The sequence below is a fragment of the Lolium rigidum genome, chromosome 6 (assembly GCF_022539505.1).
Source record: "Lolium rigidum isolate FL_2022 chromosome 6, APGP_CSIRO_Lrig_0.1, whole genome shotgun sequence".
In the NCBI taxonomy this organism is placed as follows: domain Eukaryota; kingdom Viridiplantae; phylum Streptophyta; class Magnoliopsida; order Poales; family Poaceae; genus Lolium; species Lolium rigidum.
Window position 1 is genome coordinate 170,976,979 of NC_061513.1, and position 60,042 is coordinate 171,037,020.

The 60,042-nt window shown below is 44.5% G+C and overlaps 5 protein-coding genes across 5 annotated transcripts; 2 read left to right on the plus strand and 3 right to left on the minus strand.

The window, feature by feature from the left end:
* Positions 1–25,248: 25,248 nt before the first annotated feature.
* Positions 25,249–29,438, plus strand: LOC124665055. Its single transcript, XM_047202461.1, has 2 exons — positions 25,249–25,393; positions 28,470–29,438. The coding sequence occupies exons 1-2, from the start codon at positions 25,276–25,278 to the stop codon at positions 29,213–29,215; spliced, it is 864 nt and encodes a 287-aa protein (XP_047058417.1). The 5' UTR covers positions 25,249–25,275; the 3' UTR covers positions 29,216–29,438.
* Positions 29,439–31,127: 1,689 nt separating this feature from the next.
* On the minus strand, positions 31,128–33,521 carry LOC124667716. The gene is made up of 6 exons (XM_047204976.1): positions 33,366–33,521; positions 33,211–33,280; positions 33,021–33,126; positions 32,831–32,929; positions 32,594–32,716; positions 31,128–32,520 (listed from the first exon to the last, which is right to left on the minus strand). The coding sequence occupies exons 1-6, from the start codon at positions 33,499–33,501 to the stop codon at positions 31,258–31,260; spliced, it is 1,797 nt and encodes a 598-aa protein (XP_047060932.1). The 5' UTR covers positions 33,502–33,521; the 3' UTR covers positions 31,128–31,257.
* A 1,154-nt stretch (positions 33,522–34,675) lies between these two features.
* LOC124661883 lies at positions 34,676–38,360 on the plus strand. The gene is made up of 4 exons (XM_047199774.1): positions 34,676–34,818; positions 34,903–34,990; positions 37,783–37,911; positions 38,100–38,360. Exons 1-4 carry the CDS (start codon positions 34,676–34,678, stop codon positions 38,202–38,204), a joined length of 465 nt encoding a protein of 154 aa, XP_047055730.1. The 3' UTR covers positions 38,205–38,360.
* Positions 38,311–40,105, minus strand: LOC124661882 (AAA-ATPase At3g50940-like). The gene is made up of 2 exons (XM_047199773.1): positions 39,116–40,105; positions 38,311–38,977 (listed from the first exon to the last, which is right to left on the minus strand). The coding sequence occupies exons 1-2, from the start codon at positions 40,103–40,105 to the stop codon at positions 38,504–38,506; spliced, it is 1,464 nt and encodes a 487-aa protein (XP_047055729.1). The 3' UTR covers positions 38,311–38,503.
* Positions 40,106–46,104: 5,999 nt separating this feature from the next.
* LOC124661434 (50S ribosomal protein L4-like) lies at positions 46,105–49,607 on the minus strand. The gene is made up of 7 exons (XM_047199291.1): positions 49,481–49,607; positions 48,393–48,510; positions 48,049–48,197; positions 47,756–47,863; positions 47,523–47,642; positions 46,597–46,770; positions 46,105–46,495 (listed from the first exon to the last, which is right to left on the minus strand). Exons 1-7 carry the CDS (start codon positions 49,577–49,579, stop codon positions 46,394–46,396), a joined length of 870 nt encoding a protein of 289 aa, XP_047055247.1. The 5' UTR covers positions 49,580–49,607; the 3' UTR covers positions 46,105–46,393.
* Positions 49,608–60,042: the final 10,435 nt, after the last annotated feature.

Genomic DNA, 60,042 nt, shown 5'->3' on the forward strand with positions numbered 1-60,042 from the left:
TTTCTTTATAGCCATTAAGATGGGCTCAGCAGTTTTAATGATGCACTCGCAAGAGATAGTATTTGAAGCAAAAGAGAGCATCAAGAGGCAAATTCAAAACACATTTAAGCCTAACATGCTTCCTATGAATAGGAATCTTGTAAATAAACAAATTTATGAAGCATAATGCAACAAGCATAGAAAGATAAAACAAGTGCAGCTTCAAGATTTTCAGCAAAAAGAGAGGTGTTTTAGTAACATGAAAATTTCTACAACCATATTTTCATCTCTCATAATAATATCCAGTAGCATCATGAGCAAAATCAACAATATAACTATCAAATGAAACATTCTTATCATGAGTCTCATGCATAAAATTATTACTCTCCACATAAGCATAATCAATTTTATTAGTTGTAGTGGGAGCAAATTCAACAAAGTAGCTATCATTATTATTCTCATCATCAAATATAGGAGGCATATTGTAATCATAATCAAATTTATCCTCCATAACAAAGTGGTACTAAAAGACTACTATCATTATAATCATCATAAATAGGAGGCAAAGTATCATCAAAGTAAATTTTCTCCCCAATGCTTGGGGGACTAAAAATATCATGCTCATCAAAACCAGCTTCCCCAAGCTTAGAATTTTCCATATCATTAGCAACAATGGTATTCAAAGTGTTCATACTAATATGTTCCATGGGTTTTTTTATTTTCGCATCAAACCATCCATGTCTTAAATCAGGAAATAGAATAAGAAGCTCATTGTTGTCCATTATGCCAAACTAGTGTAAACAAGAAACAAAAAGATGCAATTGCAGGATCTAAAGGAAATAGCTTCGAACACTCACACAACGGCAACAGAAAAGTACTTTTACCTGGGACCGGAGTATGAGTGTCTTTTACCTTTCCTCCCCGGCAACGGCGCCAGAAAAGTGCTTGATGTCTACGGGTGCTTCTATTCTTGTAGACAGTGTTGGGCCTCCAAGAGCGAGAGGTTTGTAGAACAGCAGCAAGTTTCCCTTAAGTGGATCACCCAAGGTTTATCGAACTCAGGGAGGAAGAGGTCAAAGATATCCCTCTCAAGCAACCCTGCAACCCCAAAGCAAGAAGTCTCTTGTGTCCCCAACACACCTAATAGGTGCACTAGTTCGGCGAAGAGATAGTGAAATACAGGTGGTATGAATAAATATAAGCAGTAGCAACGGCACCAGAAAAGTGCTTTGCCCAGGATTGGCGTGTGGTTGATGGTGGTAATATTGCGGAGAGTAGAGATGCAGTAAAACAGTAAACAAGCAACGATAGCAGTATTTAGGAACAAGGCCTAGGGATCATACTTTCACTAGTGGACACTCTCAACTTTGATCACATAACAGAATAAATAAATAGATGCTAGACTCTACACTCTCTTGTTGGATGATGAACACCACTAACCGTGTAGGATTACACGAACCCTCAATGTCGGAGTTAACAAGCTCCACAATATTCGATGTTCATGTTTAAATAACCTTAGAGTGCATGACAGATCAACATAACCAAACCAAGTACTAACATAGCATGCACACTATCACCTTCACACTACGAAAGGAGGCATAGATCACATCAATACCATCATAGCAATAGTTAACTTCATAATCTACAAGAGATCAAAATCATAACCTACGCCAAGTACTACACGATGCACACACTGTCACCATTACACCGTGCAGGAGGAATAAACTACTTTAATAACATCACTAGAGTAGCACACAGATAAATTGTGATACAAAACACATTGCAATCATAAAGGGATATAAATAAGCACTTCACTATGCCATTCATAACAGTGAATAAGTATTCGTGAAATATAGCCTAAGAGACCCACACGGTGCACACACTCGTCACCTTTACACACGTGGGACAAGGAGTCTCCGGAGATCACATAAGTAAAACCCACTTGACTAGCATAATGACATCTAGATTACAAGCATCATCATATGAATCTCAATCATGTAAGGCAGCTCATGAGATTATTGTATTGAAGTACATAGGAGAGAGATTAACCACATAGCTACCGGTACAGCCCCTTAGCCTCGATGGAGAACTACTCCCTCCTCATGGGAGACAACAGCGTTGATGAAGATGGCGGTGGTGTCGATGGAGGAGCCTTCCGGGGGCACTTCCCCGTCCCGGCGGCGTGCCGGAACAGAGACTCCTGTCCCCCACATCTTGGCTTCGCGGTGGCGGCGGCTCTGGAAGGTTTTCTCTGGTTTCGTCGAACGTAATAGGGTTTTCGCGACGGAGACCTTAAGTAGGCGGAAGGGCAGCCTCGGAGGGGTCCTGGTGGGCCCACACACTAGGGGGGCGCGGCCGGGCTTGGGCCGCGCCGCCCTACTGTGTCCCCACCTCGTGGCCCCACTTCGTTTCCCCTTCGGACTTCTGGAAGCTTCGTGGAAAAATAGGACCCTGGGCGTTGGTTTCGTCCAATTCCGAGAATATTTCCTTACTAGGATTTCTGTAACCAAAAACAACAGAAAACAGCAACTGGCCCTTCGGCATCTCGTCAATAGGTTAGTTCCGGAAAACGCATAAATATGACATAAAGTATGTATAAAACATGTAGATATCATCAATAATGTGGCATGGAACATAAGAAATTATCGATACGTCGGAGACGTATCACGACCAAACATGACGAAGGTTGGTTGTGGCATCGCCGCCTTGGTCATGTTAACATGAGAAATCTTAAACTACTCCTAAAGGGTGAGCACATTGTTGGACTAACCGGCATTTCTTTTGAGAAAGATCGTGTATGCAGTGCATGTGTAGCGGGAAAGCAACTCAAGAAGAAACATCCTACCAAGAGCATCGTCACCACATCTAGGCCTTTGGAGCTCCTTCATTTGGATCTCTTTGGGCCATCACATTATGATACTCTTGGTGGGAGCAAGTATGGACTTGTCATTGTTGATGATTACTCAAGATACTCTTGGGTCTTTCTCCTTAAGTCTAAGGATGAGACCCATAGAGAGTTCATCATCTTCGCCAAGAAGGCTCAACGTATGTATGAATCCTAGATCAAGGCGGATAGTACCGACAATGGCACCGAGTTCAAGAACTACACCATGCAAGAGTTTGTTGATGATGAGGGCATCAAACTTGAGTTCTCAGCTCCATACACCCCTCAACAAAATGGTGTTGTTGAAAGGAAGAACCGGACTATCATTGAGATGGCAAGAACCGTGTTGAGTGAATTCAACTCACCCCATAACTTTTGGGGAGAAGCCATCTCTACTGCTGTCCACTACTCCAACCGGCTCTTCCTCCGCCCCTTCATAACAAAACTCCATACGAGCTTCTCACAGGTAACAAGCCTAATGTCATGTACATTCGTGTCTTTGGATGCAAATGTCTTGTTAAGAACAATAAAGGGAAGCTCGGTAAATTTGAAACTAGAACCATTGAGGGCACATTTGTTGGATATGCGGAGAACTCCCACGACTATAGATACTACAACAAGTACACTGTGGCTATTGGAGTATTTTGTGACGTGGTGTTCTTGGAGGATAATGGCTCCCAAGTGGAGCAAGTTGTTCCATGTGTTGCAGGTAATGATGATCCTTCTAATGCCATCAAGCTTATGGGCATTGGACACATCCGGCCCACAAAAGTTCATACTGATGATCAAAGTGATGAAGTAGAAGTATCAAGCACAGCCCAAGTGGAGCCTAGCTCAACTCAAGCTGAACCATCAAGTGCAACTCAAGAACCAACCTCCACTCAAGTTGAGTCACATTCCGAAGAACAAGAAGAAAGTCCTCATCCCACTGAGCAAGACCATGATGATGATCAAGAAACATCCTCAACTCATGATCAAGCTCAAGTGGTCTCTCATGATCAAGTACTAGCAAGAGATGAGTTCATTGATCATGAAGGAACCATTCGGAAGATCAAGGCTGCTACAAGGGCAAGTGACATGAAAGTAGATCAAGTCCTTGGTAGCATCTCAAAAGGAGTGGTAACTCGTAGACACCATGCATTACTTATCACTTATTGTCAACACCATGCTTTTGTGTCTAGTTTTGAACCACTCAAGGTACATGAAGCCTTGGTTGATCCGGATTGGGTAATTGACATGCAAGAAGAATTGGAGTGTTTCACTCGTAACGAAGCATGGTCTCTAGTTGAGAGACCCAAGGATCATCGCATCAATATTATTGGGACCAAATGGGTATTCAAGAACAAGCAAGATTATAATGGCATTGTCATACGAAACAAAGCAAGGTTAGTGGCGCAAGGGTTTGCCCAAATAGAAGGTATGGATTTTGAGGATACCTTTGCGCCGGTAGCCCGTCTTGAAGCTATTCGCCTTTTGCTTGCATTTGCATCTTTCCACAATTTCAAACTATATCAAATGGATGTGAAAAGTGCATTTTTGAATGGTCCCTTAAAAGAAACCGCTTATGTGGCTCAACCCCTGGGTTTCGAAGACCCACGCCGACCCAACCACGTGTATTTACTCCATAAGGCACTCTACGGTCTCAAGAAAGCTCCACGTGCTTGGTATGAGTTCCTTAGGGATTTCTTACTACATGATGGGTTTTGCATGGGTACGGTCGATTCCACCCTTTTCACCAAACGGGTTAAAGGGGGTGGCTTATTTATATGTCAAATATATGTTGATGATATTATATTTGGTGGAACTAACCCCAATCATAACAAAGCTTTTGAGCTATTGATGACTAGGAAATTTGAGATGTCCATGATGGGAGAGTTGAAGTTCTTCCTAGGCTTCCAAGTGAGGCAACTTGCAAAAGGCACCTTCATCTCTCAAGAAAAGTATGTGAAGGACATGCTCAAGAAGTTCAACATGACCAATGCAAGCCCAATGAAGACACCCATGCCCGTAAAGGGGCAACTTGGCTCATGTGATGGTGAGAAGGATGTGGATATAAAGGTATACTGTTCCATGATAGGATCCTTGCTCTACCTTTGTGCCTCTAGGCCGGATATCATGCTAAGTGTAGGGATGTGTGCTCATTTTCAATCTTCTCCTAAGGAGAGCCATTTGATGGCGGTCAAACGGATTCTAAGCTACCTTGTTCTCACTCCTAATCTCGGGCTATGGTATTCAAAGGGGTCAACCTTTGAACTCATTGGCTATTCGGATTCCGATTGGGCCGGTGATAAGGTTGACCGGAAGTCTACCTCCGGGGCTTGCCAATTTATTGGCCGATCATTGGTTAGTTGGTCATCGAAGAAACAAAACTCCACCGCTTTATCCACCGCCGAAGCCGAATATATATCCGCGGCATCTTGTTGCACTCAGTTGTTATGGATGAAGCAAACCTTGAAAGACTATGGTATGTCTCTTGGTACGGTGCCTCTTCTATGTGACAACGAAAGTGCAATAAAGATCGCCAATAACCCGGTTCAACATTGTCGCACCAAACACATTGACATTCTCCATCACTTCCTATGTGACCATGTTGCCAATGGGGACATTGATCTCACTCATGTGGGGACAACATACCAATTGGCGGATATTTTCACTAAGCCTTTGGGTGAAGCCCAGTTTGTAAACTTGAGAGGAGAACTTGGTATTCTTGATCCTAAAAACTTAGATTGAATAACTTCTTGCATTTATCTTGCTATCTAGCTTAGAGGCACAACACATATGGGGATAGTCATCTTACCATATCTTGGTATGATGCATACATATGTGTGCAACGTAAATAGACCCAATGTCATTATATGGACCCACGCATGTCTCTTCGAGGTCTCATGACATTTTCGCTTTCACATAGGGGGAGTAATCCCCCGCCCCTCATTAAGCCTCAATTGCAAATTGACTTGACCATATAAGGCTAAATGATCTTATTGCAAAAATCACTTCAAAATGATTTATGATTCTTGATATATATTTCGAATCATGCCCATTGTTGCTATTTTCATCTTGTTTGGATTTTCACTCCAATGGGTATGCCTAGAGAACCTTGTGTTTCCAACCCCATGTCTATGCTCATCTCATCACCATCTATCTATCTATATGTACATGTCATCATCTGAGCATTCACACACAATTGCACAAAGAATAGGGGCAAAACGAGGCGAAACGAGACAAAACGTGGCAAAAACAGTTGGGCCGGTGTATGGCCCGGTTGGACCGGCCTCTGTGCCGGACCATCCGGTTCCTGACCCGGTCGACCGGGCCGTGCGCCGGTCGGGCGGCTGGTTAAGTGGGGAGAAAGTTACCTATTGGGGGTCTTCTTCCTCACTTCCCCCTCCACCATAAACACCATGGCCGCCTGATACGCCCCAAACGTATCTATAATTTCTTATGTTCCATGCTACTTTTATGATGATACTCACATGTTTTATACACATTATATGTCATATTTATGCGTTTTCCGGAACTAACCTATTGACGAGATGCCGAAGTGCCAGTTCTCGTTTTCTGTTGTTTTTGGTTTCAGAAATCCTAGTAAGGAAATATTCTCGGAATCGGACGAAATCAATGCCCAGCATCCTATTTTTCCACGAAGCTTCCAGAACACCCGAGAGCCACCAGAGGGGGGCCCTGTGGGCCCCACATGATAGGCTAGCGTGGCAGGGGGTGGGTCGCGCCCCCCTACTGTGTCGTCGCCTCGTCAGCCTTCCGACTCCGCCTCTTCGCCTATTTAAAGGTCCCTGACCTAAAACCTCGATACGAAAAAGCCACGGTACGAGAAACCTTCCAGAGCCGCCGCCATCGCGAAGCCAAGATCCGGGGGACAGGAGTCTCCGTTCCGGCACGCCGCCGGACGGGGAAGTGCCCCCGGAAGGCTCCTCCATCGACACCACCGCCATCTTCATCACCGCTGCTGTCTCCCATGAGGAGGGAGTAGTTCTCCTTCGAGGCTAAGGGCTGTACCGGTAGCTATGTGGTTAATCTCTCTCCTATGTACTTCAATACAATGATCTCATGAGCTGCCTTACATGATTGAGATTCATATGAGTTTTGTATCACTATTCATCTATGTGTTACTCTAGTGATGTTATTAAAGTAGTCTATTCCTCCTCCACGGTGTAATGGTGACAGGTGTGTGCATCGTGTAGTACTTGGCGTAGGTTATGATTGTAATCTCTTGTAGATTATGAAGTTAATTATTGCTATGATAGTATTGATGTGATCTATTCCTCCTTCATAGTGTGATGGTGACAGTGTGCATGCTATGTTAGTACTTGGTGTAATTGCAATGATCTATCATGCACTCTAAGGTTATTTAAATATGAACATCGAATGTTGTGGAGCTTGTTAACTCCGGCATTGAGGTGCTCTTGTAGCCCTACGCAATTAGTGGTGTTCATCATCCAACAAGAGAGTGTAGAGTGGTTTTATTATGTGATCAATGTTGAGAGTGTCCACTAGTGAAAGTATGATCCCTAGGCCTTGTTTCTAAGCATCGAAACTCCGTTTACTTACTGTTCTGTTGCATGTTTACTCGCTGCCATATTTTATTCAGATTGCTATTACCACTCATATTCATCCATACTACTTGTATTTCACTATCTCTTCGCCGAACTAGTGCACCTATACATCTGAAAAGTGTATTAGGTGTGTTGGGGACACAAGAGACTTCTTGTATCGTGATTGCAGGGTTGCTTGAGAGGGATATCTTTGACCTCTTCCTCCCTGAGTTCGATAAACCTTGGGTGATCCACTTAAGGAAAACTTGCTGCTGTTCTACAAACCTCTGCTCTTGGAGGCCCAACACTGTCTACAAGAATAGAAGCACCCGTAGACATCAAGCACTTTTCTGGCGCCGTTGCCGGGGAGGAAAGATAAACGGCACTCACACACCGGACCCCGGCAACAAAGCACTTTTCTGGCGCCGTTGCCGGGGAGGAAAGGTAAAAGGCACTCATACTCCTGTCCCAGGTAACTAAGTACTTTTCTGTTGTCGTTGTGTGTGTGCTCGAAGCTATTTCCTTTAGATCCTGCAATTGCATCTTTTTGTTTCTTGTTTTACACTAGTAAGACATAATGGAAAACATCTGTGAGATTTTTGTACTATTTCCTGAGTCAAGACATGAATGGTTTAATGCGAAAATTAAAAAACCTATGGAATCTTATTTGCATGCTAGTAGCAATGATATTAGTATGAACGCTTTGAACACCATTGTTGCTAATGATATGGAAAATTCTAAGCTTGGGGATGTCGGTTTTGATGAAAATGATCTCTTTAGCCCTCCGGGTATTGAGGAGAAAGTTTATGTTGATTATGATATGCCTCCCATATATGATGATTATAATGATAGTGGTCTTCTGGTGCCGCCTACTATGGAGGATAAATTTAATTATGATTACAATATGCCTCCTATATTTGATGATAGCTACTTTGTTGAATTTGCTCCCACTACAATTAATAAGAATGACTATGCTTATGTGGAGAGTAATAATTTTATGCATATAGCTCATGATAAGAATGTTTCAATTGATAGTTATATTGTTGAGTTTGTTCATGATGCTACTGAAAGTTATTATGAGAGAGGAACATATGGTTGTAGAAGTTTTCATGTTACTAAAACACCTCTCTATATGCTGAAATTTTTGAAGTTACACTTGTTTTATCTTTCTATGCTTGTTGCATTATGCCTACATGACTTGTTTATTTACAAGATTCCTTTTCATAGGAAGTGGGTTAGGCTTAAATTTGTTTCATACTTGCTTTTTGGTGCTCTCTTTTGCTTCAACTCTTATTTCTTGCGAGTGCATCATTAAAACTGCTGAGCCCATCTTAATGGCTATAAAGAAAGCACTTCTTGGGAGATAACCCATGTGTTTATTTTACTACAGTACTTTTGTTTTATATTTGTGTCTTGGAAGTTGTTACTAGCAACCTCTCCTTATCTTATTTTATTGCATTGTTGTGCCAAGTAAAGTCTTTGATAGTAAGGTTGATACTAGATTTGGATTACTGCGCAGAAACAGATTTCTTGCTGTCACGAATTTGGGTATGATTCTCTGTAGGTAACTCAGAAAAATCTGCCAATTTACGGGAGTGATACCCAGATATGTACTCAACTTTCATTCAATTTGGGCATTTTCATCTGAGCAAGTCTGGTGCCTCTTTAAAATTCGTCTTTACGGACTGTTCTGTTCTGACAGATTCTGCCTTTTATTTCGCATTGCCTCTTTTGCTGTGTTGGATGGATTTCTTTGTTCCATTAACTTCCAGTATCTTTGTGCAATGTCCGGAAGTGTTAAGAATGATTGTGTCACCTCTGAACATGTGAATTTTTGATTATGCACTAACCCTCTAATGAGTTTGTTTCGAGTTTGGTGTGGAGGAAGTTTTCAAGGGTCAAGAGAGGAGGATGATATACTATGATCAAGAAGAGTGAAGAGTCTAAGCTTGGGGATGCCCCCGTGGTTCATCCCTGCATATTTCAAGAAGACTCAAGCATCTAAGCTTGGGGATGCCCAAGGCATCCCCTTCTTCATCGACAACTTATCAGGTTTCTTCTCTTGAAACTATATTTTTATTCGGTCACATCTTATGTACTTTACTTGGAGCGTCTGTTTGCTTTTATTATTGTTTGTGTTTGAATAAATTCATGCTTGTGTGGGAGAGAGACACGCTCCGCTGGTTCATATGAACACATGTGTTCTTCGCTTTATCTTTAATGTTCATGGCGAAGGTTGAAACTGCTTCGTTAATTGTTATATGGTTGGAAACAGAAAATGTTGCATGTGGTAAATGGTATAATGTCTTGAATAATTTGATACTTGGCAATTGTTGTGCTCATATAGATCATGTTTAAGCTCTTGCATCATGTACTTTGTACCCATTAATGAAGAACTACATAGAGCTTGTTAAAATTTGGTTTGCATGATTAGTTTCTCTAGAGTCTAGATATTTTTCTGGTTGAGGTGTTTGAACAACAAGGAGACGATATAAAGTCTTATAACGCTTACAATATGTTCATATGTGAGCTTTGCTGCACCTTTTATACTTGAGTTTGCTTCAAACAACCTTGCTAGCCTAGCCTTGTATTGAGAGGAATTCTTCTCGTGCATCCAAAATCCTTGAGCCAAATACTATGCCATTTGTGTCCACCATACCTACCTACCACATGGTATTTCTCTGCCATTCCAAAGTAAATTACTTCATGTGCTACCTTTAAACAATTGAAAGCTTTATTACTCCTTATTTGTGTCAATGTTTTATAGCTCATGAGGAAGTATGTGGTGTTTTATCTTTCAATCTTGTTGGGCAGCTTTCACCAATGGACTAGTGGCTTCATCAGCTTATCCAATAATTTTGCAAAAAGAGCTGGCGCGGGGTTCCCAGCCCCCAATTAATCAACCTTCATTAATAATTCTCTTCACATGTTTTGCTCTGATTCATTAGTAAGCAACTTAATTTTGCAAATAGACACTCCTTCATGGTATGTGAATGTTGGAAGGCACCCGAGGATTCGGTTAGCCATAGCTTGTGTAAGCAAAAGGTTGGGAGGAGTGTCAACCATAAATAAAACTAAAATACATGTGTAAACAAAAGAGAAGAGGGATGATCTACCTTGCTGGTAGAGATAACGTCCTTCATGGGAGCCGCTCTTTGAAAGTCTGTTTGATGAGGGGGTTAGAGTGCCCACTACCATTCGTTGACAACAACAAACACCTCTCAAAACTTTACTTTATGCTCTCTATATGATTTCAAAACTTAAAAAGCTCTAGCACATGATTTAATCCCTGCTTCCCTCTGCGAAGGGCCTATCTTTTACTTTATTGTTGAGTCAGTTTACCTATTCTTTCTATCTTAGAAGCAAACACTTGTATCAACTGTGTGCATTGATTCTTACATGTTTACTTATTGCACTTGTTATATTGCTTTATGTTGACAACTATCCATGAGATATACATGTTACAAGTTGAAAGCAACTGCTGAAACTTAATCATCCTTTGTGTTGATTCAATGCTTTTACTAAGAATCTATTGCTTTATGAGTAACTCTTATGCAAGTCTTATTGATGCTTGTCTTGAAAATATTATTCATGAAAAGTCTTTGTTATATGATTCATTTGTTTACTCATTATCTTCATCATTGCTTCGAATCGCTGCATTCATCTCATATGCTTTACAATAGTATGATCAAGATTATGATAGCATGTCACTTCAGAAATTATCCTTGTTATCGTTTACCTACTCGAGGGCGAGTAGGAACTAAGCTTGGGGATGCTTGATACGTCCCAAATATATCTATAATTTCTTATGTTCCATGCTACTTTTATGATGATACTCACATGTTATACACATTATATGTCATATTTATGCGTTTTCCGGAACTAACCTATTGACGAGATGCCGAAGTGCCAGTTCCTGTTTTCTGCTGTTTTTGGTTTCAGAAATCCTAGTAAGGAAATATTCTCGGAATCGGACGAAATCAATGCCCAGCATCCTATTTTTCCACGAAGCTTCCAGAACACCCGAGAGCCACCAGAGGGGGGCCCTGTGGGCCCCACATGATAGGCTGGCGCGGCCAGGGGGTGGGTCGCGCCCCCCTACTGTGTCGTCGCCTCGTCAGCCTTCCGACTCCGCCTCTTCGCCTATTTAAAGGTCCCTGACCTAAAACCTCGATACGAAAAAGCCACGGTACGAGAAACCTTCCAGAGCCGCCGCCATCGCGAAGCCAAGATCCGGGGGACATGAGTCTCCGTTCCGGCACGCCGCCGGGACGGGAAGTGCCCCGGAAGGCTCCTCCATCGACACCACCGCCATCTTCATCACCGCTGCTGTCTCCCATGAGGAGGGAGTAGTTCTCCTTCGAGGCTAAGGGCTGTACCGGTAGCTATGTGGTTAATCTCTCTCCTATGTACTTCAATACAATGATCTCATGAGCTGCCTTACATGATTGAGATTCATATGAGTTTTGTATCACTATTCATCTATGTGTTACTCTAGTGATGTTATTAAAGTAGTCTATTCCTCCTCCACGGTGTAATGGTGACGAGTGTGTGCATCGTGTAGTACTTGGCGTAGGTTATGATTGTAATCTCTTGTAGATTATGAAGTTAATTATTGCTATGATAGTATTGATGTGATCTATTCCTCCTTCATAGTGTGATGGTGACGAGTGTGCATGCTATGTTAGTACTTGGTGTAATTGCAATGATCTATCATGCACTCTAAGGTTATTTAAATATGAACATCGAATGTTGTGGAGCTTGTTAACTCCGGCATTGAGGTGCTCTTGTAGCCCTACGCAATTAGTGGTGTTCATCATCCAACAAGAGAGTGTAGAGTGGTTTTATTATGTGATCAATGTTGAGAGTGTCCACTAGTGAAAGTATGATCCCTAGGCCTTGTTTCTAAGCATCGAAACTCCGTTTACTTACCGTTCGTTGCATGTTTACTCGCTGCCATATTTTATTCAGATTGCTATTACCACTCATATTCATCCATACTACTTGTATTTCACTATCTCTTCGCCGAACTAGTGCACCTATACATCTGACAAGTGTATTAGGTGTGTTGGGGACACAAGAGACTTCTTGTATCGTGATTGCGGGGTTGCTTGAGAGGGATATCTTTGACCTCTTCCTCCCTGAGTTCGATAAACCTTGGGTGATCCACTTAAGGGAAACTTGCTGCTGTTCTACAAACCTCTGCTCTTGGAGGCCCAACACTGTCTACAAGAATAGAAGCACCCGTAGACATCACCGCCGCCTCCATCATCCCCACCTCCTCCTAGGGCCTTCCCACCACTAGAATCCTCTAAAACTTCACCAAATCATAGATCGGGACACTTGCATCATCTCCACCAAGGGATTTAGTCCCTCTCAAGCTACATTTGGAGATCTTGAGGATTTGGCTCTCAAGCCCTCCCTAGGTGTTCTATTTGTTCCTTGAGCAAGGAGGACCATGTCTTCGGGTAAATTTCTCTCCCTTTCCCTCTATCTCTATGCGCTCCTCACCCATTGCATATTCTTGAGGAAGAGTTGAGAAAAATTTAGGGTTAGGGTTAGGGTTTGTAAGTCCTCATGCCATTAGAGTGTCTCACACCACTATGCACATATTCCACTCTATTGCTATAGTATATGTTCAAGTTTATGAGTTTTTGGATGTTTTTGTGGTTGAATTTCTGGGCACATCTCACAAATCGACAGGACCCGGTCCCTGGCCCGGTCAACCGGCCTCTCAACCGGCCGGTCCGGCGTGTGGCCCGGTTGACCGGATGGCAGACCGGCCCATTCGGTCTCTCGTCCGGTTGGACCGGACCGTACGCCGGGTCGCCCAGTTCTTCGCACAACTTCATCAAAATAATTGAATATATGCTTTGCTCTCTGGCCTCCCTATTTCCTGATGACATGTACACTTACTCCACTGCTATCCTCGCTCTATTTGCAAATTCAACAAAGTAGCTATCATCAAATATAGGAGGCATATTGTAATCATAATTAAATTTATCCTCCATAGTAGGCGGCACCAGAAGACCACTATCATTATAATCATCATAAATAGGAGGCAAAGTATCATCAAAGAAAATTTTCTCCTCCATGCTTGGGGGACTAAAAATATCATGCTCATCAAAACCAGCTTCCCCAAGCTTAGAACTTTCTATATCATTATCAACAATGGTGTTCAAAGCGTTCATACTAATATTACTACTAGCATGCAAATAAGATTCCATAGGTTTTTTAATTTTCGCGTCAAACAATCCATGTCTTAACTCGGGAAATAGAATAAAAAGCTCATTGTTGTCCATTATGCCTAACTAGTGAAATCAAGAAACAAAAAGATGCAATTGCAGGATCTAAAGGAAATAGCTTCGAGCACTCACACACCGGCAACAGTGCTAAGAAATAGCTTAGTAGTCGGAGGATGTGAATACCTTTTACCTTACCTCCCGGCAACGGCGCCGGAAAATAGCTTGATGTCTACTCACGCTTCTTTTCCTGTAGACAGTGTTGGGCCTCCAAGAGCGAGAGGTTTGTAGAACAGCGAGCAAGTTTCCCTTAAGTGGATCACCCAAGGTTTATCGAACTCGGGGAGGAAGAGGTCAAAGATATCCCTCTCAAGCAACCCTGCAATCACGATACAAGAAGTCTCTTGTGTCCCCAACACACCTAATACACTTGTCAGATGTATAGGTGCACTAGTTCGGCGAAGAGATAGTAAAATGCAAGTGGTATGAATGAATATGAGCAGTAGTAACGGCGCCAGAAAATAGCTTGCCGGCGTGCAGTTGATGGTAGTAATATTGCAGGAAGTAAAGATGCAGTAAATCAGTAAATAAGCGATGATTGCAGTATTTGGAAACAAGGCCTAGGGATCATACTTTCACTAGTGGACACTCTCAACATTGCAATCATGAAGGAATATAAATAAGCACTTCACTATGCTATTCTGAATTACTCTCTGGCAAGATAACGAACTCTAATTCATCATGTAGGCAAACCTTAAAGATGTATTCCCAAGTACTAATAAACACCCCACGCTGTCACTGTGAGCATTCATAGGAGGTACTAACACACCACAATTTCATAGAGACATCCAACTCAAATCATAACTCGGTGAATAAGTATTCGTGAAATATAGCCTAAGAGACCCACACGGTGCACACACTGTCACCTTTACACACGTGGGACAAGGAGTCCCCGGAGATCACATAAGTAAAATCCACTTGAATAGCATAACGACATCTAGATTACAAGCTCATCATATGGATCTCAATCATGTTAAGCAGCTCATGAGATCATTGTATTGAAGTACATAGGGGAGAGAGATGAACCACATAGCTACCGGTACAGCCCTTAGCCTCGATGGAGAACTACTCCCTCCTCATGGGAGACAGCAGCGTCGATGGAGATGGCGGTGGTGTCGATGGAGATGCCTTCCGAGGGCACTTCCCCGTCCCGGCGGCGTGCCGGAACAGAGACTCCTGTCCCCCAGATCTTGGCTTCGCGATGGCGGCGGCTCTGGAAGGTTTCTCGTACCGTGGCTTTTCCGTGTAGGGTTTTCGCGACGGAGTCCTTAAGTAGGCGGAATGGCAGCCTCGGAGGGGCCCTGGTGGGGCCACACAATAGGGGGGCGCGCTCCACCCCTTGGCCGCGCCACCCTAGCGTGTGGGGCCCCCTGGCTTCCCTCTGGTCTCTCTCCGGTGTTCTGGAAGCTTCGTGGAAAAATAAGATACTGGACGTTGATTTCGTCTAATTCCGAGAATATTTCCTTACTAGGATTTCTGAAACCAAAAACAGCAGAAAACAGGAACTGGCACTTCGGCATCTCGTCAATAGGTTAGTTCTGGAAAACGCATAATAATGACATATAATGTGTATAAAACATGTGAGTATCATCATAAAAGTAGCATGGAACATAAGAAATTATAGATACGTTTGAGACGTATCAAGCATCCCCAAGCTTAGTTCCTACTCGCCCTCGAGTAGGTAAACGATAACAAGAATAATTTCTGAAGTGACATGCTACTTACATAATCTTGATCATACTATTGTAAAGCATATGAGATGAATGCAGCGATTCGAAGCAATGGTAAAGACAATGAGTAAACAATTGAATCATATAGCAAAGACTTTTCATGAATTGTACTTTCAAGACAAGCATCAATAAGTCTTGCATAAGAGTTAACTCATAAAGCAATAAATTCAAAGTAAAGGCATTGAAGCAACACAAAGGAAGATTTAAGTTTCAGCAGTTACTTTCAACTTCAACATGTATATCTCATGGATAATTGTCAACACAAAGTAATATAACAAGTGCAATAGGTAAACATGTAAGAATCAATGCACACAGTTGATACAAGTGTTTGCTTCGAGATAGAAAGAATAGGTGAACCGACTCAACAACAAAGTAGAAGAATGGCCCTTCGCGAGAGGAAGCATGGATTACTATATTTGTGCTAGAGCTTTTCATTTTGAAAACATAGAAACAATTTTTTCAACGGTAGTAATAAATCATATGTGTTATGTATAAGACATCTTATAAGTTGCAAGCCTCATGCATAGATTACCAATAGTGCTCGCACCTTGTCCTAATTAGCTTGGATTAACATGGATTATCATTGCATAACATATGTTTCAACCAAGTGTCACAAAGGGGTACCTCTATGCCGCCTGTACAAAGGTCTAAGGAGAAAGCTCGCATTGGATTTCTCGCTTTTGATTATTCTCAACTTAGACATCCATACCGGGACAACATAGACAACAGATAATGGACTCCTCTTTAATGCATAGGCATTCAATAACAGATAAAATTCTCATAAGAGATTGAGGATTAATTGTCCAAACTGAAACTTCCACCATGAATCATGGCTTTAGTTAGCGGCCCAATGTTCTTCTCTAACAATATGCATACTCAAACCGTTTGATCATGAAAATCGTCCTTACTTCAGACAAGACGAACATGCATAGCAACTCACATGATATTCAACAAAGGTAAAAGTTGATGGCGTCCCCAGAAACATGGTTACCGCTCAACAAGCAACTTATTAAGAAATAAGACACATAAGTACATATTCTTTTTTTTGAAAGAAAAGTACATATTCTTCACCACGATAGTTTTTAAGGCTATTTTCCCATGAGCTATATATTGCAAAGACAAAGAATAGAATTTTAAAGGTAGCACTCAAGTAATTTACTTTGGAATGGCAGAGAAATACCATGTAGTAGGTAGGTATGGTGGACACAAATGGCATAGTTTTTGGCTCAAGGATTTGGATGCACGAGAAGAATTCCTCTCAATACAAGGCTAGGCTAGCAAGGTTGTTTGAAGCAAACTCAAGTATTAAACGGTGCAGGAAAACTTACATATGAACATATTGTAAGCATTATAAGACTTTACATCGTCTCCTTGTTGTTCAAACACCTTAACCAGAAAATATCTAGACTCTAGAGATCAATCATGCAAACCAAATTTTAACAAGCTCTATGTAGTTCTTCATTAATAGGTGCAAAGTACATGATGCAAGAGCTTAAACATGATCTATATGAGCACAATAATTGCCAAGTATCAAATTATTCAAGACATTATACCAATTACCACATGCAGCATTTTCTGTTTCCAACCATATAACAATTAACGAAGCAGTTTCAACCTTCGCCATGAACATTAAGAATAAAGCTAAGAACACATGTGTTCATATGCAACAGCGGAGCGTGTCTCTCTCCCACATAAGCATGAATTTATTCAGAGAATGAAAATAAGAAAACGAAAGTAAAAGCACACAGACGCTCCAAGTAAAGCACATAAGATGTGACGGAATAAAAATATAGTTTCAATAGAGGAACCTGATAATGTTGTCGATGAAGAAGGGATGCCTTGGGAATCCCCAAGCTTAGATGCTTGAGTCTTCTTGAAATATGCAGGGATGAACCACGGGGGCATCCCCAAGCTTAGACTTTTCACTCTTCTTGATCATATTGTATCATCCTCCTCTCTTGACCCTTGAAAACTTCCTCCACACCAAACTCAAAACAAACTCATTAGAGGGTTAGTGCATAATCGAAAATTCACATGTTCAGAGGTGACACAATCATTCTTAACACTTCTGGACATTGCACAAAGCTACTGGAAGTTAATGGAACAAAGAAATCCATCCAACACAGCAAAAGAGGCAATGCAAAATAAAAGGCAGAATCTGTCAAAACGAACGATCCGTAAAGACGAATTTTTTAGAGGCACCAGACTTGCTGAGATGAAAATGCTCAAATTGAATGAAAGTTGCGTACATATCTGAGGATCACTCACATAAATTGGCAGATTTTTCTGAGTTACCTACCGAGAACCCTGCCCAAATTCGTGACAGCAAGAAATCTGTTTCTGCGCAGTAATCCAAATCTAGTATGAACCTTACTATCAAAGACTTTACTCGGCACAACAATGCAATAAAATAAAGATAAGGAGAGGTTGCTACAGTAGTAACAACTTCCAAGACTCAAATATAAAACAAAATTGCTGTAGTAAAATAAAAACATGGGTTATCTCCCAAGAAGTGCTTTATTTATAGCCATTAAGATGGGCTCAACAGTTTTAATGATGCTCACATGGAAAATAAGAGTTGAAGCAAAAAGAGAGCATCAAGAAGCAAATTCAAAACAAATTTAAACCTAACCCACTTCCTATGAAAAGGAATCTTGTAAATAAACAAGTCATGTAGGCATAATGCAACAAGCATAGGAAAACTAGACAAGCGCAACTTCAAGATTTTCAGCATATAGAGAGGTGTTTTAGTAACATGAAAACTTCTACAACCATATTTTCCTCTCTCATAATGATTTTCAGTAGCATCATGAACAAACTCAACAATATAACTATCAAATGAAACATTCTTATCATGAGTCTCATGCATAAAATTATCACTACTCCCAACATAAGCATAGTCATTATTATTAATTGTAGTGGGAGCAAATTCAACAAAGTAGCTATCATCAAATATAGGAGGCATATTGTAATCATAATTAAATTTATCCTCCATAGTAGGCGGCACCAGAAGACCACTATCATTATAATCATCATAAATAGGAGGCAAAGTATCATCAAAGAAAATTTTCTCCTCCATGCTTGGGGGACTAAAAATATCATGCTCATCAAAACCAGCTTCCCCAAGCTTAGAACTTTCTATATCATTATCAACAATGGTGTTCAAAGCGTTCATACTAATATTACTACTAGCATGCAAATAAGATTCCATAGGTTTTTTAATTTTCGCGTCAAACAATCCATGTCTTAACTCAGGAAATAGAATAAAAAGCTCATTGTTGTCCATTATGCCTAACTAGTGAAATCAAGAAACAAAAAGATGCAATTGCAGGATCTAAAGGAAATAGCTTCGAGCACTCACACACCGGCAACAGTGCTAAGAAATAGCTTAGTAGTCGGAGGATGTGAATACCTTTTACCTTACCTCCCCGGCAACGGCGCCGTGAAAATAGCTTGATGTCTACTCACGCTTCTTTTCCCGTAGACGGTGTTGGGCCTCCAAGAGCAGAGGTTCGTAGAACGAGCAGCAAGTTTCACTTAAGTGGATCACCCAAGGTTTATCGAACTCGGGGAGGAAGAGGTCAAAGATATCCCTCTCAAGCAACCCTGCAATCACGATACAAGAAGTCTCTTGTGTCCCCAACACACCTAATACACTTGTCATATGTATAGGTGCACTAGTTCGGCGAAGAGATAGTAAAATGCAAGTGGTATGCATGAATATGAGCAGTAGTAACGGCGCCAGAAAATAGCTTGCCGGCGTGCAGTTGATGGTAGTAATATTGCAGGAAGTAAAGATGCAGTAAAACAGTAAATAAGCGATGATTGCAGTATTTGGAAACAAGGCCTAGGGATCATACTTTCACTAGTGGACACTCTCAACATTGCAATCATAAAGGAATATAAATAAGCACTTCACTATGCTATCCTGAATTACTCTCTGGCAAGATAACGAACTCTAATTCATCATGTAGGCAAACCTTAAAGATGTATTCCCAAGTACTAATAAACACCCCACGCTGTCACTGTGAGCATTCATAGGAGGTACTAACACACCACAATTTCATAGAGACATCCAACTCAAATCATAACTCAGTGAATAAGTATTCTGTGAAATATAGCCTAAAAGACCCACACAGTGCACACACTGTCACCTTTACACACGTGGGACAAGGAGTCTCCGGAGATCACATAAGTAAAATCCACTTGAATAGCATAACGACATCTAGATTACAAGCTCATCACATGGATCTCAATCATGTTAAGCAGCTCATGAGATCATTGTATTGAAGTACATAGGGGAGAGAGATGAACCACATAGCTACCGGTACATCCCTTAGCCTCGATGGAGAACTACTCCCTCCTCATGGGAGACATCAGCGTCGATGGAGATGGCGGTGGTGTCGATGGAGATGCCTTCCGGGGGCACTTCCCCGTCCCGGCGGCGTGCCGGAACAGAGACTCCTGTCCCCCAGATCTTGGCTTCGCGATGGCGGCGGCTCTGGAAGGTTTCTCGTACCGTGGCTTTTCCGTGTAGGGTTTTCGCGACGGAGTCCTTAAGTAGGCGGAAGGGCAGCCTCGGAGGGGCCCTGGTGGGGCCACACAATAGGGGGCGCGCCCCACCCCTTGGCCGCGCCGCCCGGCGTGTGGGGCCCCCTGGCTTCCCTCTGGTCTCTCTCCGGTGTTCTGGAACCTTCGTGGAAAAATAAGATACTGGGCGTTGATTTCGTCCAATTCCGAGAATATTTCCTTACTAGGATTTCTGAAACCAAAAACAACAGAAAACAGGAACTGGCACTTTGGCATCTCGTCAATAGGTTAGTTCCGGAAAACGCATAATAATGACATATAATGTGTATAAAACATGTGAGTATCATCATAAAAGTAGCATGGAACATAAGAAATTATAGATACGTTTGAGACGTATCAATCGCCAACGTTTAATGTTGGCACAATACATGTTGGTGCCTGGAGAAGACTTCGAGAGGAGAACCCCTATCGATTTGAGGAACCCACTTACACTCATGCAGATAAGTTTTTCTGGACCAAGACACATCAGCTGTTGTGGGATGATTACTACAACACTCCAAAGTGCATGAAGAATGGTACTATTGTGATGCCCAAAGCCATCAACAAGGAAGTTCTTACAATGCATCAAGCCACCAAGTATCGCTTTGTGGTTGATACCTTGCAAAGGATGGGGCTATTTGATCTCATGTGCTTGATGCCTGATGATGGGTGCTAGTGTCCAATCCTTGTGAGGCAATTTCACTGCACTGTGTTCTTTCATGATGACCCCGCTTGCACTATGACTTGGATGACATGACAAGAAAAATATACTTGCAACTATCTTGATTTCTGTAAAGCCATGGGGTTTGCAGGTGGCCGCGCTCATGGTTTCAAGATATACTCTCAGAACAAGCTCACTAAAGAGGATATTTCCTTATGCTATCCTCCGGAACCCACAGCTGGTCCTCCCACTATCTCTGGCATGTATTACTCCTACCTTGTACTTGCCAAGCTATTCCGTGAGAATCTCATCAGCAAGTCTGGAGATTCAAGTGAATGCCGTGCATATCATCTGAACTTGATGTACTACTGCCGTCCTGAAAACCAGAAGACCATTGATGGCTGTGATATCCTCTACTGTGAACTAAGGCGCTCTGTTCGCGAAAGGATGACTCCAAATTATGCTCAGTACGTTCAGCTGCTCATCAATAAGGTTGTGCCAGCACCTCACAATAAGAAAGATCAACGGGTCAAGATGGAAGCCTTCAAGATGCCTACACAAGGAGATAAACCGAAAATCCCTGCCATGATGCCTTCTGAGCGCCGGTCCAAGGAAAGACATGACCTTGCTAGCTCCAGCTACTCTAGGCGCCCCAAGCGTGGTGCCTCACGTTTCCTGACCAGCTTGTGGCAGATGTGCAAAAACACCAATGATGTTGCTCATCAAAGCCTTGCCTTGAACCAGTAAACTAGGAGGCGCCAAAATGACTTCATGGCTGCCAGAAACACTCCTGTTCCTCCTCCTGGACCTGAGATGGAGCCTGTGCATGCACCTACTTGGGAGATGCCTCCCATTAATGATGAGGTGCTCCAGAACTTTGATCTCTCCATGTACACTCATGGTGGTCTTCCTCCTCGCTATGCTCAGGACCCTGATACTACTGGATATGGAGAAGATGATGATGATGGCAACAAACAGTATGATGAGGATGAGGATGATGAAGAGGGTGATGCTAGTGATGATGGCTCTCCACCCGTCGGGACCTAGTTCTATTGACAGGAGCGCTAGCATCCCCACTTTTTTCTTCGCCTTTTTGGTGTCCCGATGCCAAATGGGGAGAAGAGAGTAGAGTCTAGGATCACGGGGTTCCTTGGTTGCACAAGCCATGCTTGACAGTTTATTTGCTTCTTATTTGGCTTGTGCTTATTTGTGTGCTTTTTCATTCCAAGAACCATTTGCTACTTTAAATAATTCGTGTATGGACATGTACCTATATGCTTAATCTCTATGTTGGGATGATTATGTGCTATGCTTATATATCTTGACATTCACATGTCCATACCATGCTTGTTTCCTAAAGATATTGGGGGAGCTTCTCATATTCCACAAATGGTGTACTTTGCATTCAAACGCAAATTCTCCAAGTGCACACATTATGGGGGAGCTGTCTCAATATATCATATGGAATCAAGGTTTAAAGCTTATAATAATATCTATATGTGACTCTAGCTCGGTTTGTCATCGTATACCAAAAAGGGGGAGATTGTAAGGGTATTTTACCCTTATCCATTATTTTGGTAACTATGACACCGTGCTAGAGTATTTGGTCTAATACATGTCTACAAGATGATTCCCAGGTATTAGCCAAAGAGGTATAATGGTGTATCAATGGAACAAGAAGGCAATGGGAGACCCCACACTTCGATGAAAAATCAACAAGGGATTTTCAGAGCATGGCCGGTCAGTGGCCCGGTCAGACCGGCCCTGGCACCGGCCAGCCCGGCGCCGACCGGCCCCAGGACCGGTGCCAACCGGACGATGTCCAGTAAGGTCGGAGCGGTCGTCCGGTCAGGGTCCGGTCGCCGACCCGGTTTGGACCGGCCGATCCGGTCCTAGGCCCGGTCGGACCGGGTGGAGGACCGGGCGCCCCAACGCCCAACCGGCCCCCACGCTGGAGCCAGCCGGGAGGAGTCCAGTATGCCTCAAGAGCTCGCCCGGTCCGGACCCGGCCCCAGCTCCGGTTTGAACCGACGGTCCGGTCCCTGGCCCGGTTTGACCGGCCCCTGCGCCGGCCTGTCCGGCGCCAGGCCCGGTTGACCGGGTTTCACGAGGAATCTGCTGAGGTGGCAAGTCATCAACGGCCATAATTCAAGTGACACTATATATACCCCTTGTTCTACCTCTGAAGGGGTAGGCACTACTACCTCCGATTCAAGGAATAAGGCGCCCTCGTTTTACGTGCTTTTTATTTGACTAAGCATTACTTCAAATATATAAAGATTGTTTGTATAAAACTAACATCATTAGAAAGTGCTTTTCAATACGAATCCAACGATACTAATTACATATAATATAACCAAGATTTCGTTGTTCAATTTTTATGGTCAAAGTTCGTCTTGGAATACGCGTGCGCCTTATTCCTTGAGACGGAGGTAGTACACTACAAGCTGTTCTTGAGCTCTCTCTCTCATACTCCATTGTTAGAAACACCAAAAGCCTCAGACCTCCCTCCTCCTCCACCCAAACTCAAATCCCTCCGGGGAAACGATAGAGGACCCGATCTACTGTTCTACCAAGCCAAATCTTATTCCCCCTTGTATTCATCAAGAAACTTGCTCTCTAGGGTTCCTTGGAAACCCTAGGTGGGCAAGAGAGGTCCGGAAGCATCCGGGCTGTGGATTTGCTCCTGACGAGATTGTGAAGGTTTGGAGGCTACCTCAAAGTCTACCACAAGTGAGTGAGCTATTCCTTCGTGGGATAGGCTCCGGAGAATAGGGTGAGCCTTCGTGGCGTGGAGAATCCTTCGTGGGACCTCCACCCCTCCAAACGTGACGTACCCTCTTGCAAAGGAAGGGAACACGGGAATAAACCCTCGTCTCCGCGTGCTATCGGTTATCTCTAATCGAACTCCTTACTTGTGATATAACTGCCTATGAGAGCCTTCGTGCTTGAGTTACTTGTATCCTCATATAGGTTGCTTCACCTAGTTTGCATTAAGCTCATCGTTATATTCCGCAAAGCCTAATATTGCAAAGAAAGAATTGAAATTTGTAGAAACCTATTCACCCACTCTAGGTTTACCATCTCTGAACTTTCAGGTTGGCTTCAAACTTAGTCGTGTGTGCCATATTCGTTGCACACTAGACTTAGTTTTGGGACAGTCTCTCTACCTGCCATGTGACCAAATGTATGAGGCCTTATTTGCGTTGGCCAATGATTCAACAAAGGCACAATGGAAGGCTGGGTGGTGGCATCAAACTTAGTCATGTGTGCCACAGTCGTTGCACACCACACTTAGTTTGTGGCCACTCTCTATGCCTGCCGTGTGAGCAAATGTATGAGGCCTTACTAATGTTATCAATGCCCATTTTCATCTAAACTACTTGTGAGCAGGCACACCTTTAATGGCATGTATTCTTCTGGCAGGCTGAGAAGATCATGCTTAGGTCACCTGCTAAGGTTCCCGGCGAGGGACCGGCGAAGAAGCGTCGTGGAAGGCCGGCTCAGGTCGGCCACTTCCACGAGGACGCAGGGCCAAACCACTTCCTCTGCATCATCTTCAAGCCCACCTTCGGCCGGCTCATGATCCCTAAAGCTTTCATCAAGTGGTTCAAAGAAATTCCTTCCAACATCATCGTCACCACCAACACTGGATGCAACTGGAGGATGACTACGAGGAGAGAAGGCAATGACACATTCATCGACTAGGGTGGACGGCCTACGCCATCGCCCATCAACTCAAGGTAGGCCAGTTCCTTACCTTCAAGAAAATGTCCTCCTTCGAGTGCAGTGTGGTCATCTTCGACCACACCTGCACTGAGGTGGTGAGCATGTGCCCGTACCATGGTGATGACACCAGGTGTGTCGTCTCCGAGCATCATGTCTGAAGCTAACCTGGTACCATGTCGTGTCTAGTTGTTGTTCATGTTAAGTGTGTTGAACTACGATCCTGTCTGCCGTGTCCAGAATTATGATCGTGTCTGAAAAATTGTGTCGCGAACTTGTGTCGTCTATGATCACTGCTAAGTTCTCTGTCATCTATGATTGTGTTCTTGCTTGTGCTGTTGATCGCTGATAACCTCACCACTGAAGGAAAGAGATAATCAGAAGCGGATTATGGATTGCAACCAAATAATAGTTGCGTCATTCTGGGATGGTACAAGGTCTGAAAACCGACCTACCAAACGGCCAAAACACAAATCTTCACATGGCAAAAAAAAAAAAATTCTATGCAAACCATCAAACAACGTGTTTTTTCTGACGCATAATCTATTTTTTTTTTTTGAGGGACGCATAATCTATCTTAGATACACAAGAGGCCTCTTTCCACTGCGTCAGTGGTGCAGCTGCCAAACGCGGTCGTAACTTTTTTAGGGAGCCGTGAACCGAGTACTTATGGCTTATGGGCTAATTGTGAGCGTTTACGGGCCGTTTTAGGGATGTTTGGTCATTAGAAGGGTACCGTGCAATTAATTGGCATCAAGAGAATTCTCAAAAGAAATCGAGAAAACAAAAACGGAGAAGAAACAAAGGAGAGGCGAGGGGTGGAGCGGCGAGAGAAAGTAGTGGCGTGGGCGTGCGGGCACGAACGGAGGAGGCGATGGAGGGTCCGCCGAAAGCGAGCACGCGGCGGCGGCGGCTGGTGGAGAGGGGATCCGATCGCCTCGCCTTCATCACCGGCCAGGCGAGCGTCCTCCCCCCCTCCGACCCCTACCCAGGTAACCACCTTTCTTTTGTGGGGATTCCGAAGCCTGTTGCGTTCACGCCAGATTGGATTAGGCTGCAGCTACGTTGGATGACTCTAGTCCTGTTTCAAGGGATTCAAACTGCTCATTTGCTCTAGGTCTCTTGGATTGGTTGGCAGATTTAGATTTTAGAATGCTGGTGCCACATAAATTACACGTTTCATCCCACGGAATCTTAGGTTTCAGATCACCGGTCATGAGATTTTGTTAGTATTTAGAGTATTGGCAGCGGAGGATTCATTGGATGCATAACCTGATTCTCTCAAGATATTCTTTTGCGTTACACTTTCCGTATCAGTATGCAAAGCAAAGGTGTGTCAATGTGTTGCTGTATCGATAAACCTTCTCCCAAATTTATGGAAGCAATGATAGGTGTTCTGGTGAGCTGGTTTGGAAAATTTCGTCAGCTCCGTCGTGAGATGTTCTGGTCACCTTGTCATCAGCGCATTAATCTGCAACTCTTTATTTCCTGAACTCACATCATTTTGTATTAGAAGAAATACCAACAAGGCACGAGAGGAGTGTAGGACAGTCAACGGCGAAAACCGACAAAGAAAGAAAAACGAACCAAAATAAAACGAGATTATTTTTTTCGAGAAAACGCAAAGGACTTTTTTCATTTCATTGAAAAGGAAAAGATCTTCGTTTACATGTCTCCTAGGAGACTTTGGTACAGCAACAGAGTAAGGAAAACTAATGTACATCCCAGGTCGTCGGGAGCACATCTCTAAGGCCTAAGGCACCGGCTTGAGCCCACAGGGCTGCCTCCTCTGTGATTTTGATCATCAGGCTGCCAACCGAGGGCTACGCTCGGTCGAAGACAAAGTCGTTCCTATGCTTCCAGATCATCTAGCAGCGATCTTGGGAGACCAGCCAGTGAAAGAATTTCACCTTCGGCGGTGCCCATGCCTTCTATATGTGCTTCCAGGTAGGGCTAGAGGTCGAACCATGGAATGTGGCCACGTATGCTGATCGTGCAGACTGCAGAGTATGTGCCTCTTGGCGTCCACCTCCACTGGAGGCAGTCGGCCTCGTCTGTGAGTGTCGTTCCCTGAATCATCTGCCAAAGCTGCAGGTACTGGCCTATCTCCTGTATCCCAAGAGTCCAATGTATGTGCTGTGCCCACTGGTGGCCATTCAGTCCAACATCCATGGTCCGTGAGTGTCGCCGTCGCTTGGGGATGCATAGGTAAAGCTGTGGTGCTACATCACGAATGGATTGGCCGTTGATCCAGTGATCGTCCCAGAATTTTGCGGTGCGACCGTCACCCACGAGATAAAGCTAATGAAAAAGCAAAACTGTACGCTAGAACAACGCCTAAGTAGCTTGTGCCGCTGCAGCCACTGGTGCAGCAGACTCTGAGGACCTAGTGCCCAGGGGAAGTTCCTCAGCTCTTTAGCGCTGGCAATTCTCCTCTGTTCAACCTCGTTGACGATTCGATCCACCAGGTCCCTGACCATTGGCCTTCTGTTATCGAAAACACACGCATTCCTCATGTGCCACAAAAGCCGAAGGGTGAGCATGATGAGGGACTGTGCGCTTCTGAGTTTGTCCCTATTCCTGCTTGTTGCCTCAGCTAACCAAGAGGCATAAATCTTGATCAGGCAGGCGCTGGCCAGATTGACTTGGCGCCATGTACATGGGCCTGAAGCACACTTAACCAGTCCTTCTGGGAGAAAGCACATCCCGTGAGCACACTGAACCAGTCCTTCTGGGAGAAAGCACATGGGCCAGATTGACTTGGCGCCATGCTTGTTGCCTCAGCTAACCAAGAGGCATCAATCTTGATCAGGCATTCAGGCGCTGGCCAGATTGACTTGGCGCCATGAACATGGGCCTGAAGCACACTGAACCAGTCCTTCTGGGAGAAAGCACCTCCTGTGAGCAGTTGGGAGATGAACTCATCGTTCTGCTCACAGAGAGTGCATGCCGCTTGGTGGGGCAACCCATGGCTTTTAAAAGCCAACCGGTCTGCCATCTAGCACTGGTTTGCCACCACCACTAACCAGGAGAAGAATATCATCTTCAACGGCGCCAAACACTCCCAGCATTGCTGCCACAGCGGGTGCTTGACCGGGTTCCTACTATTAGTACGTTGAGTAAGTGAAGACAAAAGAAATCAAAACATACTCCAAACTTAAGACCCCGATGGTGGTATGGAAGAAGCATACAAGGTGTGTAGAAAACATTGCAGAAACTTCTAAACGCTCAAAATATAAGTCATGGAGTGGTAGCTTTTACCAGTTTAGTTTACATTAACTAATTCGAGATTTAGCCAGTAATGGCTTCTGCACACATAGATGTGGTCGTGGAGTATGTTGTCTTAGTGACAAATAATGGTGCAGAAAAAATGTGGTGTTTGAAAGTGCAAATGCTACTTTCAGGGATGCCCTCAAAGAAAGTAATGCTAATTTCAGGGATGCCCTCGAAGAACGTGAGATAGGCAGATTTTTCAGTGTACTCACCATTGGCTGTTCATTACCATATCACTTGGTTACAAAATGATTTCTGAGATGTTTAAGAACTCCATGCTTCCCTGAGCATTAATGTGCACTGATAGGTCATTCTAGAATTGTTTGTGGTTCTCCTCAGAGAAGTTGTCATTAGAGACATGGTGGTTAGTTTGTAAAACTGTGGGTATTTAACTTCATCAGATCTCTGTGCTGCGACTTAGTCACATAATCAGTTATCACACATACTTTTCTTGGAATTGATAGTTTATGATGAGGTAACACCTTGGGTTTTCCCATTTCATATAAATATCACCTATCAAGTACAATGCCATCTTGTACCCATTTGGTTGTCTTCTCTTTCATAAATCTTTTTGTCTGTCTTTTAGCTTCACTGCGAGTGCACGTTTATTGTTTATAGACTATTATAAGTCATAAGCTCATTGGGCATAAGATATCCTTTCATGTCTTATCTTAGTTGATGAGAGTTGAATAATTTGAATGCTATATGCTTTTTTTTATATACTAAAATGTTAAAACATGTGAGAAGGCTTCTTTAAACATCATGTATTCATCATAGTAGTTTGCCCTTTTGCAGATTCACCACCTAGTTCTACTCCTTCACCTCAGCTGTCTGATAGGAACTTCCAGAAGTCAGAACGTCATGTGCTCCCTGAAATTCAGCCAACCGGTGAGTCCCTTCAACAAAAACCCAAGCATAAAGCCCATAGCAGCGAAGGCGACATACTCCAGCATTTCAAGATCAGCAGCGCTGTTCCTGAGATTCAGCCAGTAAATGAACCACTGTTGCGAACCCGTGATGATGGAGCCCTCAGAAAGAAGACTAGTGATCATGGAGCAGCGAGCGCGCAGCCTATTAGGGAGATGGAAACGAGACCCAGATCTGTGCCTCCACACCAGTCGAACCAACCAGACAACTCATCTTGGTCTCTGGAAACTCTGAAGGAACTCGTGGATTTCTCGCCGCAGGAGCTTACCCAGGCCATCTCCGCTACAGAGTTCAACCGCCTCCTGGCATCCATTCTCATCGCCTTTATAGTGGTTCTCTCAAATTGGGGACTGGATGTTGGTGGCATCATCACCAGAGTACTAGTCGGGACACGGCCGCTCCTGTTTCTTATAATAACCAACATAACCCTCGTCATTTCCTTCATGATGGAGAACAAGGACGCGAGGGGCAGACAGGTCGCTGGCGGCCTCGGCTCTGCTGACAGCTTGATGCTGATGCTGGAGGTTGGGACGCTGCTACAGAAAGCTTCTGGGGCTCTGCTTATTGATGTCAGCGTCTGCGCTGTTATCATGATCTGCTTCCTTGGATTCTGAGAGAGATTTGATCGTCGCTTTTCTGTTTTCTTGCTTTCGGAGAAGAGGATTTAGATAGCTCGCGGAATCTCTTGTAAAAGTTGTTTCCTCTTTTGTCCATAGTACTCTGATGTCTACTTATTCGATCTTGTAACGTCCTCTTTGGATGATCTCAAAAAAAAAATCCTCTTTAGCGGAATTTTGATTTACCTAGGTACTGTTTTGTGAGTATATCTGCTTATTATGCAGTTGTCTCTGTCCAAGAGAAAACCGATGGGATCATTCCTACTTGGTGCCTCTGTGCCTTTTTTTGTTTTGTACACGCCTCTGCACCTGGTACCACGGTATTAGTTGCTGTACAGTTTCTGTTACTGTATAGGCGATCGATTACTGAAGTTGTATATGATTTGTTGATTAATGACCTGATTATCCACCTGCTCACTTATTATAGCTAGGATAAGATTACGGCAGCAGTGAGCCAGTGGAGAGATTGAACAAGAGAGCAGGTCGCCGTCATCTGTCGGTCAAGGCGTGGTGATGTCGTGGCCGCGAAGCGCGAGATGTTCCCCCCGCCCGTACTTGTCCAGCCTGCGCACGCACAGAAGAAGAGTCAATTTTGTACTTATTACTGTACAACCAATTACATCCAATAGTTTGTTATAGGTTCACTGAACCCAGCTCAAACGCAGTGAGAACCGTAGCACCCAAACGAAAAGACAAACACAAGAAGGAGAACTACAGGAGGAACTACAGTACATCAAGATCGAACGGGCATTTTCAATGACCTTCTCACAGGCCAGTTCCTGGTGCCATCGATCGTTGGGTTGCCTGACGGAAACCTGGAGTGAACTTTGTCAGGCTCCAAAGTCATCAGCAGGTTTATGTTCAGGCGATCCGTAGCAACTCCCCACGCCGATGGTCCAACAACATCAGCACGTCGTGCAACAGGATCGAATGACATTCCTTGCACAGCAGTTTCGAGCTGATGGTCAACGAAAGCTTGCTTGACAACAGTTCGACACCTGGCCATTTTAATCCCTGAAAGGTGAAAGCACATTTGATTACGAACAACCCAGATAACCACATTACAGCAGAAGAACTGAATTCTTATACTCGCTAATCCACCGCCTACCTACCGATTCAAAATCAGCCCCATGTCTTTGTTAAAAAAGAAGAACTGAAGAAGCCATCTGCCACATATAACAAGAGACGACACACTCGAAAAACAGATTAATAGACTCATGTTCATTGCAAAATAAACAAGTCAAGTCATATACCTGCCCTCGTTTACTCAAATTATCCGTTTATTATTTGAAAGCAACCACAGAAAAATTTGAATTCTGGGGGTATGTGGACATTCCAAACAGCTGGAGTGTGAGCTGAAACTATACCACCATTATTAACAAACCCATAAAAGGATTTCACAGAGTAAACACCCAAATGATGGAAGAGCCAAATTGGAGAATCGTCACAATTACTAAAAGAGACATTTTGAACCAAGGCAACCAGCTCAAGTCATCTAGAGAATAAAGCAGGGCTAAGCAATCTCCGGAAAGGAAACGTCAGATTTGTACCATCCCAAGCATCAGCAAGCGTGCATCACCACTCACTAACAATCACATACAAAGCCCAAAATAGAATAGTGAGTGAGCAGTTGCCTAGCCAATATCCTCCCAAAAAAGGACCCTCTTATCATTGCCCACTTGCCCATGTACCCAACTTTAGCAACAACTGTTGCCCATATTTGGAAATACTTTTGTACTCCTACTTACACACATGGGTATGGGTGAAACATCGGAAGCAATACTACACAAGTGAGAAGATACCATTAACAAGACACTTGCAGTTCTCAGGTGTTACACACTGAAAACAATGTTACAGTTCGCTTCCGGTTGGAATAAATGCTACCACAACAGGAATATTAAAACCACCATATTGTAGGGCAATATAAACATCAAAACGTGCATGAGCTGGTCAAGAACAGCAAAATTACTAGCGAGACATCTTCATCTTCAAAGGCTCTACACAACAGCATCCAAATAAATCATGTTTATTGGATGAAATTAAAGTCGAAGCTTTCCAGCCAACCGTCTCTTCATCAACGATAACCTTGATCTTGAAGGTTTCTTTTCACATTCATCTGCACTGTCTTCGCTATCTGAAACAACATTCTCCTTCGGTGTTGCTTTTTCTTTGATGGAACAACTGCTTTGGCGGGCATTTTTCTGTGAATGAAGAAGGCCTGGTTCAATGATTTGGCATTCGTCTGTGCTATCATCACTGTCTAAAACAACATCATTCTGTTTGAAGGGACAATAGCTTTTGCTGACACTTTTCTGTGAATCAACAAAGCCTTGGCCCCTGGTTTGGCTTTGGCTTATGGGGACTGGAGCTGACAATGGCAGTTCACTGGGCTTCCTATTATCATGGGAACGATCAGGTTGCCTATATCCCTTGTCACTGCTCATGTCCATCTCAGACGGCTCAGACTTCAGTGACAGCCTCTTACTTAGTAAGCTTGGCTTCTTTCGGCCTTGATTGCATTCTTTATTTGGTACTGAGTCGGTACTTGGAAGTACATGTTCAGTACGAGAATTTTGTTGAATCAGATTAGTACATCCAACAGAATTTTGCCTTGAAACATCCGAGGATCTTCTCTGCAGATTACTGAAACCTGACAGCGAAGGAAGATGATCTGGAGCCATATTGTCCTTCTGACCATTGCTCGTGCTTCCAAGCTTTGCCAGTTTCAGTGGCATCTTCTGACCAAGTGACCTAACATTTGCTCCATTGCCTTCTGATGGTTTACACACACTATCTGATGATCCACCAACGCTCTTTGCCACACTTTCCACTAAAACATCATCCGAAGATCGTGTGACATAATCTTTAGTACCGGATGCTGATACTGAACGATCGTAAGAGAACTTATCTTCCACACTGCCACTACTCCTTTGGTTAGGAGCCTCTGATGTAACAGGCAGTCTCTGCTCATGTAACTGCAGGTTCGTTCTATTTGCTTGGTATCCTTTCTTTGAAGTCACTCCACTATCTGCACTGACAGACATACTTCTGGAAGTAGGATTTTGTTTGACAGAAACATCGGCCAAGCATGTAGACGGAACAGTGGATATTGCTGTCGATCGTGAGTGGTCTGCCACTTCATCCTGCTTACGAGTGGTGGCATTCTCTTCAGATCCTTCTGATTTTAGCGATAACTTTTTACCCAGTAACCGCATCTTCTTTCGACTCCCTTCACAATCTTTATTAGATGCTTCCACCAAAGATTGTAGGTTCTGTGTTTCCTCCATTTGTGTGTTCTGTGCCTATCAGAATACACATTAAGCTCATGACAAGACCGCAGTAAAATAGGAACTGAAATTTTAGATGCTTGTTTACCAGAACTGAAGCATCCAAAGAGCTCCAGCCACTTGTGCCAACTACTGCAGGATTAGCATACTTCTCAGTCCATGATTGGGCATTTATGTCAAAAACTTGTCTGTTGTATTTGTACTCTCGACTCTGTCATAGAAAACAATAGCATGGTTGAATTATGAAGAAAGAAAGACAGTTGTCTCATGATCAGCTATTGCCATAGAAATGCACTTGTGCTTCCTTCCAAAAGGAAGTGCTTACTATTTCAGCCATCAGCCCATCATCAGGATTTGGCTCATTTAGCAGCAAACCAATGCTTCTCAAAACAGTAGAAATGTTGATTGACGGCTGCCAGGCACCCTGCACATCAGTATTCATCATCCATTAGAAAAATTGTTGGCATTTGGGACAATCTTCATGCGCAAGTTAATTTTCAGTCATTATAAATTACCTTTGGGGGTAAATTCAGGATATCAAGGCAAATGCGTCCTCCATTGTCGATGTTGGGGTGATAGATGGGAGTAATGAAGGTCACAGTGGGAGGCTGAAAAGGATATCTGCATCTCAGCAAAAGCGTGGCTATCAGAAATTTACAAGTCATAAAGGGAAGAAGAGGCTTAGTCTCCATCATCAAAACAAACCTTTCAGGAATCTGGATCTTGAGAATGAAAACTCCTTTTGAATATACGGTTCCCTCAGGCCCCTCAATCCCTTTCATTACATGAGCAGGTAAGACGCATCATCAATTAAGGAGAAACAGCTGGAATGGAAGTTCAGCTACAGTTTGGGGACGTACTTGTCTCGATGCTTGATAAAGATGACATGGCATTTTCGCCTTCAGGCAGATTAAGAGAGACCCCAGGAGGCGGATCACTCAGCAGAAGCTTAATCTCTTTCTGCATTCTTAAGCTGAGCCTTGCAGCTTGAGCCATCTGGTTAGTTATTCAGGAGAAAACTCTGGCCTGCAGAAAAGGCACATTACCTTTAAATATCACCATACCTTTGGAACATTTAGCCCAAGCACGTCAAGGCAAAAACAATAGCACGGATCATTCTGCGCCATATTCGTGAGTCATAATATATAATGCAATCTCACATATCCTATCATTTAGGCATAAATTTGAAAAGCATCAGCGGCAGTGGCTTATCAATTTTGTTCTGCAAAAAAAGTTATGAACCTGGTATGGAGCACTTACTGTGTCAGGTAAGATCAAGCCATCGTAGATAAGAAATAAACAGTTAGTTTCGCAGGATTTCTGTAGAGGATGCAGAAGAGCTGCGTTCCATTCATTACGAGGAGAAATTACAGACACCAGTCCAAGGTGTACACCCCTTAGAGCAGCCACAATGGGGCGCTCATGCATAGGCGCTAGGGATTAAATCCCATCCATTTTAGCTAATTCCCGGTGGTTAATTTGGCATCGGCGCAAAAAATTAGCGATCGTCGCTTGAAGTTTCCGTGCAAAACAAGGATGCTAAGCTGCCGCCGCTTCATTCCTGTAATAACTGCCGAGATAAGAGCCTCTCTAAGCGCTGCGCGCTGTGGATGCTCTTAAACGCCCGAGTAAACAACACCAACACAGCCACACATGCCAATACAGAGAAGCACCAACAGTCCAATGCGATAACATGCAGGTGGACATGAGCATAATTTTCGGTGCTGCGGTGCAGGACGCTAGCTCGTAGGCCCTCTCACTCCTTGATGTTGGGTGCGGAATTAGATCGAGCAGTTGTCGAGCGGCGGCGACACGATAGACAGTGAATGGAGGCACAGGATGAGGGCAGGCACAAGTCTTACCTACTGCGTAAACAGCGATGAGCTCCGGCGGCTGGTAGGGCGCACGCGGTGGCGACGCCGTCCTCCTCTTGGCTAGTTCGCCTTCCTCCTCCTCGCTTGTGCCTGGCAATCGCGAGCTCCCGCTCCCGCTCCCGCGTCCTGGTTTCGAAGAGAGATTTGGAGGTGGAGGCGGGAAGGAAGGCGCGTCGCAGCGAAAATGAAACGGGCGTGGAAAAACTTAAGTGGGCCGCGGGCCGTAACTGGGCTTCCATCGTACATCACGAGGTGGAACCCAACAGAGGATTCCTCTATCCAGTAGCCACCGGCCGATGGCGACGACGGCTGCAGCCTACGGCTGCTCGGCGGCCGTGGCGCTGCCGTTTCCGGCCAGCTCCTTCGCCCGTCGCTCGCCCCCGTCCCGCGTTTCCCTCGCCTACTCCAACCCCAAACCCAGGGCAGCGCCGGCTCCGGGGTACGCTCCGTGTACTAGCTTCTTCTCGTGTCGTATTCTGCTCGGCGATGCCGGAGCTAATAAGCTTGCGTGCTCTCCCTGCAGCCTGAGGGTTTCTTATCGTCCTAGGAGACTGTATGTCTCTGCGTCCTCCGATGAGGTTGATCCGGATGCCTCGGCAGCGTCACCGGCGGTGAGCTCCCTCCCCCCCTGCTCTCTATCCTTTCATATTGTTAACGATGGATTCCTCTGTGCTCGTGGTGGTTAGTGAAAAATGGAATTACTTAACCGTGCTAGTTCTACTTCTAGTACCATTAAACGATTCTGAAAATTGTGGGTTTGAATACACGGCCAGGGAAATCATCAAACAGTTAGCTGCTTAAAATACATATCAGTTAACTAGCTAGATGGCACCCTGCCTGCTGATGCGGAATATTAGTATGCCAAATACTTGATTGATGAGTACCCTTAGAGAGTTAGAGGACAATGAAATGATTTGATAAAAAAGAAAGGAAAAAACTAAGATATTAGCGAGCTCTTGCAAAGCAAAATGGCAAAATAAGAAGAAATTTTTGTCAACGACAAAAAAAAAGGTTGCATACATAAATTACTTTCACACACAATTGCTAATTTTAGTTTGTTTTATCTTTAGCATATTCGGAAAAAAAAAAGATCTAATCAGGAAGCTTGTTAAACCGATGAAATGATTGTATTACATCATTCATGTGATGTAACATTTTTCGAACAACAGAAGATAGGATATGTTGTTAATGTTAGAAATATGTTTACCTCCAGTGTCCATGCTAACTACAGGGACCAAAAAGCCCGTAGTCTTATTATTTCTGCGCCCACTTGTTGACATCTGAAACGATAAAAGCGTGATATGTTCATGTGTGCTTGACATTGAAGAAAGAAACCCAACCTTTGCCTATCTGCCATCATGTACCAAGATGTGTGAACTGAAACTAGGTTGCTGTTATGGAACATCTTAGATGCATGGTTCATGGACCATATCAACCCCGAGGAGCATAACTGTTTGGCAATGCAAGAACACACAATTACTTTATTACTCTTGCAATAGTCCAATTTGGTTCTTATACAAACACATGTACAACAAAAGACGATGGAAATATGTAAATAAACTGCAAGGGGTAACCGAATTTTACACATACGTATCGTTTACTGTGCATCATTCTTCGTATACATAGAGGTATTGCTACATATCTTTGGATATTATCTGCAACAAATCTGGTCACCATACATTAGCAGGAACAAAACTATGGATATAATATACCTTGCAGTGTTTTCGGTAGATTAAAACTGGGAAAAATATTGTGAAATTGCACTCTTGCTAATGGTATATATGCATCGGACTTAGGAAAACAATGTCAGGTGACTATATTATAGCACTAAAGTGAGGTTACTGGCCTGATTTGATATTCATCAACAACTTGACAGACACAACGGAGAGGTTAAGCAATACCGAAACTACGGACCAAAGCTCGTCTTAACAAATTAGTTGCATGCATCTGAATGATATGTAGCAGCATGGATGGTTCAATATAAATCTGCAATGGTTACTGATTCAAGATCAAGCAGAATATCCATCAATAATATAAGTGACCTTCGGACTTCATAAACTAATAGGACTAATGAATCAGGGAATTACAGAAAATCATGAATTAGAGATCATACTCACTAATTCTTTTATATGAAATAAGGAATATTTACCTTGCTAACTGTAACATAGAGATGCCATGCTATTATATGGCAGATCTGAGGCTTTTTAACGCTAAAAAAACTTTATGAAGATTGCATCTACTGTACCTATGATGAAGACAACACCATAAATGATTAATATGGTGCTAGATAGATAGTAGTTGTAGTTGGGAATCTACCAGATCAATATGAATCATAAACTTATTGTACTTCTATTTGGAAATTGGAAATTACAAACGACAACGCGAACTGAATATGTTATCATGGACTGCAGTAAACTTTCAAAATACATATTAAGTAGAAAATCGACAATAAGGATTACCCGATTTATTTCCCCTGTAGTCTGGTTGGTTTTTCATCGAACACTGTCTCTACATAGATAAACACCTGAGCAAAGAAACATGAGGAGGATCACGGCTTTAGATTGACAAATTGTTGCGGCTCCAGCTGTTGTGGCAGTTGCCGCACATAAAAAGAATGATTAAAAAAGTAAATGGCGTGGACCAGTTAGATGCTTGCTGATGTGTATAGCCTGCATGTACAGATAAATAGGGTAGTGGGGGGCTCCTATTTAGATATAAAAGATTACTAGGACTTTGGACTTGAAATACAAATCGCCGATAATTGCTTAATAACATAGATACATATAGCACCATCCATGTGTGCACATGGGCATAGTATCAACTCACAAGGGGCACAGTTGTACGATACCTTGCAAAGCCACTACTTTGAATGATGGACGATGCACAATTTGGTGTGTTTGTTTAGTCAACTACCTTTTGATATCAACTTTGAGCTCGTGAGATTATCAGAATAAGGCGTGGTTTTCCATCAGTCCTCTGTATGCACTGGTTCAATGCCTTTCTGTAAGAAAGATCACTAGTTGAATACGTCTGTGCAATCCTTTTCCAGTCTTGTATCTAAGGTATTTTAAAGGATGGATTATGCCAGTCCCCACAGAACACTGAAAGCTATGTGGCCTTAAAAAAATAACACAAAAAGCTTTCAAATTTGGTAGGCTGAAAACTTGGTGATGTAAATATTCGTCTTCATATCATATGTACGAAAACACACTTCTTGCCACACTAATGCGAACAGAAATAACTCATGTGCTCTCTATGGTTGTTATGTCATTTTGAAATGGTGATAATTTTGATCAGATATTATTTTAGTATTTCATATATCATTGAAATTCAAGCATCGGGTTGTGATTCATTGGTAGGCCACAAAATTAAAACAACAAATATTTTTCATGTGATATTGCAGGAACCAACTTTTGATGTAAAGCTTCCTAGAAGAAGCTTGCTTGTTCAGTTTACATGTAATAAATGTGATGCAACGACAAAACGTTTAATAAACAGGGTGGCCTATGAAAGAGGAACAGTTTTTCTTCAGGTAAATTGTTTAGTGCATTTATTTATTTGCGTCGTTCAGCCAGCAGCTTTCCTGATACAAGTACAAAACCTTATTTGCCTACTACATTCTCTTTTTCTTGAATATGAGACAAGACCATGTCGACATACTCATTTACTTTCTGACATATAATGTACATTATTATTCTCTAATATGCACACCACACACAGTGTGCAGGGTGCCAGGTGTATCACAAGTTTGTTGACAATCTTGGTCTAATTGTTGAGTATGATCTACGAGAAGAAAATGAGGTGAACACTTGTACTGAAGACTGAATTGTAATGTGTTATTAGAAGCAATGTCATGCAAGTTTGCTGTACAAACATTAGGTTTTTGTTTTGAGAGCATTGATTATTTGAACATTGTCGACTGCTTATATTGAACAGTATGTGTGCATTGAAAAAGCAACAGATAATCAGTTCATAACCAGGTTTATATGCACCCAGATAGTATCACAGTTCACAACAGCAGACTACCTTATTATTCCAAAAAATGATCTCTTATTATAGCAAAACGATACATTTTTGCTGGACGTTCCTGGCACTAATTGTATGATATTCACACTGTATACATATCACTCTTTGCTATCATCTTGATGAATTTGATTGTCTGGGGCATCACTTTTCATCGTCGTCTCTTTCTCTTGTTCTTCCTCGTTCAGTGCCTGGTCCACATTTTCTGCTTTGCCATCCTTGGCGCCATCCTTCTTTCTCTTGAGGAACTGGATAAGGCCTTCAAGTGCAATGTCTGTCTCTTCATTCCTCATAAGCACCTCCGCTACCTCGGCTGGAGTCACCATGACCTCCTTAATCAACTCTTCTATCTCTGGGTATGTGGCATGGTGATCTATAGAGTGGTAGTTGGAGGCGAGGATTCTAAACGACTCCGGGCAGCAGTAGCCCATGTGGATGTGCATGTCCATCCTGCCAGGGCGCAGAAGCGCAGGATCGAGCCTCTCCTTGTAGTTAGTTGTGAAGATAATTATTCTCTCCTCCCCGCTTGTTGACCAGAGCCCGTCGACGAAGTTGAGTAGCCCAGATAACGTCACCTGTTGGACATAACACACTGTCAGAATGGAAACAAAGCTAGGGAACCAGATAGCGTCACCTGTTGGACTGTCAGAATGGAAACAAAGCTAGGGAAGCAAGAAATGAAGGGAATTATCATTTCAGGTGTCTTATCTTACCTTGTCCTCTGAAGGGTTGGATTTGGTGCCCTCTTGACCTTCGTCCCGTTGCTGCAGCTCGACAGTACAGTCGATGTCCTCGATGACAAGAATTGATCGGTTGGTCATTCCGATGAGCAACCTCCGTAGCGTTGAGTTCCAGTTGACCTCAGTCAGCTCAAGATCATATACATCAAACTTGAGGTAATTGGCCATTGCTGCAATCATGCTGGACTTGCCAGTCCCAGGCGGGCCATAGAGCAGGTAGCCTCGTTTCCAGGCCTTGCCAATCTTCTTGTAGTATTCCTTTCTCTTGACAAACCTCTCGAGATCATCCATGACGGACTGCTTGAGCTTGTGATCCATGGCAAGCGTGGTGAAGGTTGAGGGGTGGTGGAGGTCGATGGCAAACCAGGACTCACCTTCGTTCATGTAGATCTTGAGCGTCCTGTTCTGGTCCTTGATTTTCTTGGCCTCGGCGAGGATGTGAGGAAGGTAGGAGGTGAGGGCCTTGTCCTTGTGCTTCCTGTGGAAGCTCATCTCGAAGGAGCGGACCTCGAGCTTGAAGTTGCCGTTGCCGCCGCGGCCGTTGCCGTTGCTGCTGCTGGCGCCGGAGTTGTCCCGGCAGACGAGGCGCCACTTGAACTCGGTGCCCTCGTGGACGTCGGCCATCTCCTCGCCCTCCTCCATGCTGAACATCATGCTCTTGGTCTCGTCGACGCGGCTGACCCGGAGGCGCTGCATGTCGGTGTTGATCCGCGTGGCGAGGTAGGCGCGCGCGGCGTCGTAGAGCTGGTTGTTGGTCCAGCCCTCCGTCTCCTCGATGATGATGGTGTGGTGGGAGGACATGTGCGAGCGAAGGTAGCCCATGCCGGAGAAGAGCAGGTCGCGCACCTCGTAGGGGACCAGCTCGTTGACGACGCCGCGCACCAGCATGGCCGACGCCGCGAGGGACGCCGCCGTGGTGACGGCCTTCTTGTACGACTCCATGGCCTTGTCGTAGGACGCCATGGCCGGCGGCGGGTGGCGGCGGCGAGCTCTCACTCCTCTGCTTTCTCTCTCACACTTTGCTTCGCGAGCAAGTGTGTTTAGAAAGTTCAACGTTGCAAGATCGTGCGTGCGTGCTGGTCGGTGTTGAATGGGGGCGTTTAGCTGGCGCACAGTTTTATAGGCACAGCTGGAAGTGGTTGGGTGAGTGGTGAGTCAGTCAAGCTAAAAATACTGGTCAGATTGGTGCGTTGTCCAGAATGGAGGCCTCGGCCAAAGTAGAAAAATGGCATCACGCTGCTTAGTGGGGAGAGGAGTTTTTCTAAAGGCAGGGGCATGCATGTTCCTCTGGTGACCGTGCAAAACAAACGCCACAAATGGCTGGGGTTGGGTATTGAAAGCTCAAAGCAGAACCGACTAACTGGAAGTCTTGCTGGACGCCCACTTTCACAAGATGTTTAATTATGTGGTCTCCTTTTTTGCCTATTGGCTGGCTATTTCTTTTTCTGCTGGTGAGCATTCTTGTCGATGTTCAAATGGTCATGATGAATTGATGATGAAGAAACCATGTTATGTATAGTGCGATGCATGTGCTTGAGAGTCGACTGTATATTGTTTTTGCGAAGGGCATTAGGTTTGAATTACACATGTATTGTTCTGCTTTGTCCGGTCATCGACATCAAAGCCTTTTACCTGAGCAAGCCCGGTTAGGCTTGCTTTGTCCGGTGTAAAAACAAACAAAAGGTGAATGCAGTGCTACATCAGTGTTGCGCACGATACCTGAACCGGCGAATTCCGCGTTCAAAAGTTGTGGTAGAACACGAGTGAGGCGTATATATAATGATCATGCCGCGTGCACATATATTGATGGAAAACATCCTGATAGGTACAGATGGAAGTTGTGACGCTGGAAACAATCCCGCAAATGCATATGCATAATGACGTTTTTCGATATATTTTGGCGCCGTGCGTTGGGTAAAGCAAGTTTGCAACTGTCCTCGCAGCCTTGACGGGCAAGTTTGTGTGATGGAAAGTCAGCCACTTGTAGTTGTCGGCAGCTGGTTGCGAGTTTCCGCAGGAAATTTCAGCAATTCTTCCCAACCGTGTACGTTGTTTCGTTTTGGTCTCGTGTCCCCGTCACGATTCCACGGCGTGCGTAAACGCGAGTCTAGCTGCTGTGACTAGGAAGAGTTGGTTGACGTCCGAGTAGGACTGAATTGATTGTCGTGCAGGAGAACTGGGAAAGAGCCAGTTGGATCCCAAATTGATTGGCAGGAGAACATCTGTTCCCCTAGTATCTCTACTTGGTAATAAACAAGAAAAAGCTCAGAGTGCGCCAAGGGTAGGGCTGCGAGCATGAGCTCGCACATAGATGTTCAATGAGAGCAAATTTGTTGGTTGTGACTTGTGACTAGTTCTCATTTCTCACATTTCTCATTCGACTGAGAATTAACTTAGTTCTTAGTCAAGCAATATCATTCTCATAATTTTGTGTTTTAAAAATCTCAGTTGCAATTTGACTCGTAACTGAAAAATATCAGTTGTAGCTTGACAACTCAAAATCACATCACAATTTAGTCATATCCTCACTTACAACTCAAAATCACATCATAAATTGCAACACCACTTGTAACTTATAGAACACGCAAATCAAATATATCGGTTTTGTATTTGATTGAGCACTAAATTATAGTTCTTCTACGATTCGGTTTGTATACACACAGAATTTTGGATTGTTGGTAGCAAATGAACTAGGCTGGTCCGATGGATCGGCTGCATCCCTGTGTACTTCCATTCCGCGGCACAGAATTTCTTCAGAACCAGGAGGAGGGGTTGTTTTCATTGTAAAAGCACTTTGATCGCGTGTGCGTGTACCCAACTCTTTTTCCCTTTCAAAAACCGGAGGGACCAGGGATACTACTTTTGGTGGAATCGAATAGCATGGTGACCCATGACTCCATAAGACATGACGTGTCATGTCATGGGTGGCGTGGTTTAGTTAGGAGAAGAAAGCGACGGATTGGGCGGGGAGCAAGAACATCAGCTCAATTAGGCTCGATGTACTACGTACGATTGGACGGAGACGTGTCACGTGCGCATTCGGATGGAATGGCAGTTTCCACTTACCACGGAAATCGTGTGTTTTTCGAAGAGTTAATTGATCTATTCATAATCTTCAACAGCGGTAAAAAAAATTAAAAGTTATAAAATTATAAAATATTCTTTGGATCATCTAGCGACGAATACAAGCACTTGAACGAGCGAAGGCATGGCGCTGCCCTCGCCCCTCCCTCATTGTAACCAGACAAAACTTATCGTAGTAGTGTTTCTTGTAGTAGACAGACGAAAAGTCGCGTGTTAAGACCCCGAAGGACCAAGTAGCAGTCATCGCCGATGAAGGTAAGCGTAGATCGGAAGAAACATGGACCAACTCCAACGAAAATTTGCCGGATACAAACCTCCGCACGCCTTCGGCGAAGCTAGACGCATCACCGAAACGGAGACGGGATGGGGAGGACTTTATTTCATCTTAAATGTGTCACCACTACCATGACTTGCTAAGTAGAACACAAAACCTAAACAGTCTAAGGAAAACAACAGAAAATCGGAGCCCTCCTACCAACAAGGATCGGGATCCACCACGACACCATGGCCCTAAGGCCAGATGAGGCGAGACAGATCAGCAACTGCGCGTTTGTGCCGGCGGGAGGCAGGGAAATCCTACTCGCCTCTCTATCTCTCATGTATGGGAATGAAGGGATTAAGTTGCGGTGGGTGTTTGTTTGTTCGTAGGAACAGTTTTTGACAGGCGACATCTTACTAGTGCGCTAATAAGTGTCATAGCTTAGTTCAAAATTTAAATTAAAACAACGATACTTATTGTGGATAGGAGAGTAGCTAGCTACCTTAGCGGAGAAAACTGCATAAGCTACCAAACATTGTTGTAGTTGGGTAGACTACTCACTTTATTTGTTCTTTCATAGACCATCAATTATTGGTGTAATAAGTTGCACATAAGTCTAAGTCTAAGATTTAGTTGTTTAACAAAGAAAAATTGAACATGCAGACCCATGAGTCAGTAACTTTTTTTCGAAAGGGGGAACGAAACTCCAGCCTACATAAAAAAAAAGTCAGTAATTAACAATAGATATGATGTGTGTTGCATGTCCCACCTGTCGTCGGCTGCTTGGAAAAGTATAAAAGTTTCACCAAATTTTGGTCGAATCTGACAAAAAGTGATAAAGCTTTCAACTACTGATCCAAATTATTTAACTGGTGAGATGTGGACCTGCAATGGCACATAGTATCACTTACTCTTGGGTCCTAGTTGTTAGATATGCAGTTAATCAGCAAAATCTGAAGCGTAGACGCATGCACAACATGTTGAATGAGTACTTAGTGGTATGCGAAAAAGAGGTATAGTAAGTACTGCCTCTGTCTATAAAAAGGTGTCGAAGATTTCTTTTATGGATGGAGGGAGAGTAGTTTGCGCAACAGCAACGGCAACAATAGACAGTTTATGCAATTTTCTCTAGCTAGCTGGCTAGGTAACGTATCGTGCAGAGAGACGGATCGCCCCCACAGAAAGAGCTTTGCCCAAACAGGATGGTTACATGCGATGGATCACTGAAAGCGAAGGACCGATCGGCCTGCCTGCCGGCTGGCTGCTGGGCGCGGTGCTCTCCACGTCCGCCGCTCTCTCCTCTTGGAGTGGAGTGGAGGCGTGGAAGTGGAACCAGCCGAGCATGTAGCCACGTACAGTACAGCAGCCACCATTAACCGTTCTTTACTTGCTTTGTTTTTCCGGTTTGTTGGTACGGCGGAAAGCTTACCCCCACGGCCCCACTTCCCGACGGCGCAACACCGGTAGCAATGTCGATCTGATTGACAGGCAACGTAGGTACGTAACCCCTTTGGTTCATCCATTCGCCGCTTTACCTACTAACCGGCATGATTGATGGGCTTTTCACCTCAAACTTTTTTCTACGGACGACAACTTTATGTTACTCCTAGTATACTAAACTGGCCAAACAGAACAGAACATATGTAAACTGCCACCGAAGAGGCCTTCGGAGAAAGGATTCCTCAGATGTAAACCGATCGGAACGGATCGGATTTTACTTATACCATATTTTTCTCTTGAATTCATATCGGATCGGATATTGAGTGGTTGCGGTTTAGAATGCGGTTATACCGAACCGCGGAATCGAATCGGAAATGGTGAGGACTTGGACCGGAAACAAAAAAAAAATAGTCAGATATTTTCATGGGCACATAATTATAGTTTTGGGAGGGTTTTAACCTTTTATCCTTTCATGAGTCAATTAGATAAGAATAGGGACACATAGTTTAGGACAAAACTTAAGCATTCACAAGGTGGTACAAATATAATCTAAGTAGCTGAACCACCATTCTACCAATGGTAAAGAAAAATAGAACTGAACATGCTGGCCAAATGAACACGATAATTCAATAACTACTAACTATGGATACCTTCAAACAAATTTGAAGCCAGATTCAATGCGGAAATTATCCTGTCCATTTACACCCTTGGATGGGTGGGCGTAAGAAACCCAAAAGGGATGATCGGTGGAAGAAAACTTGTGTCTGTGTCTCTGGAGACGAGAGCCATATATCGCCAGATCGCCAGTGACGTATGTAAATTGCTCCCAAATCTCCTGTTGCATTTTAGGTCCTATAGGTTTCCAAGGCTCGCCCGAATTTATCCATTGCCGTTGCCTTCGCGTAGATTATTGATCCTGTGATCCACTCACGTCCTCTTCCTGTCTTCCATGATTCGGCCTCCAAACCACTCACATCAGTGGCATGCAAAAGTTGTCAGAGTGACAATGTCTGTCATGTTATTCTACATCTTCACAATCCAAGATCCAAGTTATGTAGACCGGTTATACAATTCTACTTAGTAGAATCTATAATATTACGGTTATGACACTTACGATCCTGCGATTTGTGATTCTATCATAGGGTTCCGACCCGATTCAGAATCACGATTCTAACAACCTTGTCGGTATGCACATATATTTCGTTGGCATCACTTCCCCTCTCCGGTCGCCTTCGTTCCTCATCCTTGGTGCCTCCCTTTACAGATTACATGTATAGATCGTACATATCAAGTTTCCTTGGAAGCTCTAAGTTGCCGACACGGATTGCCCCTCGGGCGATGGCGATCCCACCTTCCTTGCCCCCGACATTTGACACACCAAATCTACAACTCGATAGTGGCGCCTTATGGATTCTTACCACTGTACCTCGACAACCTCCGTTGTGCATATTGATCACCACCAATATGGGTGATGTTGTCTTTTGCGCCTTCTTCAAGAAGAGCTCTACCGGAGCAAGAGGTTGTGGGGCAGTAGCTAGGAGGGTCGGAGCAGTGGCCGCCGTCATTCCTTAGGCGTGGGTTTTGTAACAACACCAACTACTGAAGTAGAGCCCCAAGTTTTACCTCGACCTGCTAATCGACGTGAGGTGTAGGAGCTTTCACTTCATACATGTAGGCTAGGAAGACACCAAACAAGGTCCTCTCTGACTGATAGTTCTTACCCCTCTTCACTTGCTCATCATCTCTATCTGATGTGTAGAGATTGATGCATCCAACAAGTTCATGGTAAACCACCAGGTATAAACCGTTTTCATCAATATCTACACCCACATATCATGTCAAGATTCCAAACGCCATCTGATTTGTATCGACCCATCATGGGTAACCTTGCCTAGAGCAGGTTGTCTATTGAGTTTGACCATCAAACCTGGACCCTAGATACTTCGGAATGTTATGTGAAAACGATAATCCTATGTTGAGCGCAAGGATGCGATCAGGTATACTTACATGCAACTTCCTGGGTTGTCTGGTCAACATGAGGGCAAACGCATGACACACAGATTTTGCATCTGTCGGGAGAAAAGGGGAGGTGCAGTGTAATCCATACATTTATATGTTACAATGCTGCTTATGTATCACAATTTCGCAGCTTAATGCATGAACCAATCAGACAATATAATGGACTGACAAACAAAATCATGAATCGTGATAAGTTGTAAACCATAGGAATAACATCTCGATTTTTGCAGACAAAATCAAATTTTATTCAAATCCTAAGGTTGGGGAGTAACCCATTTGTTCCCTACTATGACACATTACATCCAGGAGAATTTCATGTTTATCAAAATGACTAGCTCATGTAAACATAGCATTCTGAGATGGGAAAACAAATGGTACCATAGCTTCAGCAAAATGGAAGCACATTTGGGACAAACTAGTGGTGTTGGATTTGGCCGAACCCCTGCTTGCTAGCGGTTGATGGGGGTGTGCATCCGTTCAACAATTCTGTTGATGGCATCTCGAGTCATTACAAGGGTGTCATGCTGCAGGATGCTGTACACGTTCAGACCCTGTGTTTGAAGATATTAAGCATCAGCACAGTGATCTTGGGTAACAAAAATGCCGTCAATATGACTATTCTTCACAGCTGCTGAGATTCCGAGACACTTACAACTGACGGAATGACATTGACATAGTGAAGATTTTGTGTAGCGAGCTTTAACTTCTTATCGATGTCGCCTCCATCCACCAACAGGACCTTCTTTGTATCATCCATCTGCTTTATGTACTGCACAATGTTTTTTGTCTTGTGGCTAGGGACTTCTAAGTCCTCAAAGATGCAGAGCTATAAAAAAACATGCTCAGGAAATTTTCCATACATACATATTTACTACAAAGAATGAATTCAAATGGAGAAAATCCAGACCGTCTTTTATATAGATAATTGAGTATTCGAATGCAGAATAAAAGATGTGATGGCGAATTCAGTGAAATGTTGCATAAACCAAGTTTACCGCCATATTGCTCAATAGATTCCAATAAGTTTTTACTCTTACAGGAAGACATGCAAACAATACAAGCTCAATGTTAAATCTTGTAAGTAACAACATAATACTTCCTAGAAAAAATAGGCTCTAGTAATCTCAATTTATCTTAAACCATTTATGTTGACCACTAAGGCAAGACATACACAGAAAACCATCTACACGGAACTAGCAACTGGTTAACCTGTTCTCCATAAAACATAGCAAAACAATTCCTTGCCATCCCATGGTGACATGCTGATCAGCAATTATCACAAAGTTCTAGCAAATGATAGACATGATTATTTCTGCAGCTTGAAGCAGACTGCTAAACCAGGGTCCAGGATTAAATACCAAAATAATTTTGCATCACAAATAGTTATTCAGGCATAGCCACATAAGGCAGGAAATGAGACGATTATACCTGATTGAGTCGTGGATAACTGCATAAGGCAGGAAATGCTTTTGTATCATGATTATCCACGACTCGATCAGATAGAGAAACAATCTTGAATAATAGAATTGAGAGCATCCAGGAAGATACACATTAATAATTTAGTAAAGGGGCAGATACCTTGCCCTCAGCTGTTCGAGCAGACAAAGCTATCTTAAGTCCCAGACGTCGTACTTTCTTTGGCAACTTGTGTGCATGGCTTCGTGGTTTAGGGCCATGCATGGTTGCACCGCCTCGAAACTGTTGCAGTCTAAATATTAGCTTAGTCGAAGCACAAACAAGATGAGATATGTCCCCAGCCTATGCAGTAACAATCATATGACTGATATACTATCAAGATCGAGTAGTCTGACCTGACAACCACGCAATGTTCCATGACGTGCTCTTCCAGTTCCTTTTTGCTTATAAGGCTTTCTTCCTGTGCCACTCACTTCACTGATAGTTTTAGTCGAGTGTGTCCCCTGTGAAAGACAGGTGCATGCAATTACCAAAAGGTGCAGCACAAAATATTCTTGAAAGACAGATACAACTTAAATATGCAACTGAAGTACTGATATCATACCAACATAATATACAACGGATCACATGATTTGGGAGCTCAAAATCTGTAGGCAATCAAAAGAAAAGGAGAGATCGTAGTGTGCACCTGCTGTCTTTTAGCAAGCTGCCACCTTACTACTCGGTGAACAATGTCCTTCCTAATTGGAACATCGAAAACATCACCATCCAGAACCATAAATCCCTTGTCCTCACTATGGAAGTTTGTTACCCTAGAAACTAAGTCCTCATACTGCCCTGTAATGCAAAATTAAGATTAATTACAACTCAGCACAATTTGAAACTCCTGTTCAAGAAACTAAAATCTCAATCTAACTAAAAGCACAGAGTCATCAAAGAGATCTCTGTTGCTTAAATCAAATATTGTGTAGGCCGTTCGAGAGAGACACCACTATGATAGCACCAAATGGATAATATATACTAGAAACGTACCAAGCTCTCTGTCTGGTGTCCAAACAGCCTTGCTAGACAGAAGTTCTGGAGGAATCAGCGCTTCATTTACTGGAGCTGAAAGAGTAGAATACCTGCTGCAGTAGACATTTGGGAAAATCTGCAAATGAAGAATGCTAACTCAGAAGGAAGAACTGGAGCAACATGCCATTAAATGTGCCAAAGGGACTTCACTACAAAAGAGGACAAAAGATCCATTTGAACATTGCACAAAACACATGACTGCCCTTTGCTAATCATTAGTAACGTTGTATCAATATGATAATTCTATTCTTGGCATCCTAGCAAAGCCAACAAGGGTGCATAAATTACTGTCAACTGTTTAAACTATCAGAAATCAAATGTTCCATGAGGTTGAAGCACATCACAGATGTAGCGCATATGTTGGTACACAGTTCATACAACTTTAGGAGATCAGGCAAGCCAAACATATTGCAACGTGTAACAGCTAAAGTAAGATTTAAGTGAAAATGTAGATATGTAGCTGAATATTTCTGCTTGAAACAAAGCTCTAGCGAATATATCTGCCAGTAATTCATTCTGATGTGGCAGTGACATTATCCAATGGATACTTTGTGTTGCAATTTGATTATCCCCGACTTCTGGAATTAATTCAAAACAGAGTCGTGCCATCACATATTGTTCCACTGCTTGAACCTTTCCTACAGTCAGCATTTTACTAGAGCGTAAACTGGAATGGAACAAACCATGAACATGTCATCAATTAGCATACACTTGGATAAACGGACCCCCTAACAGTATGATGACAAACCACATAATGTATTTGTGGACGAACCAAATCACCGAAAGCTCATACTGCTATATTTACACTTTCATCATTTCCAATACACCAAGCAGCCAAGAATTAATCCGCCATACAATCCGTTGAGCAGCACTAATTAAGTTGCCATCCTCAAGGGCGCGCCCAGATCCCTGTTCCTCAACCACTCATAAACCCTACCCAAACAACGACCCAAACGCACTCGAACGGGCGCAGGGCGTAGCAGTAGCCTGGCTGATTCCAAGAAGCCATGCTATGGGGGTGGGAGGAGGGAGTACCAGAGCCAGACCTTCGCGAGGAGCGGGACGTCGCGGCCGCCGGCGGCGACCTGCGGCGTGCACGCCGTGGCGCGACGCAGGAGCGACGCGGCGTGGGCGAGGGCGCGCATGGATCGGCTCGGGTGTGGAGATGATGCAGTGGTGGCGGCGGCGGCCGGGGGAAACGCCGGCTGGGGAGAGGGGAGCCGGGGGCAGAGAGAGAGAAGCTGGAGTGAGGCGGCGGCGGCGGAGGACGAAGCAAAGCACACAGGCTGGTCCGCGTGGGGGCTGCTGGGCTCCCCCCTGTTTTCCTACCTCCGTCTGGATTAGCTAAACAGGATTGGGCTAAGACCAAGAGTAGTATGTAACAGAAGTTGGGCTGTGCTGTAGGGGCCAGATGCTAGGAGGCAGGCCGTAATTTTTCTCGACATGAATTTATAAAGCCTGTACAGTGTAAGTAAGGTGCAATAAACCAAGTTGTATATGATATGCTACAGCGATTTCAGAGGATTGCAAATAATTGAACCAGATCCTAGAGAGCTTATTTCGGTAACAGCATGGTGTATTTGGTGGTTGAGAAGGAATACTGTGCGTGGAGAAAAAAGAACAAAGAGTTGCAGATGAATGCTGGTATCAAATTGTACAAGTTCTATGAAGAAGACTGTTCAGGAAAAATAAGATTTTGGCAGAAAGCTCCAGGAAACTTTGTTTGTGAATGTTGATGCGGCGTTTGACTATGCCACAAGGAGTGGGGCAACTGGTGTCGTGATCTGGGATAGCTTTGGGAAGTTCTTAGCTGCAAGTAATAGGAAGATCGTCTATACTTATGATCCTACTACTACCGAAGCTTTGGCCCTTACACATGGATTAGCACTAGCAAATCAATTGTGATGCCGGCGTTTGATAGCTAGTACAAGCAGATTGCCAAGGATTAGTTGACAGAATGAAGGAAGGAGTTGGCTCGTCGACACTGGCACATGCTATATGTTAGATTATATGTTTCGGTTAAGCTAGACTTGTAACGCAAGCTAGGGTTTTAGGCTTAGTCGGTTGGCTCTACTATTTATATCCCTTGTACCCCAAACAGTTTTGTATCAATTGTGAGACATAATACAATCTTACATGGTATCAGACTAATCGATCCTGACCTATGGCGCCGCCACCTAAGCCGCCGCCGCCGCCGCCTGGTTACTTCGACCAGCAAGCCAAGGCCGCCGCCGCCTCGGCCTCGGCCTCTTCTACCCCTACCACGGCTACTCCTCTCTCCTACACAGACACCATAGCCGATGTCACCCCCTTCATACCTATTACTTTAGATCTTGCCCAACACAACTACTACCATTGGCGCCACCTCTTTGAGGTTCACCTCGGGCGCCGCAACCTCCGTCATCACATCGCCGCCGACGCCGCCCTCGTCCCGACGACGCTCGCCGGATCACGGATGATCTCGCCATCATCCAATGGATCTACACACGCGTGTCCACGGAGATTTTCAATCTCGTTTTCCGTGAGGCCGCCACCGCCGCCGTCCTCTGGGCGTCCCTGCGCCAACTCTTCCAGGACAACGCTGACGCCCGGATCAACAACCTCCACTCCGCGATCCGCAACACCCCTCGGGGGACTCCTCGCTCGCCGTCTACCGTCGGCCGCATCCGGACGATGGCGGATGAGCTTCGCGAACTAGGTGATCCTATGCCCGATCGCCGCCTTATCAACATCCTTCTCCAAGGGCTCGGCGACCGGTTCAAGACTCAAGCGGCCATGATTCCCTTCATGCAGCCTCGCCCTTCCTTCAAGGAGATCCGGTCCCCGCCGCAGAACGCCGATGATGACCTCACACGGCGGGAGGCGCGGCCTCACGTCTTCGCCGCCTCCACCCGGCCGCCCTCGCCGCCTACTCCTCGCACCGGCAGGCCCGACGAGCCAGCCCACCGCCGCGGCAGGACCCCGGTACCGTTTCCAGCCCTCGGCCGGGCAGCCTCCTCCCGGGCCGGCGTCCCAGCCCCAACTACAAGGGCAAGAATCCAATGTACCGGCCGCCGCGATCCGCCACTCCACCAGCCCGCATCGACGCCCGCGCCGACACCGCCGCTCCTCCCGCTTGGCGCCCGCCACCGGCGGTACCGACGCCTGCGCCGACGCACTCGCCGCGTCGCCTACCTCGGCGCCCTCCTCATGATCCCCGGACCGGCATGGTTCGGGCTTGGTCCATGCCCCGGGCGGCCCCTCTCCGATCGGCGCTCCTCCAGCCTACACGGGTGCTCGGGCGCCGGGTCTTCGCCCCCACACCGGTTCCCCCGGACTCCTCGGCCAGCGCGCCCGCCGAACGCCTACCACGCCGCCCCGGCCTACTACGACGGGGGGATGCCATACATGCCATATCGGCACCCCCGCATGTTTCAGCCTTCGCCCGTCCTCATGCCGCCCGCTCCAACCGCCCCGCCGCATCAACCGACCTCCGCTCCTTCACCGAGCCGGGACCAATCTGCGTTCTTGCAGGCCATGAACAACTTCGCTGCCCAGGGAAACTCGGTATGGACTGGATTTTCGATTCCGGTGCTTCTAGTCACATGTCTCGCTTCTAGTAATATGCTCGTCAAATTTTTCCACCACACCACTTTCATCCATAGTCCTAGGAAACGGCACTACTATACCTATATATTGCACCGGCCAAACCACCATACCTACACCCACCAAACAACTCCTCCTATGTGATGTCCTTATTGCACCCGCGCTAATCAAAAACTTAATTTCTGTTCGTCAGTTCACCCGTGACAATCTTGTTTCTATGGAATTTGATCCGTTTGGTTTATCTGTGAAGGACTACTGCACCAAAGCGGAGATCGCTCGGTTCAATAGCTCCGGCGACCTCTACACTCTCCATGGCGCCGCCACCCACGACCCACCCACCTCCATGGCGGCGTCCGTCGACCTCTGGCATCACCGTCTCGGCCACCCCCACAACGCTACCTTGTCTTCTATACTTAGCGAATTTTCAATAAATTGTAATAAAGATAGTCATAATACCTCCATCTGTCCCTCTTGTCAGCAAGGAAAACATGTTTGCTTGCCCTTTAGTTCCTCTACTACTGTTAGTACCTTTCCTTTTGAACTTTTGCACTGCGATTTATGGACATCTCCCCATACTAGTGTCTCTGGCTTTAAATATTATCTAGTCGTTCTCGACGATTTCACACACTTTGTCCGGACTTTTCCTTTACGCAACAAATCGGACGTACACACCATTTTCCTAAACTTTCAAAAATATGTCGCCACACACTTCTTTCTTCCCATTAAATTTATCCAATGTGACAACGGCAAAGAATTTGATAACTTTCAAAACCGAAACTTCTTTCTTCAACATGGCATTCTTCTCCGATTTTCATGCCCATACACTTCACCTCAAAACGGCAAGGCGTAACGCTCGCTTCGCACAATAAACGACATCATTCGCACCCTTTTAATCCACTCCTTAATGCCACCAAAATTCTGGGCCGAAGCTTTACGCACAGCCACCTACTTACTTAACATCCGGCCTCACAAGTCCAATACAAACTCTACACCATTCTACTCTCTTTACCTTAGTCATCCCAACTACTCTGAACTTCGCGTCTTTGGCTGTCTTTGTTTTCCAAACACCGCCGCCATCTCCACCAACAAACTATCACCTCGCTCCATTCCCCGTGTCTTTCTAGGATACTCGATGAACACAAAGGTTATCGCTGCCCGGATCTCGTCTCCGGCCGCGTCCACATCTCTCGGCACGTTACTTTTTCCGAGCATATCTTCCCTTTCTCCACACGGACACCCTCCCAAACTCCCATTGACCCATCGCCTACCCTACATCATCCCATAGCTCACCCCGCTAGGTTTCCTCACCACTACACCGCTCCTACCGCCACCCCGAGTGCCCTCCTCGCCGCCGCGGCAGACCCTTCAGCCGACTCCACCGCCGCGACAGCGGGGTCGGCCGCTTCCTCTCGCCGAGTCCGCACCTCCACCCGATACACCCATCTCCCCCGCCGCTCCTTCTCCACCTATTCCACCATCTTCGACGTCTGACTCATCCGCTGCGCCTGACGTCGTTGTTCATCCCACTCCACCTCTACCACCCCATGCTGTTCCTACCCAAGCTCCCACAAATGATCACACAATGCGCACTCGGGCCAAAACGGGATTTCACGTTCCAAAAGGGCCGCGTCTCAATCTTCATGCCACCACTTCTCCGATCTCCCCCATCCCTAAAACCTACAAAAGTGCTCTTCTCGATCCTAACCGGGCTGCCGCTATGCGTGATGAGTTTTCTCGCTCTCATTCACAATGATACATGGCGCCTTGTTCCTCGCCCCTGTCGGTGCAAATATTTTTTCCGGCAAATGGGTTTTCCGCCAAAAATTTCTCTCCGACGGAACTCTCTCTCGCTACAAGGCTCGCCGGGTTTGTCGTGGTTTCTCTCGCAGAAGCACGGCATCGACTACGACGAGACCTTCTCTCCTGTTGTCAAGCCTAGCACTATTCGCACTGTTCTTAGCATCGCCACTTCCTCTTCTTGGCCCATTCACCAACTCGATGTCAAAAATGCCTTTCTTCATGGTGCTCTCCAAGAAACTGTTTATTGTCAACAACCTTTAGGCTTCGAAGACTCCTCTCGCTCCCGATCATGTTTGTCTCCTTCAAAAATCTCTTTATGGTCTTAAACAAGCCCCTAGGGCTTGGTTCCAACGTTTTTCAACTTACATTCAAACAATCGGTTTCACTCCCTCTCTCACCGACACCTCTCTTTTTGTCTATCACACTTCCACACACACAGCTTATCTTCTTCTTTATGTTGATGATATCATTCTCACTGCTTCCACTAAGGCTTTTCTTGATCATATTATTACACTGCTTAACTCTGAATTCTCTATGACTGATCTTGGTGTGCTTCATCATTTTCTTGGCATCACTGTTACACATGACTCTAATGGTCTTTTTCTTTCCCAACGTCAGTACATTCTAGATCTTCTCAACCGCGCAGGCATGATTGACTCGTCAGCCTGCTCGTACACCTCGTTGACACTAGCGCCAAACTCTCTGCTGATGGCGAACCATTCTCAGACCCAACTCTCTACCGTAGCATTGCGGGTGCACTACAATACCTTACTCTAACACGCAGAAATATCTTATTCTGTCCAACAAGTCTGCCTATATATGCATGATCCACGAGTTCCTCACTACAATCACATGAAACGCACTCTTAGATATCTAAAAGGAACATTAGATTATGGCCTTCACATAAACACCACTTCACCTACCAGTTTGACAAAGATACTCTAATGCGGATCGGGCTGGATGCCCCGACACTCGTCGGTCCACGTCCGGATATCGTGTTTTTATGGGTAACAATTTGCTTTCATGGTCTTCTAAGCGACAGGTTACGGTTTCACGCTCGTCTGCAGAAGCTGAGTATCGAGCTGTTGCACATGCAGTTGCTGAGACAGTTTGGCTACGGCAGTTGTTGGCTGAACTTCATTGTCCCATCCAGCAGGCCACTATTGTTTATTGTGATAATATTTCAGCGGTTTACATGTACAACAATCCAGTTCAGCATCGGCGGACAAAGCATATTGAGATAGATATTCACTTCGTCAGGGAGAAAGTTGCTTTGGGCCAAGTTCGAGTTCTTCATGTTCCCACTACAGCGCAGTTCGCCGACATCTTTACCAAGGGACTGCCAACACAGCCGTTTCATGACATTCGTTTCAGTCTCAACGTGATTGAACCCCACGTTGACACTGCGGGGGGATGTTAGATTATATGTTTCGGTTAAGCTAGACTTGTAACGCAAGCTAGGGTTTTAGGCTTAGTCGGTTGGCTCTACTATTTATATCCCTTGTACCCCAAACAGTTTTGTATCAATTGTGAGACATAATACAATCTTACACTATATACCAGGATGTCGCAGTTCAAGCCAGTTCCTTTGATAAAGTCAATTATGTGTATTGCCCTAGAGAGCTTAATTGTGTTGCTCATATTTTAGTTAGGGAGTCAGCTGTTCAACTTGAAGTTTGGATAGATGACCCTCCTAGCTTTATTGTTCAGCAACTGGTAAACCATGTAATGGTTATTTAATTGATCAATAAAGTGGTCATGATGTCTTTCCCTCAGAAAAAAAAAGTTGTATAGGAGAGGTGTCTAGTTTCCTTAAAAAAGAGACGTGTTTAGTTAAACTAGATGATACCCCGCGCGTTGCTGCGGAAATTTTTAACACATAAAAATACATAAATAAAATAATTAGATATACAATAAATAAGAAGAAAAATGACCATTCATATGTATTAGAATCATAAAGATAGTAAAATGTGAATTAAGCGGCTGAGTTTTTTTTACTAAGTATAGTTGTACAACATAAGTAATCTGGGGCAAAGATATAATACATGGAAGTTACGCTGATTGAAAATGGAAAATCAAAAACTGGGGCGAAGACAAATAGTTGCTCATTGTTTATTACAAAAAAAAAGTGGAAAAATGAGCATATCTTTCTTGTACTGAAGGTCAATGTCGACACCTTTAATGTTCGCCCTTCCTGCAAATATGTCCCAAGCTTCATTCAGAAATGATTAGCCTTGATATAGGAATATATATTAGCCTGCAGGAGAAAAATGTAGAAAACAATAGAAGATGAGGTGTAGCTAAGATGAACGATTTCCTGCTCGTTTTGGCTGTGGCTCTGTGCTACGAACCTACGACTGGACGCCTATTCGTGATAACCAAGTGATACAAGTGATTGAACGTGATATGTTCTTCAGCAAATTGATTGAAATAAGTGGGAATATTAAAATTTGGATTAGCGTTGCAATGTCAATTGTCGATGAAGTAAAACTGAACATCAGTATTGGCAAAAGGGTATGAGCCTTACACAGATGCTCTAATTGACTTGTCTTTCGCGCTCCATATGTGCACACCGATGCATAAACCCGATGAACTCCAATCGTGGCAGGAAGACTGGGCGGCGACCGGCCCATGCAGCGGTAGTGGGGCACTCGCCGTAAGTTTATGGCGGCACATGAGACGCGTCCAATGCCTCGGCCTGGACATACTGCTGCGGCATGCCCCGTGTTGCTTCCACTTACATCCTGAGGACACATCCGACGCCATGACCCATGGAGCCATGGCTGGATGCAGGACGTGCACGGTGCACCACATCGTATCGGTCGTGGGACGCTCAAACCCAGGCGATGCTTGGTCGACCGTCTCACTCCACCAAGAAGACAGGACCACCAATCAATCTGCACACACGCCCTGTGCACGCCCAACGCCGACGGCCAAGAAAATGGGGCAGAGGAATGGCCTGGCGTGCAGTGGCAAACAACCTTTATTTCGTGTGGTGACGGTTGGAAAAGAAGTAGGCAGGGGCCATGGCTTGATCTTGAAACAGAGAGGAGCAGGGAAGGGGAAAGTAGCGGAATAAAAGGCAGTACGAAACTAAAGACCGGGGAGATGAAGAGAAAGTAGCCACGGTATGGAACAACAAAACGAAACGTCTAAGACGAGTATGAATATTGCCACATTCAACAAAACGAAACGTCTGCAATTTATAGAAACTTTGTGGCATTCATTTGTTGACATGGAAGGGCCTGACGGTTTGTGTCCACGACGTCAAGCACTCCAATAAAATCTGAACGCTCCAAAGAAGATGAAGGGGAGCAGTTACTGTTCATGAGATCCTTCTGTGCTGAGGTGGCAGAGTTGAATAGATGTGGCATACTATGATTGCTCTAAGATGCTTGATGAGGTGGACACCTTGCATGTTGAGAGAAATACTAATAGTGGGTTGCTCCAATTTAGATATTATAGATTATAGATGCGTGTGTTGCATAATAAGTAGTAGTGATTAAATAAAAATAGGTTTATTTTGTAAGCATTTTTCCAAGCACCTTGCATGGTACTGGCACATGCTCTAATGTTGTAGCTTTGCACATATAGTTTTTCAACCACCCGTGTTCAAGTTTTCTCAATCCGGTCGACCGCGCACGCCAGACGAGCAAGCAACGCGAGATCGATCATGATTGTAGTGCATAAAGTTGCACCACGATGGTGGAGGGCGCGCACTTGGCACGCCTCGCGAACCCTTTCCGTCACAAGCACCCAGACGCTCTGGCGCGGCCACATGGCATGTGATGTCTACCAGTGCACCTTCAACGCCCAGGATGGTGTCGAGCTCACCCGCGTCCATTGATTTCACGACAAATGGTGGATCGACGTCACCCACGTGGTCCACATGGCACCTAATGAAGAATTGCTAGAGGGGGCTCCACGATGACAATTGTTCTAAGAGGGTGGCCTTACAACACCAACTCGCTGACATTCTTGCCATGGGTTTCAGTTCTTGCAGCCTTGGCTACCGCCAGATGGATGTAGCATATAAGGGACAACAGCCTTGCCTTAGGTTTGGCATGCATGACCCTCTGATCCTAGTTTCATTATTCATGGAAGGTGGGTGCACTTACCAGCAAACATAGTCTAAACATAGATCAATGTTTATATGTAATTGTTGGGATTCGTAGCATAGAAAGTAAAAAATTCCTATGCAACAATGAATAAACCACCAAAATCTAATCTAGGAGATGCATATAACGATGCGGTAGCATGTAACAATGCGATAAGTTGATTTTCATACCGTTCCAAATCGGGTGTGGAAGTTTGACTGTTGGTGTCGATGTAGACGATCACGATCCGTTCAATCCTGGCGATCCAACTCGATCAACTCCGTCGCTTGTGCGGCGGCTCCGAGGTGCTGCAAACGTACGGCTTGACAACGACGGCTCCTTCTTGTTCCAGCAAGTTGGAGTAGAGAGATCGCTACAGCGTGACGACAGCGTGACGACGAACTTGGTGCAAATCTGGCACAGGGCTTTGCCCGGACTATCTTTTCGAAGTTCGCCGAAATTAAGGTTCCGGCGAGATTCCGACGATTATGCAGACAAGACTATGTCCCTAGACAATGGTTAATAGAGAGGAAGAATAAGGGTGGAAATCAAAAAATGACTCCAAGATCTTGATCTCAAGAGTTCCCCTCAGTTAGAGGAGGAATTAATTGGTGGAGGTTGTAGATCTAGATCTCCTCTCTCAAACCCCTCAAGAATATGCAAGAATCATGGGAGGAAACGACGAAGAATCAAGCTCAAGAGATTCAAGAATGGTGGTCAAAAACATGCTCAAGAACTCTAAGGAACAATGGGGATTAAGACCCCTTTTATACCCCTTCAAGAAAAATAACCGTTTGAGCTAAAATCGAGCCACCCGACGCTGAGCCCGGCAGGACCGACTAGGGTACCGACCTACCCGGCATAGAGCCTGATGGGCCAGACCAGGTGACTCGGTAGCAGCACCCAACATGCCGTCCTAGGTGCCGGGCAGCCCGACAACAACACCCAGCATGCGGACCCAGTCGCCAAAAATGCGACAACTTTTGCATCTGGACTCCAATTGAGATGAAACCAATTTTATTGGAAAGATAACAACGAGTAGAACCCCAACAAAAACAAGGAAGTATTGAGACTCCCCAGGGAATGTTTTTAAATGATTTTAGAGAGGGAGCCTCTGTGGTGACCCGGCATACCACTGCATGGTGTAGTATGCAAGTCTGATATAACACCAATGAAACACCGTTCCACTAGTATTATATCGCTCAGAGTGGTACAACAGAAACATATGCGGGTCCAAGGTATGTCTATAGAATTACAACACCGACTCGTTACATAAGATCATCACAGACCTCCTACTTTACAATGAGGTAAAGCTGCAAATAAACTCCGGAAGAACGACTCGTAGTCTAATCTTATCACGAACTCTATTTGTAGAGTATTTGACTAGCTATAGGGCTATGAATAGATTCTAGCTAAATAGGAGCTAGGTTTAAGAAGCTAGTTCCCTTCTATGGCTAAACTATGTTTTCTCCTCGTTGGATGTGATATCCGACTCCACCGACGAGGTCCCGTCTCTTGAAGTAGTTGTTGACTCCTCGGCCTTTGAGTTGCACTCGTAGATCCTCCTTCGATGCCTCCATATCTAAGCAGGGGATTTAAGAGTGGGATGAGTACGAGCGTACTCAACAAGTTCATTATAGGAAAGAGGTGTTTAATGCACTAGCTACAGCATTAGACCAGAAAGTCTAATACCAATGCAGGTTTTCATAACCATTTCTTCAAAAGGTTGCTTTTATTCGGAAGAACTATGTCCGTCGACCTTCACCGGTTTACTAGAACTTCATGGAGCTCCTTTCCGGCAGCGTTCGCAGTTCCATATCCCGGAACAGGGAGTGACAGGTCACGGTTCTTTGCACTCTGCAGAGGTGTGTTGCTTTACCCATAAGAGATCTTAACCTTGGTGCCAACAAGGCAATTTCCCCGTCCACACTTCCTTTGGTGTGAGGCCCGGTATAAGGTCTAGCCAATCATGTTCCTCCGCTACCTCGCACACCCACCCGTTGTTGCATACCCCGACCCTGGGTCCTCGTCGGTCCTCTTATACCAATTAAGGATGGACCCCGACCACGACGACAGTCTGGGACTCGTTAACCAAACTCCTTCGCCGGTATCCGCAACTCCATCAT

Bases quoted from the DNA above. Each gene is read 5' to 3' on its own strand.
- LOC124661882 (XM_047199773.1), bottom strand. From the start codon at position 40,105: ATGGCGTCCTACGACAAGGCCATGGAGTCGTACAAGAAGGCCGTCACC. The intron at 38,978-39,115 runs GTAAGATAAGAC...TATGTCCAACAG, and splicing joins CCAACCCTTCAGAGGACAAG to GTGACGTTATCTGGGCTACT.
- LOC124665055 (XM_047202461.1), top strand. From the start codon at position 25,276: ATGGAGGGTCCGCCGAAAGCGAGCACGCGGCGGCGGCGGCTGGTGGAG. The intron at 25,394-28,469 runs GTAACCACCTTT...GCCCTTTTGCAG, and splicing joins CCCCTCCGACCCCTACCCAG to ATTCACCACCTAGTTCTACT.
- LOC124667716 (XM_047204976.1), bottom strand. From the start codon at position 33,501: ATGGCTCAAGCTGCAAGGCTCAGCTTAAGAATGCAGAAAGAGATTAAG. The intron at 33,281-33,365 runs GTACGTCCCCAA...ATGTAATGAAAG, and splicing joins TTTATCAAGCATCGAGACAA to GGATTGAGGGGCCTGAGGGA. The intron at 32,521-32,593 runs GTAAACAAGCAT...GTATTCTGATAG, and splicing joins CTTTGGATGCTTCAGTTCTG to GCACAGAACACACAAATGGA.
- LOC124661883 (XM_047199774.1), top strand. From the start codon at position 34,676: ATGGCGACGACGGCTGCAGCCTACGGCTGCTCGGCGGCCGTGGCGCTG. The intron at 34,991-37,782 runs GTGAGCTCCCTC...GTGATATTGCAG, and splicing joins CCTCGGCAGCGTCACCGGCG to GAACCAACTTTTGATGTAAA. The intron at 37,912-38,099 runs GTAAATTGTTTA...CACCACACACAG, and splicing joins GAGGAACAGTTTTTCTTCAG to TGTGCAGGGTGCCAGGTGTA.
- LOC124661434 (XM_047199291.1), bottom strand. From the start codon at position 49,579: ATGCGCGCCCTCGCCCACGCCGCGTCGCTCCTGCGTCGCGCCACGGCG. The intron at 48,198-48,392 runs GTACGTTTCTAG...TTTGCATTACAG, and splicing joins GACACCAGACAGAGAGCTTG to GGCAGTATGAGGACTTAGTT. The intron at 46,496-46,596 runs GTAAGTGTCTCG...CTTCAAACACAG, and splicing joins TCAATGTCATTCCGTCAGTT to GGTCTGAACGTGTACAGCAT.